Source organism: Nannobrachium achirus, assembly GCF_963921795.1.
Source record: "Nannobrachium achirus genome assembly, chromosome: 14".
In the NCBI taxonomy this organism is placed as follows: domain Eukaryota; kingdom Metazoa; phylum Chordata; class Actinopteri; order Myctophiformes; family Myctophidae; genus Nannobrachium; species Nannobrachium achirus.
This window is the reverse complement of record NC_137821.1, coordinates 64454677-64526765: the sequence shown is the minus strand read 5'-3', so window position 1 is coordinate 64526765 and position 72089 is coordinate 64454677. Positions and strand designations below refer to the sequence as shown.

General features: G+C 42.7%; 1 protein-coding gene across 1 annotated transcript; it reads right to left on the bottom strand.

Moving 5' to 3' along the window:
* Positions 1 to 38762: 38762 nt before the first annotated feature.
* LOC308298633 (protein NLRC3-like) lies at positions 38763 to 64770 on the bottom strand (the record flags this gene model as incomplete). The annotated part of the gene is made up of 4 exons (XM_080742276.1): positions 38763 to 38794; positions 54330 to 54484; positions 62294 to 64000; positions 64664 to 64770. The coding sequence occupies 4 exons, from the start codon at positions 64768 to 64770 to the stop codon at positions 38763 to 38765; spliced, it is 2001 nt and encodes a 666-aa protein (XP_080598402.1).
* Between the last annotated feature and the right edge of the window lie 7319 nt (positions 64771 to 72089).

The following is a 72089-nucleotide window of genomic DNA, read 5'->3' as shown; positions in this document are numbered from 1 at the left end:
GGATTCAAAACAGTCCAATTAATTTTGCATGCCTGCATTCAGATTTGGTGTAGAGGGTAGAGGGTAGCACAGGTCCAAAAAATGGGAGCCGAGCCAAAATGGAGCCGAGGAAATTTGGACAGAGCCGAATGGCCCCGAGAAAAATACAGATTTTCTAGCCCCGGCCCGAAATGGATCCGAGAGTGATTGGATCCGACCCTAAAATGGAACCGTGGGGAACGGACCCGATCTGGCCAGGTCTTTGGCCCGAACTGTGTCCGATGCTATATAATGCTTATTTTTCTTTTGAGACCAATAGCCTAGACACTAGAGCGCAGCGCAGTAGCAGCGCACTGTAGCCGCCGCTCCGAGGACTGAGAGGTGAGAGCGATTGCGGAGGGTTGCGTGCGCCGTGCGTCATGCAGAACAGTTAGATTTTCAGCTCTGTCCCCAGCTGAACAATCATTGTGACATCCACAACAAACACCAACCAGTCCAGTGAGTGTGTTACTGTCCAGTTAGTGTCCACAACACCACAGCTCGCATCGCAAAACTTTCCTCCTCCTGCGCTCTCGGCTGCCCATCAGAATAATCACAGACAGGGACGTGCAGAGAATGTTAGAGAGGCAGGGGCAGACATTTCTAAAAGGGCCTTTTAGAAATGTAACTGAAGGCTGCATTCTCTTGAATGCAGCCTTCAGGCCTGGGGACATTTGCATTTATTTTACCATAGTAAAAAAATGCATTCATGGTCTGAAGAGGGGCACTTTTTACAGACGGATAAAAGGGCAGGGGCTCAAGCCCCCTTTGATGTCTATGTGTGCACGTGGCTGATCACAGACTGAGACGAGACTCAGCCTGCTTGCGTGCGTCGGTGCATTTGTGTTGCAGATAGACAGATTTTATGTCGCCCGTCCCCGCAGATGAAAACATGTTCTACCTGCATCTTCCAGCCAGGTGGCCTTTGTTTGTGTTTCACCTCGCAAAAAAAAGCCCTCCATGATTTTCACAGCAGCACAACGCTTGAGATTGGATGCGCTGAACGGGACTCATTCAATAAGCAAGAACAGACGATAATATGGATTTGGGAGCGTAATTACAATGCATGTCTCATTAAAAACAATATAGCCTATATTTTAAAGTTGAAGGATACACAGTATATTTCTAAATCTCGGGTCCTCTCGGATCCTTGTGGGTAAATGCATTTTGGACAGCCCCGAACGGACCCGAGGCAATTAGACCCTACCCTACCCTAACCCGAGGGACAAGTGAATATTTTAGACCCGAAACGGCTCGGGTCTCGGTTCGGGTCCTGGAAGACCCGTGCTACGCTCTAGTGTGTGTGTGTGTGTGTGTGTGTGTGTGTGTGGGGGGGGGGGGGGGGGGGGGGGGCAAGGATAGAGCCCTGGGGGACCCCGGTCAGACAGACAGACAAAGACAGACAGATACTCACAGCTGGTAATGAGTTGAGGATTAAGCCAACCTTCTCCTCCATGATTCACTCTGTAGGAAGTAGAACAACAATGCATCTATGTCTCACTGTGTAACCACCAGCTTCGACTGCTCTCTTCGCATTCAATCAGACTTTTTCACCATTTCTCAGACGTTTGAATGCAGAGAGTATCCGCAGGGTATCCACGGAGTATCCACGGGGTATCCTGTTTCCGTGCACTTTGATGTACGCATGCGCCGATATCTGTCGCCTGGAATATTATATTCCCCTCACGGGAATCAAACCCAAGCCGTGGGTTTGTTGCATCCGTGCTCTACTGACTGAGCTAATGAACGGATGATGTGACTCCTTTTTTGTGCATTTATCTTTGACGTGGATAGTGGGGGAGACGTGCAGTGGGGTAGACGTTGATAGTGAGGGACTGAATATTTACTATTCTGTCCATAACGGCACATATCTCGGTAACGCGGCTGAGTGGGATTGGCCGCCGTTCCCACCGCTCGTCACGGCAACTCGGCTCGCTAGCGCTCGCCTCGGTGGCGACTCACGGGGGTCATCGGCGCCCAATACCGCGCCGCTCCGTCGGGGTCTGTGGCGTGGAGCATTACACCGGGGAACAGAGAATCCATGGCATCTGGTTCGATGCTGGAATTCAGCTCAGGTTTATTATTGTGTACCTCTGAGGTTGACCACTAGATGTCGACATTTCACTACTAATCAAGCCACTGTTTCATTGTTTTTTTTCTCAACCATCCACTGTGAGATACCGGGATACCCAGTATCCAGTATCTACGGATACCTCTGCATTGAAGCGTTTGAAAACACGTGAGAATTTCGCATTCAATGCACTGAAATCATTCGAAACAGGTGGTCTAACACAACATCTCCACAACACTATTAATACTAGTAAGACGCCTCAGTGCGACAAGCGACCTCGCCCTAAAGGGTGAGGTCGCACCATGGTCAGTGACCATCTGGCCAGTGATGTATATCAGACAAGTAACCCATATATGGAGACCCCTGGTACCCATGTACTGTATATGGAGATATGCTGTGAGAGCCCCAAACATGCTTACTCAGTTATTCATTATGTGAAAGTCCTATGTGGTCCTATGACATCTGACATCATACCCTTTTATGCCCATACATGGAGATCCCTGTAGAACCAGCCACAGATATGAGCTGTCTTGGCCATCTGTCTTGGCCATAATGTGGATTCTGTTAGTGTGGTATGTGGCCTCCATATATGGGAATTCCCATATGAAGTCCTGTTAGATATGGGCTTAATATTGATGACATCAGGGAACTCCATATGTGGGCATAACAAGGATTCTGTTAGTGTGACATCACAGTGAAGCCAGAGCGTGATGTCAGAGCGGCAAACCCCTTCTGTTAGAGTGGTATTATAAAGCAAAGCCCTATGTTTCTACCTTTTATTATTCTTCTTCCGCCGTGCAAATAATCACTGTATTATCTTTAGGGTGCAGTTTTATCTTTTTTTTTTTTTTTCAAGAACTGGGCAATAAGGTAGAGGCTATGTCAAGGGTCAGCGACATAAAGCCCACGATCATTGGCCAAAGGGTGGCGCTTGTAGCGATCAATTGAAAGCAAAACTTTGAAAAGGTATAACTCATTGTTTGACCTACAGCCATGGAACTAGGGTGGACCATATGCCCCCTTTTGCGCGGGACAGTCCCGCATTTCAATGACTTTTCATGCGTCCCGCAAATTGACTCGCTGTCCCGCATTTTGATCAACAGGCACCAGTTTTCAAATGTGTGTCTAAAATCATGGTTTTATCAAATGGCTGTGACAAGAGCAGTGGCCAGTGGAGCCCAGGGGCAGGCCGTGTGTGTGTGTGTGTGTGTGTGTGTGTGTGTGTGTGTGTGTGTGTGTGTGTGTGTGTGTGTGTGTGTGTGTGTGTGTGCGCGCCGCGCGAGCGCGCGTGTGTGGGCAGGCGGGGTGGGCGCACTCGCTACTGGGTGCTTTCTATGGTCAGGCCTGTTGTTGTGATGAGAGAAGAGAACTGAAAGACTTAAAGTTGTGGACAAAACCTAAAATGTTTCATCTAGGTGCTTTCCTTGGTACTGGAAGTGCATATTGCTGGTGAACAAGTTTGTTTTAATGTATTATTAGTATTATTATTAAGCTGTTATACCTCCAGTCCTGATTAGTTTAGATTTTATGGTATTTATTTGTATCTATTGTTTTATGTTGGTCCTGTCTAAATTGAAAATAATTGCTGTTTTTGTCTACATGTAGCCTTGAGACTTGACTATTAAGATGGTCCTAGACCAGGGGTGTCCAAACTTTTTTCAAAGAGGGCACAATAGAAAATATTAAAACACCCAAGGGCCGACAATATCTCCTGATATAATGTACTTTCTGTCGGACCATAAAGACCCATACTGTACATATGCATCACATTTAAACTGTTTTATTTAAAGGGCCATTTCACCTCTGGGACAACCCAAAAATATTCTTGTTTGGTGTTGATGGCGGGGCCGCTTATAATACAATTTAGGAACGAAGCCCAGGGCCTTATATAATACAGTATCTGGCCTATACTCCTGTTCGCAATTTGGTGTGAGGGGAGTTTCTCACCTGAACTGAGTCAGTGGGTCCCTAGACGTGAAAAATCACAGAGCTGCTCGTCCGCCATAGTGGCACGAATGGCGCAATGGCCAAATCAAATATGGCCGCCATCGGCTATAATGAAAATCCAACTTTTGTGTATATGCACAAGCAATACCTCCATTCTGACTAATTTGGGTGCGGGGAATTCATTTCTGATATTGTTTTGACCATGTTAGGTGATTTGGACCTTGAAAGGTCATGGTCAAGGTCATTTTGTAATTCCGAAGACCATGGCCACAACTTGGCCATTGTTAGGGAAGGTAAAAAAAACAGGTGCTGTAGGTCTAAATCAACTAATTCTGACATGTATAATTCATTTCTGCTATTGTTTTGACCATTAAGGATAATCTTGTCTTTGAAATATCAATATCAATGCCATTTTTCAAAAAACGATTTTGTCTTTACTAGCACTTTTTTTTTCATAATAGTTTGTTTTGTTTATAACAAAAGACATACTAGTATAAATAGAAGTACACAACCCCCATTTAACTTTAAAGGGGGACTTTAAATGGGTGTTTAAATGAGCAAATAAGGCTATTTACGAATAAAAGTGACAAATAAGATCACATAACATCACACACAAAATTAGATAACAATTTCCCTCAAAGTGCACCATATTGTGATTGTGTATTATGATGCAAGTTAGTATGATGTGTTTTTACAGGATGGACTTGCTATTGTGCCATGGCAAAATATGATGCACAGAATTCCACCAGCCCAGCAACCATATCGACGAATGTCACGCTTCAGAAATGGGAGTGTACTAAAGTCAAAGTGTTCCTTCCATCCATCGATGTTCCATTGGTTCTAGTCTTTCCCCGGATTCATTGGCTGTTGCATGCAGGTGGCAAGAAATGCACTAGGAAGGTGCCCTGTTGGTCTCAGCAGTTGTACTGTACTTCTCTGCTACCATGTTCTGTCAAGGTCTTTACTTCTCCGAATTTTTTTTAAGATATTGTACTGTACTCGGTCAGAAGCCATAGCTGCATGCTTAGTCCCCACCTGGCTCATGCAGTCATCTCCAGTCTCCAAGGCATATGTGCCTTGATCACTGTCTTGGCTAGTGGTGCTCCAAGATGAGAGACTGATTGATGCAGTGGAAGCATGTGCCATAGAGCACCCCTAGTGCCATTCTGCAGCCAGATCTCCTTCATCCCCAGGTCTTGAATGTTTAGGGTGTAGTATAGCATTAATGCGAAGGAGACTACGACAACTCTATGGGGTCCGCTCATAATCCTGACGTTAGGGTTATGGATAGGTTTAGTTATAATGGGGCCAATTGACTCCACATGTAACACCAGCCTCCTCAATCTAGATCGAGGTCTGGGATCTCTTCACCACCAGCCCCTTTTGCAGGGAGCCCCTCATCATCAGAGACAACAGAGCTGACAGACACACCCAGAATGCTCTGATGAAGGCTCATAGCCGAAACGCTTAAGAGTTCTTGTTGGTTTGTGCCAATAAAAAAGTGGAAACGTGAGTACTTTATTCTCCACTGATTTAAAGTTTTGGATGTGCTACCTTTTTGATGCCCTGTTAGGGTACCCCCTCATGCTCATATATGGGGATCCCCAGACATCAAACCCAGGCCCTAACTCGCCAAGGCCCTGCTTGGCTTTTAACATATGTTTTATGCCCATATATGGAGATCCCTGTCCCAATGTCATCAATATTAAGGACATATCTGGCATGTTTTGACATAACATTGTTGACCCCTGATCATGCAGGGGTCTCCATTATATGTAACTGGTCCGATACACATCACTGGCCAGATGGCCAAGAATTGGCACGCATGTTGCCCTGAGGCGTCTTACTAGTAGACACATCCATCCCTCAGCAACTTTCCAAATTCTGGGTGTCTGAGGAGAACAAACAGTTCTCCAGCTGTGTGTTCGGAATATGGTGTCCAATCAAGCCTGTGTCAATGTTACCATCATTGTCGGACGATAGTGGCTCAGTATAGAGCGCCTGCCTTGAAATCTGAAGGTTCCAGGTTCGATTCCCAGCTCTTCCTGGTTATGTGTCGAAGTGTCCTTGAGCAAGACACTGAATCCCTTACTGCTCCCGATGAGCAGGTTGGAACCTTGCATGGTTTCATGGTGTGTGAATGTGTGTGTTAATGGGTGGTTTGTAAAGTGCTTTGGAGAAAAGCACTATATACTGTAAATGCAGTCCATTTACCATTGTCTCTGATGAAGATGACAAAGGTGGAGTAGAGATCCCAGACATCTTGAATAGGATTGAGGAGGCTGACACATGGTGCGTGTACTGACTCCATTATAACCAACCCTAACCTTCACTAACCTAATGGTCGGAATAATGGGATGTCGGAATTATGGCGGACCCCAGAGAGTTGTTGTCTCCTTCGCGTAACTGCTATACTACACCCCATATTTACAAGCACTGGCTGCAGAATGGCACTGGTGAAAATTGGAAATGCTTCCACTGCATTGATCTTGGAGCACCACTAGCTAAACAGTGATCAAGGCACATATGCCTTGGAGACTGGAGATGACTGCATGGGCCAGGTGGGGATTAAACATGCAGTTATGGCTTCTGACCAAGTACAATATATCTAACAAACTTTGGAGACTGAGAGGCAAAGACTTTGACAGAACAAGACACAGCAGAGAAGTACAACAGCTGAGACCAACAAGGCACCTTTCTAGTGCATTTCTTGCCACCTGCTTGCAACAGCCAAGGAACCTGAGAAAAGACTAGAACCAATGGAACATGGATCAGGTCATGACATTAGGCTTGTCCTTTGTGCTGTATGCAGACTATGGACTGCCCTTATACTATACTATGGAGTGGAGGGAGCAAGGAGGGTCATTAGCAGTCCTTTTGTTATTCATTCTATTTCAATGTCTGACTCAGTTTAACCGGACAAGTGACTTTTGTGCCCAGACAAGTGAATGAGAAATGTACTGTCCAAAGGATAAGTGCCTCAAAAAGTCAATGTCAAGCCCTGATGGATGGAAGGAACACTTTGGCTTTAGTACACTCCTGCCATGTCTGAAGCGTGACACTCAACGTTATGGCTGCCTTGCTGATGGAGTTCTGTGCATCATATTTTGTGATGGAACAATGGCAAATCCATCCTGTAAAAGCACATCACACTAACTTGCATACACAGAATCACAATATGGTGCAATTTGAGGACAGTGAGAAAAGGGAAATTGTTATTTAATTTTGTGTGTGATTTTGTTATGTGATCTTATTTGTCACTTTTATTAGTAAATAGTCTTATTTGCTCATTTAAACACCCAGTTAAAGTCCCCCTTTAAAGTTAAATGGGGGTGTTTACTTATATGTATTACTAGTATGTCTTTGGTTATAAACAAAACAAACTATTATGAAAAAATAAAATAAAAGTGCTAGTAAAGACAAAATCGTTTTTGAAAAATGGCATTGATATTGATATTTCAAAGACAAGATGATCCTTAATGGTCAAAACAATGGCAGAAATGAATTATACATGTCAGAATTAGTTGATTTAGACCTACAGCACCTGTTTTTACTCCTAACAATGGCCAAGTTGTGGCCATGGTCTTCGGAATTACAAAATGACCTTGACCATGACCTTTCAAGGTCCAAATCACCCAACATGGTCAAAACAATATCAGAAATGAATTCCTCGCACCCAAATTAGTCAGAATGGAGGTATTGCTTGTGCATATACACAAAAGTTGAATTTTCATTATAGCCGATGGCGGCCATATTTGATTTGGCCATTGCGCCATTCGTGCCACTATGGCGGACGAGCACCTCTGTGATTTTTCATGTCTAGGGACCCACTGACTCAGTTCAGGTGAGAAACTCCCCTCACATCAAATTGCGAACAGGAGTATAGGCCAGATACTGGAGTAATAAAATCTGTCCCCCGGGCCGCATTTGGTGGGTGGAGGTGGGTGGGTGGCTCAGAACACATCCCTGAGAGGCTCCAGTATTGAGGGTCAGAGGACAGAAGTCATTGGGCCCGATTCACCAACCTACTTACAAAAAAAAAAAAAAAAAACGTTCTTACGAAGAAATTTGTTCTTAGACCCTTTTAAGAAGTTTTTTAAGAAGATTTGGCATACACCAATGTTTTTCTTAGCTGTGATTTGTTCTTATGTTAAGAAAAAAAAACTACGCACACTATAGAGCACTCTTAGGGTGGCCTTTTAGTTCTTAAGTGTGACATGCTGTGCTAAAATAATTTATTATTTAAGTGTCTTCAATTCTACTGTTGTATAATAATATGATTTAAATCACCAAAATATTTGTATCATATCTTTAGAGCAGTGGTTCTCAAAGTGTGGTTTAGGGACCCCCAGGGATCCTTTAGGAAGTTCCAGGGGGTCCACTGTAAAACGAGGAAGAGTTTTACCATTTTGACCCAGTTTTAAACTTTGTTTGAAAATAGCCGATCTACAAGCTCACAACGCATTACCATTACAGCCCATATTGAGCTTGTAGATCGGATATTTTTTAAACACTATGATACATCTTGAAAAATCTTCCCAGGCAGAAAATATTTTCAGGTGGGGGTCTGCAGAATGCATGCCAATGCATCCCAACCCAATATTTATATTTTATATGAAATGAAAATGAAGAAAGACAGTAAGTTATGGCCCACCATACAGTCATTGAAACATTGTAAGGTAATAACTGCACCAACCAGACTACTCACTGGAGAGTCTTGAGTCCAGAGAGAAGTTTCAGGACTGACTCCGGCACGATGTTGAAGTTCAAGTCCAGGAGTCTTAGATGGGAGGGAGTAGAGCTGAGAGCTGAGGCCAGGACTTCACAGCATCTCTCTGACAACCAGCAGTGATTCAGTCTAAATGAAGAATCAAATATGACATGCTTGATTGTCTGCTATAAAATTCATTATTCCTGAATAGAGAGCCTGCTTATAGACAACTATTGAAGGACTTAGTCTGATTGAGTAGTAAAAGTAATCTTTACTTAATCTACTTTGAAGTACTTAAAAGTACTTATTCTACTTAGTGTGGAATCGGATGGGCTGTCAGTGTTGTGGAGTAGTAAAAGTAATCTTTAGTTAATCAGGAAGTTAACAGACAGAAAACAGACAGCAACAACATATGATCCAGCAAACTGACACACACACACACACACACACACACACACACACACACACACACACACACACACACACACACACACACACACACACACACACACGTGTGCCAGACATCACAGTGACATCAGAGCATGATGTCAGAGCGGCAAACCCATAGACTGTAAAAATGTGTACACGTCTACACACAAACAAGCTGTGACATTACTCATGGTAAACTGCAACCTTTGGTCGCAAAAACATGCATGCATGTAAATTAATCTGACCTCAGAGTTTCAAGTGTACAAAGTGGAGTCTTCAGCACAGCACAGATCAGCTCCAGTACTGATGGTTCTTGCAGGTTGTTGTAACTAAGGTCCAGCTCTTTTATGAGGGAAGGATTAGAGCTGAGAGCTGAAGACAGAACTTCAAATCCTGTCTGGGTGATTTCACAGCCAACAAGTCTGGAATTAGATGTTAAAAATAAGATCAGAATTAATAAAAAAAATATTATACAAAGTTCACTGCCAATAAAGATAATTAAAACATCTCCTATCTAGTTTTCCATAAGTGGTGTGCATATTAACAATGACCAGACAAATTGTTAATATGAGCTTGGTCCATGTCTCATTTGGTATGATTCATTTCTATTGTAGAATAGCTCATAATGACACTTGTGAACTGTGTGTGTGTGTGTGTGTGTGTGTGTGTGTGTGTGTGTGTGTGTGTGTGTGTGTGTGTGTGTGTGTGTGTGTGTGTGTGTGTGTGTGTGCGTGCGCGCGCGTGTATACAGGGCTACTATGGGTATTAGGACATAAACAGTCCTTTTATGGTAAACTGTAAGATGGTTTGATGTATCAGGGAGCTGACTGTGAGAGGTGCTTGAACAGTTTGTGTCCTCTTTAGAATGTTCTATATTTATACATAAATATAACCTCAAATATAACCACACCTGAAAGGAGACAGAGAACCAATTTATACAAATGAGAAACATATTATACTTTATTGTTTATTGAGGGAAATACTTACTTTCTGTGTTTAGGGTTAGGGTTGTCATTAAGGACAAGGCTGGTAAGGTAGGGATACTCCCTACCTTACCAGCCTTGTCCTTAATGACAACCCACACACACACACACACACACACACACACACACACACACACACACACACACACACACACACACACACACACACACACACAATGGCAATGCAAGAACCCCCCCGTTCATTGCATTCACCTGTCTGGTGTTTCCGACCAGTACCTTTCAAATTAATGGTTTGTCTTCAAATTAAATCAATAGGTGTCCCCAAATTACCTTTGGTTGCTGTCAATGCTGTGGTTTAGGTTTGAGTTTATGGAGAGGTAGTTTTTTCCCATACCAATTTTCTGTCTAAGAACTAGACATTTGAGTTGCTACAATTACATTTTCCCCCAGGCAGAGAACAAGAACTTTAGTGTACAAATAAGACTTGGCATATACTGTAGTACAATATCCCAAATCACAGACGATAATTAGGCTTATCCAGTCTAATATCATGATATGGATATAATATTGATGCCCATGCACCAAAAGGCCAAGTGATAACAAAAATAATATTATTTAAAAAAGAATTATAGGTCTACTACTGTAATCTATAACATTTTTAAACATTGCTGTTATAGTTGCATTGAAATAGACTGAGCATGCATGATTATAGCAAAATGTTTTTCAAACAAAATCTTATCTTAATATTTTATTTTGACTAAAAGCTAAAATAAATAAATAAGGTTTTCCCATTCAAACACATAGCAGTACGTGCCCTGTCTGCATTTCATTGTTTAATGTGAGAAATGTAGGCTACCCTATGTCATTAGTCTGATGCCTTTCAAGTATATACAAGGCAAAACAATACCCCATGTCACTGCTTGATTCGTTTTAACCTCTCTGCAGGGACTTACAATGATACACATCTCTCTGTTGATCAGTGCACTTTAAAACGTTTGGACGAGGCTTGCATAACGAGTAATAGACTACACCTGGAAATACAAAAAGAAAAGTCTTAATCCAGCGTTGCGCGTGGATTAAACTACACATAATCACAAAGGCTTGTGTTTGGAAGCTGTTTTTACTACAACAAGGACTTATTTATTTGGGGACACAAGGATATCCTGCAGGTAAGAGGGAAGTGGACTGTTGTGCTGTTGTCTGTTTGGCGAAAAAAATAACTTCTGGGAAGATTAGTTGCTTGCTGCTGTGCTGAGCGGGGGACTCTACGTGTGTGTGTGTGCCTGTGTGTGTGCGTGCGTGCTACTACTGTGTGCCTATCAGATGCGCGTCAGAATGCTCCGTTGACCGTTACTTAACAAGGCAGCTCTCTTAATGTTAACGTGACTGCGCTCCTCTGTCTCCTCATATGGATATAACATTTATTCCATTGCATTGTTGTGACTCGACTCGAGTGGACTCGACCGAGACCGAGACGAGTCCAAGACAAATTAAGGGCGAGACCGAGACGAGACCGAGTCAGTGAAAATTTGGACTCGAGTCCTGACTCGAGACGAGTCATTGACTCGAGTACTACAACACTACGTATCGTCAACCATGTATCGTGATATGTATCGAATCGATATTAAAATGTATCGTTACTACCCTAGTAGAAACGTATAGAAGACGTGGGTCTAGCATGCTGGTAGGTTTTATTGATGCTTCCCAGGCTTTCGACAGAGTAAATCACCACAAGCTCTTTGTCAAACTTAAGCAGAGGGGTGTACCTGGATACATCATACTGTACGTATCCTGGCTTACTGGTATGCCAACCAGACTATGAGGGTGAAATGGGGGTACAGTTTCTCCCCCCCCCTTCAGTGTGGGAAATGGGGTCCGGCAGGGGGGGCTTCTGTCCCCAGCCCTCTTCAATCTAATATGGATGACCTGTCCAAGCAGCTAGGAGGGTGTAGGACAGGCTGCATGATAGGTAACACCTTGATAAACCATTTCATGTATGCTGATGATTTGGCCATTGTATCCCCTAGTAGTGCAGGGTTTCAGCAGCTACTGAACATATGCTCTGAATAAGGGGTTAAAGGTGTAGTCAGTGATAATGAAAGTGGCCGGGGGTCATCTTTCCCTTAAGGTGGCCATACACTAGCCGATAATCGGGCCCGACTGAATCGGGTAGAATTAAACACTACAGGATCATTTTTTCAGATTATTTTACCAGATAATCTAAACGGACTCAGACTAGCCGTTTTGAACAGTCGGGCGCTCCGCACGCTACAGGATTCTATCCCGATTGAGTCGGGCTCGCACACAGCAATAATAAATAATATAATGAATACAAGATGCCACGGGGGTGTTCTGAGAGCTGTGCTTTGCAACACGCACGCACACGCACATACAAACACATGACGTTATCCACTGACTCAACACACAACACCGCCTCACGCAACGAAAAAAAAAAAAAGCTTCAATATGGAAGTTGTGTCCTATTTTGACGATATGAGTTCACTTGACACGTTTCATGTACATCCAACTCTGACATCCCCTCTCTCTCCTGCGCTAAAGCACCGCTCCGTCCGTCTCATGGCTGATGGTGCCTGATTTATGATTAGTCGTATGACTGTGTAGCGCACCCAGAACAAGATCTCCAAGACCAAACTGTGTCTGTCCCGTGCCACGTTGTAGGCTTGTAGATCAGGATGGGCGTGTACTTCTTTGACTCCTAGAGATGGGATTTATGGTTCTTTGAAGTGAACCGGATCTCTGGGATCCGTTCCTTTCAAAGAGCCGTTCAAAAGACTGGCTCATTAGTTACTTTGTAGATTTTGATTATAATTACAAATAACTTCAACCCTATATACATTTATTTCTGCCATATATAGGTAGGCCTACATACCTGCCATTTGTTGCATTGTGAGCTTGTAGATCGGCTATTTTCAAAAGATTTTTCTACATTTTATTCATTGGAAAATCTGTGAAACAGGACATTCTGCCTACTTTCTACTATTGGTACTCTGTAGGCTACATTAATTAAATGTTGAATGATACCAATACGTTTGTACTTTTACTCAAGTATATTAGCATTCCAAAAACCTCTACTTGTGGCAGAGTATTTCCACATTGATTGCAGTAGGCTATTTTCCCACCACTGTTCATTAGAAAGGAACGGCTCCCTACTGCGAACCGGATCCCATCGTTCATTTCAAAGAGCCGTTCAAAATACTCGATTTGTTCGCGAACGTCCCACCTACTTGCAAGGGAAGGGATGTGTGCTGGTCGCGGTCTTTCTTCTGTTTGTTTGATATGCGCTGCCGTTGAGTTTTAATTTAAATCCCAATCATTCATGATACAACCTGATGGACGGATGGACGCTATGAAAAGTGTGTCTGTGTGCGGGTGCGCGCGCGCGCGTGTGTGTGTGTGTGTGTGTGTGTGTGTGTGTGTGTGTGTGTGTGTGTGAGAGAGAGGCAGAGGCCGGGAGAGGTGGAGAGAAAAAAAAAGAGATGGATCTGTCACTCAGTCAGATGTATGCTCAGAGACTTGCGTCTATCAGCGGCTGCTGTATTTTCTCTCAGTCCCCTGCTGCCCTTCCAGTCTTCCAGACAAGTACTGATCCAGGAAAATATCAAACATGTTTGAAAAGAGTCGGGCTACCCCCGATCGTCCTCCGAGCCACTCGGCTGGGCACCGAGTGGATCTGTGAGACCTCACGCTAGACGACGTTCATGCCCGATTGTCGGGCCCGTTTCAGTCGGTGGCAGCCCGATTGTCGGGGGGGTAATTAAATAGCCCGATTATCGGCTAGTGTGCGGCCAGCTTTACTGGCCTTACAGCGTGTAAATGTTTAGTTTTTTATAGATTTTTTACACCATCATTATCGTTTTGATCATTAGACCCAATCACTGAATATCGGTAGGCCTACGTCTCCAGCTTCAGGATATGTATGATACTGATTTACTACGAGATTGTGGCATTTTATGAGTTCAGTAGTTTACAATCTAGGCATTTAGCAGACTGTGGTTCTCAAAACATTTATTTTGACCATCATAACTAAACATCATAACATAACTACGGCCATACTCTACCCTGATTGGTCGAGGACTGGCTGGCCACCTCTGAAAACCGAATCTAGCTATGCTCGTAACACGGGCCATGGTGGAAGTCCTTATATGGTCAGCACACATTCTAGTCAGGAGAATGAATGGAAAATGTACCAATTATATTTGTATTTGTATGAAATACAATCACTGAATATACCTTTAAGTTTGATGTAAAATACAATGCCAAAAAGAATGTGGTAATGATATGCAGGACCAAGGAGGACCAGAAACTCAATTTTCCTTTTCCTGTATTTTATTTGTCTGGTCATATCCTCGCTGTGTGTAACAGTTGCAAATATCTGGGGCACATTATAAACGACAACATGGAAGATGATTCTGACATGCACAGACAGAGACGTATGTTGTATATGCAGGCTAATATGTCCGGAAATGTTACTACTGCTCAGATGAGGTCAAGGTGAAATTGTTCAGAGCCTACTGTATTCCTTTGTACACAGCACCATTATGGGTGAACTATAAAAAAGAGAACTTGTGCAAACTTAAAAGGATCCCTGGCTAGTAAGCCATGTAGGCCTTAATATGTTATAATAACCCTCTTTAACCAAAATATACCATTTAAAACACTTAAAATATCTTCCTTAGAGAGAAAAAAAGTTCATATTTTCAATCCATGGGGGAGCCATTGCAGTGTCCGTCGCAAGCAGTGATGACGTCATGCTTTTTGGGTGGTCGGGCCCATTTAAAATGGCGGTGTAAACAAGTTTTAAATGTTGAATTAAACACTTTACAGGCATGGCAAAACATCGTACTTGATATGAACAGAACAGAAACTACAGTTAATCTGAGCATCAAGACAATGTTTTAAATATTGTAAAGAGAACATTGTTTTGACATTCCATATTAACTCTATGGGCCCGACCACCCAAAAAGCATCTACGACGTCATCACTGCTTGCGACGGACACTGCAATGGCTCCACCATGGGTTGAAAATATGAACTTTTTTCTCTCAAAGGAAGACATTTTAAGTGTTTTTTTTTTTTTTTTTATAGTGCCATCATCACCCCAAGGGGTCTCTGTGCACTTCACAGCAGTACAACAAGTGATTAAAAACAGTCATACAACATAAACATCAGTATGTATAAACAATGATTACAACAAAAACATTAGTAGCAAAACAACAAGACAATAGTTTTAAATGGTATAGTTTGGTTAAAGAGGGTTATTATAACATATTAAGGCCTACATGGCTTACTAGCCAGGGAAGAGGCCTAGGGGTGGCAGTGCCAGCCAGCTGTTTTCAGGTCTCACCACCTTCCAGGCTCTCCTGAGAAACCTTATGTTTAGTTTTAAAAGTCGACTTGATGGGTCTCATAATGAGGTGATTAACATGTTGATCAATCCTAAGTTCAGCTCTGTTAAGATATCACTCTCATATGTGGAAACTTTGGTACGAGTGTCCTTTATAGATGTTTTTTTATCTGTGTTTTTTAGATCTTCTTTAATGATTTTATATTGTATTTTAACTGTTTGTATGTCTACCTTTGGCTTCGGCTGTAATAAAGTTTGATTGAAATGATCAGACTGCTGGTGCTGGTGGGCTGAGGAACCAGCAAAACTTCCAGTCTGTGTTTACACCAGTTTGACAGTCAAATATTACATAACTGGATGTGATCATTCCCTAGCAGCCATGATGGATCACATACTGTAGTCACTGTTGTTACAGCCAGCTGTATTTTAGAGTGTATATGTATTATATCGTCTGTGCATTGCATTATCCTATATCAAATTGCGGGAGTTTTCCAGTCCGAGGATATATCAAGCATGTTTTTGCATTTAAAGTAAAAAAAAAAAAAAAAAGCTTGTTGTTCATTATGATCTTCTCTTTCCAAATGACCTAATTATTTACAGAGGAAACAATCACTTATTAATACAAAATGGCTGAATATCCCTAAAATGTCAACTAAATAACCGTCCGAATTTAACAACCACCACCTTCCAATTAGTTAAACAACAATAAAATTAGTTGAATCAAAATTAGTTTTGATCATTTTATTTTTATGAAGTTAAGATAATCCTGTTAGATATGATTCTTTTTGGAATATATCAAATATAATATGGAAAATAACACATTTTGTCTGTGTCCGAGACATCACTGTCAACTAAGTCACCCATTACAAAAAAAAACTCCCAAGGAGGTGTGTTATTTCCAAATCACATGACCTTCTCCACCTGATGTCATTTACTACTGATGAAAAGTTTGACAAGACCACAAGGTATGTTCTTTCTCCACTTTCTTAGTTATTTAATATAAAGTAGTGTGTGAGTCAAGTGTGTATTTATCACATGTCAACAGTGTTACTACAATGTTGTTATACCGTAAATCACCATTTAGTAGCCCGGGCGTTTATTTCGCAAAATGGGGTCGGACCCCGGGCGCTTAAAAGAGGCCAGGCGGCTATTGGTAACAGGCTTTTATTTATTTTGGCACTGGCCAGCTCTGGGCCATTATTTGTTTTTTTTTCTTTCTCAAACTATATACCGGTAATAGTAATAATAATTATAACATTTATTATAACATTTTGATTATTACCCTTATTATTTTAATTGTTATGAACACCCAGAAAATAGCACATTGCGATCTATTAGACCAAACCTCATTTAAAAAATATCAAGAGTGTATGAAAGCCTTTTAAAACAAAATATATACTATATTTATACTAAGGGAATCTTTCTCCAAAATAATCAATTTACCGTATGCCAGCAAAGACGCATCTAGCAGGTCAACGAGTCAACGACCCAATTAGCGCAGAAGTCCTGCAGCTGGTGCTCTGACTGGACTCGCTGGTGACCACTGAACAGCTCCACTATCCTGACATTAAACCATTATGGTATTGCATTATGATTAAGCCTTCTGCATTCCCCTTGAACCTCAAAAGAATGGATTACTTCTTCAAAATGCGGACTGGATAACAAGAGGCAGCAACAGTAGGTAATGAGTTATTCTGATCCAGCTGTTCTTTATTGGCCAGTCTTTCCCCATCACAACGTTTTGCCATTAAAGTACTCGACTCGACCCTCGACGCAAACTTTGCATTGTAGCAACGTTTTAGACAGTAATGAATGATGGTCAGTGCGCAGAGAGCAGCAGACTCCTTTTCTTTTTTTCCTCTCTTTTTTTTGGTGTCCTTTGGCAATCTGTTCCCCGACACACAGACAGTGCGTCCTGCGCGTCATGGTAGCGCAGCACTGGGCTGGTCACCATAGCCTACATTTGGCTTTAGAAGTGTCTGTCCACAGGGCTGTGAGCTTGTAGATGTGCTGTTTTCGGCGCACTACCGTCATGCATATGACCCGTAGCAACGCACAGCGAGTGCGGTGCGTTGCTGTTTTCAGCGCACCACTGCCAACATAACCAGTTAAGTTAAATAAATAGCAAATAATACCAAACAACCAAACAAATAATAGCCCGGGCTCTTACATAAAACCTAACAAGGATAATATTAATTGCAAATAACGGCCCAGGCGCTTATAAGAACCTTGCGCTTATTTGAGACAGGCGTTTATTGCGCTAAATGGGGTCAGACCCCGGGCGGATATATGAGACCCGGCGGCAGTTTGCTACCGGGCGATTAATTGGTGATTTACGGTAAATAACTTTTAAATACATAAAAAATTGATTGTACATCGAATACTTTGAATAAGCTTTCTGTAAAATGCCATCTGGTGCATGCTGATAGGCAGCCATGTTGATTTTAGACCTGAAAACAGTAAAAATTTCAACTATGTTACTGTCAACTATGTTACCCAGTAAAGGTAACTTAGTGGACAACGAGTAACATAGTTGACATTCATGACATGTTCTAATAGTGTTAACTGTACAGTAAATAAAAACACTGTTTTCTATAAATATTTAAAGGTAGATTTGTTTTTCAGGAAAATGCCACTATCCGCTGCAGAAAAGCTGGGCACGGCGAGATGCCGACCCTGAAAAAAGGGAGGCATACTTGCAAAAAGGCCGGCAGCACTGGCGAAAAATGAGATTGGAAGGAAAGGTTCAGACTGTTTCTGACTTGAGTGAAAGAGAGAAACGTGCAAAGAGAAGATTCTGGAGAAAATCCCAGCAACAAAGCAGAAGAAGAAAGAAGCAGGCTTCTGTTGTTGTCACCAACACGCCACCCATGAGTCCTGAGTCTCCTGACTGTGATGAGCAACCTGCAATTCCACAACCACCCTCTCCATGACCAGGACCATCAAGGTTAGAAGGCTATGTGGAATGTATCTGAAACAGAACAATAACTCATTAAACATTAGATTAAAATACAAAATAAAATGGTGAAAATTCATTATTTTATTTTATATTTGAAAGGTTAAACGGTCTGTGTTTATTTCATTTCAGACAAAGGCTTCAAGGAAGAATTAAAAGAAGGCACTACCAAAAACTTTACAAACAGAAAAAGAAACTCGAAGAAATGCTCAAAGCGCAAACAAAAACTGCTGACAAATACCGGAAGCGGTATGAACGGTTACTGAGCAGTGTCGACTCTCCTAACAAAAGAACTAGGAGGATGCTCGGAAACAGTCCAGTCAGTAATAATGTGCGTAAAACGTACAACTCATATACAGAATTGTTTGTGGAAAATTACCAAGCTCCAGAAAACAATTCAGCAAAATCTTAAGTTAAATCGTGAAGACCCAACCTGTTTTGCAAGGAAGAAATATAACTCCACACAGTCCAAACTGCATAACAGTGTTGTTAAGTTGTATACAGGAGATGATGTAAGCCGTTCAACAGCAGGGAAAAATGAGACCAGAACAAAGGGGAAGCGTAAAGAACAGAAGCGTTTCCTGAATGACACAGTTATGAATCTCCACCGAAGGGGCGCCCGCTGGCCTGGTGGTCCAGGCGCATACCACATATTAGGCTGTGGTGCCTGCTGGCGTCGCCGGTTCGATTCCCGATCCGGACGACTTTTGCCACATGTCATTCCCCATCTCTCTCCCCATTTCCTGTCAATCTACTGTGTCCTATCAATTAAAGGCATAAAAAGCTAAAAAAAAAAAAAATCTTTAAAAAAAAAGAATCTCCACCGAAGGTTTCTTCTGGAAAATCCTTCAAGCAACGTGTCTTACACCCTCTTCTGTCGGATGCGCCCATACTGGGTAATCCACCCAAGCATAGCATACAGAGAAACATGTCTCTGCAAAGTGCACGAGAATCTGGCATTTACTGTAGATAAACTTCATGCAATGAAACTTCTGAAGTAAAGAGTTGGAGTCTCTTGCAGAGAAAACATGTTGTGACCCAACGTTCAAGCCTTGCATGTATGGAGAGTGCGAGAACTGCAAACAGAAAGACTACGAGATTCTACCTGACGATGGTGGTGAAACCCAAGTTTCGTTTGTGCAGTGGACAACTGATACCGTCCTCAGAGAGAGGAAAGATGGTGACAGCAAGGAAAAGGTCTGTGTCAAAATCGTAGTGAAGAAGGAAATGGAGCTCTCTTTGGAGGACCTGATTGAGTCATTCCAAAAACAACTCAAAAACTTCAAAAGACATTTGTTCAATATCAAGACACAGTTCAACTACTACCGGGAATTGAAAAAGAACATGACGAGCAACGAATGCCTCATCCACATTGATTTCTCAGAGAACTATTCGTGCAAGTTCCACAACGAGATTCAAGCTGTCCATTTTGTCTCTTCTCATAACCAAGCAACGCTTCATACAGGGGTCCTCTATGTTGGTGGAGTGGAAGAGCACCTATGTTTTACTACAGTTTCACCATGCAAAGAAAAGGGTCCACCTGCCATATGGGCACACCTCTCCCCTGTCATTGACCATTTGAAGGAAAAGTACCCGTCCGTTACCCATCTGCACTTCTTCAATGATGGTCCATGCTCACAATACAGACAGAAGGGTAACTTTTACATGCTGAGTACAGAATTGTACAAGCAAGGATTCACTGCTGGTACCAGTCACGGAAAGGGTGCCCCTGATGGGGTAGGAGGCCTTCTGAAGAGAACAGCCGATAGATTGGTCTGCCAAGGTGAAGACCTATCCACTGCCAAGCAGCTATTTGATGCATTGATAAATGCCAATACAGCTGTCAAGATGTTTTATGTTGAAGAGGCTGCAGTGGAGCTGCAGCGTGCTGTTGCCGAAGTGACGCGTGCCGTCACCGGAGTTGCATATTCCGTCACCGGAGTGGCATATGCCGTCGCCAGAGTGGCATATGCCATTGCCGGAGTGGCATATGCCGCTGATGCCGTTGCGGGAGTGGCATATGCCATTGCCGAAGTGGCATATGTTATTGCCGGAGTGGCATATGCCGTTCCCGGAGTGGCGCGTGCCGTCGCCGGAGTCCCAGGGTGGTGCATGCCATTGCCGGAGTGGCATTTGTGCCGAAGTGGCATATGCCATCGCTGAAGTGGCGTGTACCTTGTCCGTGGCACATTTTTGCTTTGTTTATATATAACTTTATAGTGTTCTTAGTTTGATCATAAATACCAATTGAGTACCTGAGACGAATAACAGTCTAAGTCCATATTTAATTATTTTTAATATAGATATCTTTTGATTTACCAGACTGTTAACCACAATCTAGTCATTTTTTATCTGTTAAATTGTTAATGCACTCCCCCTTCATTTTGTTCAATCGTCTGTTTTAATGTTATCTGCTCCCTTTGTCTGCTGAATATTGCTTGTATGGACTTATACTGTTTTTTTCCCACTTTCCATAAGTATTATGTCTTATAATTCCTAATATGAGTTAGGAATCTAATTCAACAAAATGAGGGGGAGTGCACAACACCTACCTACAAGCCCTGTCCTGGAGGCACTTTCCTAGTTATGCGTCACTGAAGTGAGTGTTGATTCTGCCTATGTTGCATTTTATTGGTCATTTGTGATTGATTCATTTAAAAACTAAACTAAAACTAGTCAAACATTCGCAAGAACATTTATTTGCGTGCATGTGCGCATGCACGTGATGTGCTTGTTGCATGCACTTGATAGCACTAAATTAACGTTCCACCAGAGAGAAGTTACCAAAGCACCACTGGTGTAATAGTAAAAAAGTGTAGTGTTACAAGGGTAATGGTGCAGTTTAGTATGAGAAATGGCACATCATGTCCGTCCATGTGCATATTTTTTTTTACTAAGGGTTTGCCATTCTGAAATCACTGTGATGTCAGGGGAACCACACTAACATAATCCCTTTTATACCCATACTGTATATGGAGATCCCTGATGTCATCAATATGAAGCCCATGTCTAACAGGACTTCATATGGAGGCCACATCGAGCACATACCACACTAACAGAATCCATATATGGCCAAGACAGATGGCCAAGACAGCCCATATATGTGTGGCTTGTTCTACAGACAGGGATCTCCATATATGGGCATAAAAGGGATTGCATGTATGATGTCAGATGTCATAGACGTCATAGGACTTTCACATAACGAATAACTGAGTAAGCATGCATGTTTGGGGTTTATAGTACGATTAGTGTTAATTTTGCGGCTTTATCAACCACTTAAATCCCAGCATCGGTTTCATGAGAAAAGCTTCCACTGTAAATAGCAGATTGACAACCTCACAACGTGACGCAATGCGCCACGTTGTGAGCTTGTCGATCTACTATTTTCAGCTGAAGCTTTCCCCATAAAAAACAGATAATTTGAGGTTACTTTTGTAACCCCGGGTTGTATAGCAATCAATACTAGTATTGAGCCCTGATGGACTCTGGTTACCTATGGGGTTCAAGTGGTTAAGCAACCACCTCTCCCTAAAGGGAGAGGTCGCGACAATTCTTGGCCATCTGGCAGTGATGTATATCGGACCAGTTACCCATATCTGGAGACCCCTGGTCCCCATATATGGAGATGCATGTACTGTATAGGGTGATATGCTGTGAGAGCACAAACATGCTTACTCAGTTATTCGTTATGTGAAAGTCCTATGATGTCTCTGACATCTGACAAATACCCTCTTATGCCCATACATGGAGATCTCTGTCTGTAGAACCAACCCCACAGATATGGGCTGTCTTGGCCATCTGTCTTGGCCATATATGGATTCTGTTAGTGTGGTATGTGGCCGATTTGGCCTCCATGTATGGGAATTCCCATATGAAGTCCTGTTAGATATGAGCTTAATATTGATGACATCAGGGAACTCCATATATGGGCATAACAAGGATTCTTGTTAGTGTGACATCACAGTGATGTCAGAGCATGATGTCAGAGCGACAAACCCATAGAACCACTGTATCAGGCGTTATAGACAGAGATACAATACATACATATGGACAAGCTGTGACCGTTCACATACTAAACTAAACAACAGAAACCAAAAGGACCCGTAAGAGTTTTATTTGTACCCCCTAGCTCGTAGTAACAGACCTTTAATGGTCCATTTGGTTCATTTGTATAACTAATAGGGCATAGGGCTATACCAAACATTTTGCTAAAGTTATTTCCTTATACTATGTATTTAATTAGGAAGTCCTTGAAAAGTTCATATCATAGGCATGCTGCTTTCACATTCATTTTACTACACAGAGTAAGATAATATGGGTTTATATTAATTGTGGGCTCGCCTGAAAGGCGAGACCAGTATGTTATCTTCATTATTTATTTATCTATCAAGTTCTCCCCGACAGTACAAAGGCAGGGCCGTTAGCCAATGAGGTACCCTAGGGTAGATCTTTGTGCCCATACATGGTGTTACATGTGAGCCTTCCTGGTGATGCCACTGGTGATGTCAGCAGAGTTTGGTATATAAGAGCTTGGAGCGAGCCCACACTGTTTCGTAGGAACAGTATTTCTAGCTCTGTATTAACATTCATGCACTTGTTACTGTCTCTTTAAGAGCCCTGCGAGGTGCTCTGAGTGAAGCCAATGAACTCATTGACCAAAGTCGTCTCTCAATTAATAAACTGCTCTTTGAAGGCAACACCAGCCCAGGTGATGTGATTCAGCTAAACATTAATGGCTACAGTTTTGATTTAATGGTGGTATTAGTAGTAAGATGAAGACATTGTTTTATTTGTATATTCTAAAGTGTGTGAGCATAATTTGTAAGAATATGACCCTGTTTTATTAACAGGTCAAGTCAGAAAAGAGACTGCAATTATAAACTCATAGTGATTTGAATTTTGCATATGAGTGATTAAGTGAAAGTGTGAATACTGAAGATAAGGTGATCACTGAAGTTTATTGTGAATATTTGGTACCGGTATGTTATTTCGAAGGTTAAGTGAAATTGATTATGCATTGATTGCTAATGTTTTTTGGGGCAAACTAATACTTAAACCTAAAAGGAATACAATAAAATAGCTTACCTTAGTTAATTACCTTAGACTAGAATTAAAGCCAGAATGTGTGGCTAATGAGTGGCTAACATGCTTTTTGGAAATGGCATATGCCATTTTGGAGACGACACATGCCAAAAGCAACTTTTCGGAACAGCATATGCCATTTTGGAATCGTCACATGCCAAATGCCACATTTTGATGTCCCTTTTCAGAACGGCATATACCGTTTTGGAAACGGCTTATGCCATTTCGGAACTGCACATGCCAGGCACGAGCAAAATTCCACTTTTCGGAATGGCATATGCAATTTTGGAAACGGCACATGTCTGACACATGTTAAATGCCACTTTTCCAGCTCGGCCTCTCTCTCAGTTTGAGAATGTGCTCAGGTTAATTTCTGCCCCCCAGCATGTGACATCAGCAGCACATCATGTTGCAATACAAAAAGAAGTTTGGGAAGATATAGAGAAGGCATATCTTCGTGATTAAGGACACACACACGCAAACACACACACACACACACACACACACACACACACACACACACACACACACACAGTTTTTTTTTGTGAAAGAATATTTGTGTTGTTGCTTGTTTCAATATTTTTTAATAGCTGAAGTATATTTTGTTAAAGTGATTAAACTTTCAGGGGCCCCCTGGAACCCCTTCAAGATCTGACCCTCCAACTGAAAAGATTTTGTGAGAGAATATTTGTGTTGATACTTCAAAACGTGTTTGTAGTGTTTCAAAATGTTTCAATATTGGATAGCAGAAGTATATAATGTTAAAGTGGTTAAACTGTCAGGGGCCCCCTGAAACCCCCTAAAGAGCCCCTGGGGGTCCCCTTACCCCACTTTGAGAACCACACTGGCAGGATACACAACGCTTACACACACACACACACACACACACACACACACACACACACACACACACACACACACACACACACACACACACACAGCATCCAGCAGTGATGATGTTTAAGAGTTGTTAATAAACAGCAGGTGATCCATTTAAACTGGTCTGAATCTGTATCATTTGATTTGTCACAATTATATCAATGGTCTTAATTGAATTCACTAAGAGATGGAATATGCAGTTTGCTAACATAAAATAATAATTATAAATTAATTTAGTTAATGTTTATGTTATTAATTGTGGGCTCGCCTGTAAGGCGAGCACACTTTAGATATTTGTGGGCTCGCCTGTAAGGCGAGCACACTTTAGATATTGTCAATATTTATCTATCAGTCATACTAGGTCAGTGTTTCTCAAATGGGGGTACGTGTACCCCTAGGGGTACGCAGGGGTACTACAGGGGGTACTTGACGTCCTGCTCCGTAAAACTTTAAACCAAATTAAGTACGAATTTTACTGAATAGAAAACAGATTAGTTACTTTTATTTTCAACATATTGACATAAATACTGGACTTTTGATTTCAGTATTTTCTAGTCAAAATGTTGTTGTCGATTAAAGGGGGTACTTCGATTCAGCAATCAGGAAAAGGCGGTACTGAAGCCCAAAAAGTTTGAGAACCACTGTACTAGGTCATGCAGTCAGTTCTCCTCAATACTTTGGCACCTTTCTACTCCTACATACTTAGCGAGAAAATGAAAATAAAAACATCAATGTGTTCAGCTTACTGCGGCGACGTGTGCTATTACTTTTTACAGCAATCGGCCAAATGGTGGTGCTGTAGGAAGCCTTCGAAAGTGCAAACTTTGAACAGGTATAGCTCATGCTGTGTTTGAGGTACAGCCATGAAACCTGTAAACACGTATGCGTCTCCTCATGCCGAACAACTTTTACGCTCTGACCTTTGACCTCTGACCTTTAGGTCTCCCACCATTTTGAATTATATGAAAAACAGTAAAAATCTCCTCCTGGGATTTTTGCGTTACGCACACAAAACTTTTTTCACAGGAACTTTGGACCAATACGGTCAAACTGTCTGGTCGGATTTCTTTTAAAGTGAAATATTATTTTTTAATAATTCAATCAATATTGCGGTTTTATGCAAATTATTATTCGGCCTCTAAATCCTACATGCAAAGTTACGCGTTCATGGCATTTGGCAAAGATGTAGAGGCTTAGTCAAAGTATCACTGAAACCAATGTTATTCCAATCGGCCAAAGGGGGGCGCTATACAAAGCGTTTGAAAATTCAAACTTTAAATGGGCATAAGTCATGCCTCGTTTCGTTTGAAGACATGCAACTTGCTTACACGCGTGCTTTGACTCAAGCGGAAGACATCTGTGTCTTTGTTGAGTAAGCTCCGCCCTTAGATTTTTCGCCATTTTGAGCAGTTTGTAAAAAGCTTAAACCCGCTTTTATTCTGGAATTTTCGCGTCACGTCCACAAAACTTTTTTTACATGAACTTTGGACCAATATCTAAAGATCTGTCAAATCGGATTTTTTTTTTAATTGAAACATGCTTTTTTAATAATTCAATGAATATTGCAGTTTTATGCAAATTATTCTTCTGCCTCTAAATCATACATGCAAAGTAACATGTTCATGGCATTTGGCAAAGATGTAGAGTGTTAGTCCAAATATCACTAAAACCAATCTTACTCCAATTGGCCTAAGGGGGGCGCTATATAATTTTGAGCAGTTTGTGAAACGCTTAAACCTGTTAGGATTTTTTTAGCAATCTGCATGAAACATTCTACACACTATCTAAGGACCTTTATCTAATATGCCTATGAAGTGCACACACACAAAAAAATAATAATAATAATAATAAATATAGCTGCAAGCAGCGATAAAGTGGCCAAAGCCAAAAACACCTCAAATCATAAACACAGCCTGCAATGTGCGTGAAATCTTGCAAGCACATTCCCAATGGGTCAAGGAACAGATACCACCCTTCTCACATTGGCCTGTTATAGCGCCACTAGCGGGTCAACTTTTCAATTTTTGGAACAAAATGGACCAATCTTTGACGTCACTAACATCAAAGAGAGCACTGCCTGCGATCTTGACATTTTGTACTTTTATAGCCATTGTTTTCTGGCTTGAAGCGAGCCCACAATTGTTTCGAAGGAACAATATTTTCTAGTGTTAATATATCATTATACCTTTTCATGTCCAGTCAACTATGTTACCTTTGTCAACTATGATACCTTGCTGTCAACTAAGTCACCATCATGTTTAAAAAAAAAACTATATATATATATATATATATATATATATATATATATATATATATACATTTTCCCAAAACAAAGTAAAAAAACGAAAACAATTAATCACTGTGAAATGTATAATTTAATTGAGAAAATATTCATGAATTTCAGGAGTTTGGGGAGAAAATATCTAGACTGTGAACTGCATTCTGTGAATTTTGGGGTTTTAAAGCAAAAAAAAAGGAAAATGTCTTTATTAATTGGGGATTATAATTGAAAATGTAGGTAAGCGGACAGATATTCTCCCAAGAACAATGATTTGTTTAAATACTTGACATTTATCTAAAGCTAAAGTTTAACAGTTTTTGTCCGTAACATAGTTGGCCAAATAATGAGTCGACAACTCAGTTTTTAAAATAAATATCTGAAATCAGTTATGCCTGAGCTTGTCAATTAATGAAAACATAACCTTTAAGGAATACTTTGTATGGAAAACTAATAATATATTGGAAAAAAATAACTTTTTTTCCCAGAAATTTTCAAACCCAAAAACTCCTGCAATTTGATTGTGTTCTGAGGTGGATTGAGGAGGAGCATGGAGGTTGTGATTTCCAAATGGCAGACACCTGTGTCTGATCACCGGAGGCTGTCGGTTGGAATTGGTCCCTCCACCCATTGGCCCAGCTGTGATTGAGGCTGATGACACCTGAGCAGTGGATTGGCTGAGGGCCACATCCATGAACTATAAACCTCACTCCCAAACTTGATTAACCAGAGGACTGTTAGCTTGACAGCAGCAGGGAATCGGTCCCCCTGTCCTTTCACCCCAGACCAAACCAAACCTTCAATTCATCTGAAAGCCTTGAAAGCCTGACTTTGCATTTAGTTAAGTAGTCTGGTTCTGTTAGTTAGATTTAGGTTTTGCATTTACTGTATATTTGTGTAAATATTTAAATTTATTTCCTTGTAATAAATCTATATTCTATTTGAAATCATTGTCATTTTGCATTTGATGTTACTTCCGCTAACCCTAGACGTAACATATGGGCCGACTGTGATTGCGGCTAATGATACCTGAGTAGTGGATTGGTTGGAGGCCACACCCATCCACTATAAAGCTCACTCCAGAACCAAACTTTTCAGATAGTCGGGCGTTAGGGATATGTCGCGCTAATCAGTCTAAAAGTGCAAAATTTTGCACAGATGTAGCTCAGGGCATGCTCTAATGATTTAGCTAGGGCGCCCGAGTCGGCGACCTTCGGGGTCGCCACAGCAGCCAAATCAAGTTGGGCTCCCATTGACTTTCTATACAGGAGGAAAATACCCAGAAAACCTATTTTTTCTGGGTATTTAAGTAGGATCTGAGGGGTCTAACTAGGGGTTTGTCATGATGCTGAATCCATTGCAAGCATTCGTTTTGCACAAAAAACATTCCATTCGAAGAGGTCCAATGCGGCCCGCGACGGACCCCCGTTTTTTTTTTGTTTGTTTTTTATTATTATTTTTCCAAAAAAAATTTTTGGACCTCCAAAGATGTAGTAGGCGTGATCGCAATCGCAAAATTGCATGTTTAACCCCCATACCAACCACATCTTTCAAACATGGCAGCCATGTTTGTTTACATTTGAAGAAAACATAATGGCTTCTATCTCATGAATGCCTGAATGGATTTCCAAGCGGATGTTTTTGTTTGAAAAGCTGTGAACAGCGTGAACACACATGGTGCATGATCTAGGCATGGGCATGCATGATCCGTGCACTATGAATTACATGGAAGTCTATGGAGACTGAGACATCCTGGTACTTGGCAGCTATTTTGAAAAAGCAGCGAATGCGTTAATAGTAGAAAAGAAAACCCCAACCATTCAAGGTGCAACAAGCATGGAATATGAACACAACATGTATTACTCTCTAACAAAATTAAGAGTGTGGGAGAACTCAGAAGCACTATGGGGAAGAAGGAAAAGAAAATCTTGAATCATTTCCCACATATCTTGTCAGGTGTCTGGAAACAGAATTTTTCTGTCTTGAGCTTGAAACAAGCTAATGTGTATAACTTCAAATTGAGTTGTTCTACTTAAAGCTATACTGTGTAAGATGCTCAACTAGTGGTCAGTAGCCCTATAGCAAACCGCGGTCGCGTTCGCGTCTTTCGCCCGTTTTTCGTACCTTCACACCCCCGCGTCTGCCTCCACAACGCCGAGAGCTATCTTTAGAGGGGTCCCTGGTTCCTGTGCGTTCAGGCATTCCGGAGAAACGGACTACTTCACCCTGCCTGGTAGGCGAGATTACCTTTTGAGTAAAGAGACACACGGGCGACTACAAATATGGCGACCCCACTTCAAGATGCGCTGTGATTGGCCGGTAGTGTACCATGTGTGCATGATCGGCGATGTGATTGGGCAACGTATACACAACGTATACAGATGATGCAGATTACGTCATTTTGGCGCGAAATCCGGTCCACGGCCAGGATCATAGAAAACATATAAAGAGAAGGCTTCAGAAGCTGAAAATAACGGAGTGGGTGTTCTAAAACTTTAGCGATTTAACAGTTAGGACAATTTTAAGATTTGTTTTATAAAAAAAGTTACATGGTACAACTTTATTTTTTTTTAATTGGGCTCCTTAAAAATGCATTGTTTGTTTTCAATGTCTACAATTAAAGTAGCTGCAGCAGTGAGTCAGTTACTGAAATACAATGCTGCGTAAAGGCCCATTCACACTGAGCACTATATACTTATAACTTTACAAATCTTGTGTATATATATGTGACTAGTGCTGGAGGAAAGGTCCATAAGTCGGCGATTTTCAAACAGTAGAAAAGTGAGAAAATGAAGTCAATGTCGTTCTTTTCTATTTTTCGTTTTTTTCCATATCACACAAGTTCGAATTTAGAACAAGGGTTTCATGTCAAAAGATAGTTGTTTTAAGGTACTACAATGGCTACTTTTATCTGTTAAACTAGGCTGCTTTTGTAAGGAATTATCCGTGTTTTTCGGGGGAGGAGATATTGCGCTCTGAGAACTCATTGTCTCGAATTACACACTTTGAGCACCGCCCCATACAGCGTGGTGCACCTGGTTGTAGTGTGTAAACAAACTCATTCAGTGACTAACTTCATCTCGCTAATGTTATCGGTTTGCAGAAGACAGTATTCTGGAAGGATTTGTTTTTTGATTTATACGTCGTGATCTGACTCTCTGAGTTGCTCTCGGGCACACAAAGAAAGACGTGGCGATGGCTTCTCGTAATGGACAGCGTATCTCACAACTCAGCCTCTCGTCTGTGGTAAAAAATAAAGCCCCGCCGCTCACGAACGCTTCTTACCTTTTGTGAACATTTTGTCCAAAAAGTAAAGGTCCTATACCCTTCTCTCGACTGTTTACTCCTTGTTGTTAAGATGGAAGGCTGCGGACACCGTCTTTGCCACGCTGAGCTTCAATCTCCATTTCTGGAGGTATGCCAATAGTGTCTGCATGTCCTGGTTCAGAGTCCCCTCTAATGACTGCCAGTCTCCAGCGGAGAACACCAATGCAAGGTCATCCGCATAGGCGTACTTCCGCAAGACTGTATCAGGCAAGTCATAGGTGTAAATATTATACAGAAGGGGAGCCAGGACTGATCCCTGGGGAACGCTGTTCTTAAGGCGCCGTAACCTGCTTCGTTGTCCACTACCGGTGGTAAGGGTTAAACTGCGATTTTGGATAAGCTCCATGATCATTCTGACCATGTGCCTATCCGGCAGCAAGCGGAGCAACTTGCAGGTGAGGCCGCGATGCCATACGGTATCGTAGGCAGCCGTCAGGTCGACAAGGACGGCTCCAGCCTTCTTCTTTGACGAAAAGCTATCCTCTATGTGTTGGGTCATCAGAGCGACTTGGTCTACGGTCGATCTCCCGCGTCGGAAACCGGCCTGCTCACAAGGGAGCAATGGGTCGACAATCGGTTCGATACGAACGTAGATAAGGCGCTCGAGGATTTTGAAGGGGATACAGAGCAGGGAGATGGGACGATAGCTCTTAGGATCCTCTTCAGGCTTGTTCGGCTCAGGGATTGCCACAACTAAGGCTCTTCTCCAGATTTTGGGGATCTTGAGCTGACGCAAGCAGGAAGAAAGGAAAGCTCTTAACCAGGACTTCAGGGCAGGGGCGGCATGGAGTATAAGCTCAGGGCAGATGGAGTCAGGACCCGGAGCTTTTCCTGGCTTTAGGTGCTTGAGGGCAGCAGCAAACTCCTCCAGTGTGAATTCACTGGAGATGTTAGCGCTACTAGGTGTTGGGACCCTCCAGAGGTCAGACACTTCATTTGCCACGAGTCGTGCTGACTCACGGTCTTTATCCTCGTATACCCCATTTTTCACAAATTGTGATGCGATTTTATTTGCAGAAATGGGGCAGTGGCGAGAGGAGAGTCTAGACCTGCCAGTGAGGTTGTTGAGGATACTCCAAGCTTTACGGCTGGAATGTGTAAAGTCGATGGTGTTGACAGCCTCCTCCCAGCGCTCTTGTCTCCTCCGCTCGAGTCTTAGCAACAGGGCTGAAGCAGCCCTGTTCGACTCGTCTCCCGCAGGGGCTCGGAGGAAGGCGCTGTAGAGTCGCTCACACTCCGCATCCCAACACGGTTTATAGTAATTTCGATGTCCGCGCGGGATGGATTTTTTTGCCGCATTCACCAGCACATTGCAGAAGTCCTGGTACGCCTCATCCACCTTGGTGGTATTAGGCGATGGTAAATGCCTTGTGGATTTGTTGGTAAGAAGGCGAAAGTGTTTCCAGTTGGCCTTTCGGAAATTCCATCGCTTTACTGGCTCACTCGGGACAGGAACCACAAGTTTAGGCACGGTTATAAGAGAGGGTCGATGTTGGGACCGTGGGAACTTTCCAAGCACACGTCTGTCAGGGAGCCGATTGTCTACGCCAGTACTCGCAAATGCAAGGTCAGGGTTTGTCCCAGTGTTCCACCGGCCGGAGAGAAAGCTGGCTGCACCCTTGGGGTCGTATAACAGGGCCAGGCTGTTGTTAGCAGCCCAAGTGGCCAGGTTCTCTCCGTCAGGTGTGATGGTGTTATAACCCCAGTCCTCATGCTGACAATTAAAATCACAAGCATAGAGGCAGGGGTGAGGAAAAACTGGGACTGACGCTGGTATAAATCGCGAGGGGGGAGGTTTGTAGACGTTAACGATTTTGAAGCCGGCAATATCCACGCACAACCACTCAATCTCTGACTGAGCGTGAGCTCCGGATACATACCGGTGGAACACCCCTGCCATTTTGCCAACCTACCTCGGTGTAACATTAGACAGGTCTCTCACGTTTCGCCGACACCTTGAGTCACTGCGCAAGAAGCTAACAACACGTGTGGCATTGATGAGGCGCCTAGTTGGGTCAGGCTGGGGTGCTGGCGCAAGAACTTTGCGCACGGCAGCCCTTGCCCTTGTTTACTCAACTAGCGAGTACTGCGCCCCAGTATGGAATCGCAGTGCTCATGCTCACCTCATTGATAAGCCCATCAACGAAGCCTTGCGTATTGTGACAGGATGCCTGCGTCCCACTCCTGTGGACAATCTCCCCATTCTTGCAGGCATCCAGCCTGCTGGGCTTCGCCGCAAAGGAGCCACAGCTCGTCTGGCGTGCCGGGCCATGGAGCCAAATCACCTGCTCCATGAAAGGCTCACAGTCACAGCAGAGCCTCCCCGACGCCTCAAGTCGAGACACCCATTTGTGCCTGCCGCACGGGAACTCCTGCAGCAATGCAGTGATTACAACATCAGTGCGGCAAGATGGGCAGATCACGTTTGGAGAATGGAGTGGGAGGTAAACACCTCTAGACTCCATGTCTTCGTCCCCGACGTTGGTTTTCCCCCTACTGGGGTGGACCTGCCTAGACTGGCATGGGTGAGGCTTAATCGCCTCCGGACCGGCGTCGGGCGTTTCCGCTCATCCATGCATCGATGGGGCCTGGCCCCTAGTGCGACCTGTGAGTGTGGCGCAGAGGAACAGACAGCAGACCATGTCATTCTGGAATGCCCAATGTATCGGGCTCCTAATGGGATGCATGGCCTGCTGTCTGTGGATGATGATACAGTGACGTGGTTGCTGGAGGTGTGCCCAGACATATAGCCCGGGTGAACCCCCCCCCCAGGACGGAGGTGGTAAAAGGATAGCCCCTCAGCCCCGTACCTGGGGGAGCGGAGAGATATTACCTTACCCAAATGACAGAGAGAGAGAGAACTGTTTACTTTTCAAGCGTGGAAGAAAATCCAATCAGCGTGTTGAAATAAAGAGTTTATATCGCTCATTTTGTCAGCCAGTGCATTATTTTCCCCATTATTATTCGTTGTGTCTATACCACGTGACCAGGGGAGGTAGCGTCTCTAAAAACATAGGACCGGCTGACAAAATGAGCGATATAAACTTTATTTCAACAAGCTGCTTTGATTTTCTTCCACGCTTATGAAGTAAACAGATGAGAGACCGGCATAGGACCTTTACTTTTTGGATATAATGTTCACAAAAGGTAAGAAGCGTTCGAGAACAGCAGGGCTTCATGTTTTACAACTGACGAGTGGCCGAGCTGCGAGATACGCCATAGCGTTAGCTTCGTGCTAGCGCTGGCTGTTTCATTATGAGAAGCAGTCTCCGTTAACACAGAGAGCGTTACATTTGCGCTAGTTTTGATAATGAGGTGTCAGCTTTATAGTTTAGTTGTTATTCAAGCTCACTGCAGCCCATGAACGGACACGTTTCTCCGTTCTGTGTCCGAGCTAGAGTGCCCTAAAAAGTGTGTTTTGCAAGCCCGCCTGCCGCTTCCCACGTTCTTACTACAAAACGGGCTGAAAATGTGCTCTGTGTTGCTAATGCTCCCAAGAAAGAAAGCGTGTAAATCCATTGATCCAAACTGTAGAAGACAGTGCTTCTGCTTTAGCTGTCTGCTTTAGCTGTGTACAGCAGATGCTCCGCAAGCTTCATAGCCGACGTTAAAGAGTTAGACACACGGACTTTCCCCTCTATCTACTTTAGTTAAGGTTTTGGTTGATCCCCTTCATAAAACAGGCTAATTTTTTTAGTATTGTGTAGATAAATTCTTTGTGAACACAGTATCACATGTAGGGTTGTTCGATTAATCGATTTTTAATCGTAACCCGTTTTTTTTTCTTTTGGACGATTTAAAAAAATGGAAATCGTAAAATCAATTTTCACTTTAATTAGGGAAATTCTTACTCATTGGAGCCTTGCACGCGCAAAAAGTACACAGCCCCGTCCTCCTAAAGCAGGACGACAAGGTCCGACACCAAATTAATACTACTTTCTCTCTGATGTGTCATTTCTTTGATGCGCGTTTAGCGCACGTCAGACTGAGCAGAGTTCACCACCGCACTGCGCTCACTCGCGATGGTTCAAGCAGAAAACAGAACAAAACGCTGCTGAGCTGGTAAACTTACTTCTTGTTGTAGTTTGAAAGAAGCTTATTAATTCTGTGTTACCCACCTACTGACTGTAGTCTACTCCTACTGTCCCTGTCACTGTGTTAATTTTGCGTCGGGAAGCGAAGCGATTCGCCTCCGTTTACAATCAGTCAACATCTCCGTGCATGAGTGGTGCAGGGCAGGGGCGTAGCCAGGAATTACATTTTGGTAGGCGAAATGCCAGCCAAAATTCAGGGGTGGCCTTAGCTATTTTTTCACCCGTTTCACCAGCCTCCAAGAGCTGGCTTGTTTTGGCTGTTTTGTCACTCACTATTGATAATGAAACACTAAGGACGCTAAGTTAACTTCTGTATGTGATTGTTGCGCAACTAAAGTTATTATTATTAATACCCTTATTGTTTTATTGCATTTTGCTATTTGGCTATATAAAAAAAATCAAAAAATGAAACAATAATGAAAAAAAAAAACATTTCCTTGCATTTTTTTAATGAAAACAAAATAGTTGAAACAATGTATTATTCTTTTAACAAAAAATCGAAATCAAAAATCGGGATTTCAGAGAAAATAATCGAGATTTTATTTTTTGGCCATATCGAACAACCCTAATCACATGTTTCCAATCTGAATGCGAACTTCACAATAAGAAAACTTAATAAATAATTTCACTACTTATTATTAAAAATGTGGCAACACGATACCTGGCAACCGAAGTATAAACCAATCAAAGCGTGTGTTCCTTATACGGCTCAGCTGTTTCGGCCAATCACGTTCCTTGATGGAAGAAGCAGGAAATACCCGTCGTGGACGCTCTGATCACAGCTAACCATAGCAGCTAACACACAACACAACGACATCTCCTGTGAAGGTAATATTTGTTTCGTGATGATGCTCAATTGTTTGATATACTCATGAACATTTACAATGAACGCAGACTATAGAATGAGCCGTGTTGACGACGCATTAACATGGATCATTATAACGTTCGTGGCGATCATAGACAAGAGACAAGATTGATGGCAGCAGGCTGTTTTAAAGATGCACATTTAGTGTGAATATTTACAGCTGCAAATGGTTAAGATATATTAAGCAGTGGCCAATCAATATGCCCCGATCTTTAATATAGCTATAATGGCTCACGATCATTGCAATGCTACACATTGTCTCATCGCGTATCATTAATTTCTGTTCATATCTCTGCAGTCACGTTGCCAAAGTTAGTGTTAGCAACGGTTTGTGATTTGTTCATTTTCTCTTGAAAAGATCTAACCTTAAGACAGCTGTTAATGTGTTTAGATTACTTTCGTCTTGTCATAGTGCTCCATCTACATACTATATAATACTACGACCCTGTTCAGTGCTATATGATTTACTGCACAGTCAAACATTAAAGGTTTATTATATGGTTAATTGTTTTATCTCGATCTTCAAGTTGATGTGCTGGTACAGTTAGATTCAGGCTCGGATGCCATTCTGTCTACTTGTCCTGGCGTGGTAGTACAGTATTTAGCATGTAGTGAATATTAAAGGTTATGATCACAGTTTTGGCTCTAAATAATCTACAGAGCCTAAATAATAATACAGAACAGAACACCCAAGATTAAATTATACAAACTTAATTGGATATACATGAATGAATGATCCATCGAAGAGCGCTTTGAGTACTTATACAAATGCTTCATTGTTATGTGATGATATGTGTTACAGACTACTTGACGTGGGTTGCAGAGCTGCAGGAGCCTGGCTGGGACACAAACCACAAGATCTGGGAAATTATTGTGACGTGGATTGTGTCATAATGCAGACAGCAGTCTTATGAGATGGGTCTACATTCATGATTGAACATATAATGCAGCCCATTTTAAAACGATTCTGGAAAATAAAGATTTATCACACTTTTTGGTGTCTTTTTCTGTGCATGCAATGTATCATTGTGCTGCTCTTTGACACATGCTGTGTTAAGTTCATGCTGGTGTGAAATCCACTCAAAATGCAGAAAATGTGTGTTAAGTCGTTGCTGGGTCAGCCAGAGTTTGCTGCTGTTATGTAATATCTTTAACTTTGAAGAAATGACTGAGGTAACTTGGTATTTCACCTAGGGATGTGCCGAATACAAAATTCTTGGCCGAATACCGAATACTGGAAACATTCCGCCGAATACCGAATACCGAATAGCCGAATAATACATGTATATAATTTATTTTGTATAATAAATGTTTGTACCATTGCTGTACCTTTGTTGTAAAGCTACCTGATTATGGCAAAACCTAACTTAAATAATAATCACCATATGGTTCCATAAAACATTTATTTCTCACTTTTGAATGCACACATAACAAAATAAAATATTTTCTCTTTGCAATGTTAGCATAAAACAAAGTCAAAATAGTGCAATTATTATTATTATTATTTGGAACTTTGGAAATCTCAGTTGGAACTGTTACCCCTGCTACCCGATGCTGGATAAGCGGTTGAAGATGGATGGATGGATGAATGATTAATTATTTAAGCATGTAGAGTAGGCTACATTATTTACATTTATTGTGTAGCAATAAAACACTGGCTTATAGTTTAATTATTGGAAACTAAAGAGCATAAATGCAATATTAGGCTTGTCGTTCAGAATGGAAAATAAAGTGGAACTTAGCGTGAGGGGGAGAGGATTACTTGACATTCAGTTAGTTGACACACGTACTGCACAAGCCAGACTGTGCTGATTGACTATGTCAAATGACCAGTCAAATCAGGGTCAACGAGTCATAGTTATTAACCTAACAGCCTAGGATAGCTGGCAATAATATGTGACGACACATCACATTGTTAAAGACGCATCATCACGCATCGCGAGTTTCGCGACCATTTCTCGTCTGCAAGCAGTTGGAGCCTTACATTGTGGATATTAATGTGTTGCTGTTGTCCTCTCCAATTGAACAGCCAAAGGTAGAAGATCTCTAAGTTATTAATCCAGTGGGAGCAATGGTTTCCAAGAGGTTTTAGCAACTTTTTTAAGGCAGCGAGCGGCATGAGTGTGTGAAGAGGGGAGGGGAGGAGGGAGCAGCATGGAGAGCAGACTGCGTCGGAGCTCGGAGGGAAGGAAAACCTTTGATCTACAAGCCCACAGCACGTTGCACCCGCGACGCTTTGTGGGCTTGCAAATTGGCGTAGGGGTGTGTCTTGTGAGCCTGTGTATGTGTTTGAGCGAATGAGCACATACACACCCACGCACACACACACACACACAAACACACATTACACACAGTCAGTCCGATCGTCAGATACAACTGTGCGGAGATTTCTCAGAAATGTGCCGCGGTCCGGACGGAGGTGCGCCGCGGTCCGGACATGGACTGCGGTCCGCCTATTGAGGACCCCAACTAGACCCCTGTCCTTCACACTATTCGGTGCTCAACTATTCGGTTTTAAAAGCTATCCAGCCGAAAACCGAAAATGCATTTTTAGCCATTTTCGGCCGAAAATTTTCGGTGCCGAATATTCGGCCTCATCCCTAATTTCACCATATCTTTCTGAATCTATGCTTTCTTGTCATTTAGTACAATGAATGTGTTACCGTGGTTCAGCACATAGTTTTTTGCTCTGTTAGTTTCATTTGATATTAAAATGCAATTCGAATTAATCCCCTGTGTGGACACTGATCAGATGACAGGAAGAAGCAGCTCATCAATGAAGGTGATTTGTTTAGGGTACGATATTTTAATGACTTCACACCTAAGTCCCTATCATGGAGTTAAATCATTGATAACTTGATGCATGCATACTCGTTGTATGTTAATGCAGACAGCCTACAACAATGCCCAGGGCAACACTGCATATTATCTATAAACGGCTCACAGTTTAAATAACGTACAGTTTATTTGGACAATCATTTGTAACAGATATAATTAAATACGACGTGATTAACGTTTGTTTGACATCCACATCACAGTTACATTGGACGGGAGATGCAGTTTTGCTAGTTTTCATCACCTAATCACCTTCCTTTCATAACCTAATCACTACTTTTAGAATTGAAAGAAGAAAAATAATGTTACCACTTTTATGTTAATGGCAGTATGAAACGCCCGCATTCCAGAGACTACAGTGTCGGTGAACGACAGGCAATAGCGAAAATATAAACTGGTATATAAAAGTAGTCCAACACGGTTATGAATTAACTATTAGTAGTCTATGGTATACCTGTTGCAAGTTCGTTAGGAAAAAGCAATTTATTGCGCTAATGTTAAGTCTTTTTGGGCGAGAAATGTCAGCTTTGTGTAATGTTTTCTTCCTGGTTGCCATGGAGATGTCTTAGGTGCCCTGTATATTTGCCTGTTTTAAATAGCATTTGATAAAATCGGTCTTTCTCATTAGTGCGTACGAATTCAAGATGAAAACATTAATCACAGTACTCATAAGAATTTTATATATCTACTGTGAAAAAAGAATGTAGTTTTTGAGTGGGGATCAATGAAACACACAATAGACGGGTCCATCCCATGGCCTAAGTACACTGTAAACACTTTCTTTTGTAATACACTTTTTTTTACACTGTAAAACCTTTTTCTTTTGTAATACACTTTTTTAGTGAAAAATAAAAACTACAAAAAGAAGAAAATGACAGGATGAGCATATAAGGAGGGGAGGAGGTAGAAAAGACCATTGGCCACTATTTCTGACATGGCTGCAAGCACTATAGCACAATAGATTACCACAGGTACTGTGTATGCTGTGCATCATCTATTCAGAGAATATCATATAAAAGAGAATTTATGTTAAATGAAGCAATGCTAAACCACCAAGGTGGTTTAGCATTGGGGGAGTGATTAGGGGTGTAGTTAGGTACCTATTGATCCTCCCATTGTTCCTCCCATCTCTAGTCAGCAGAGGTGTCAAACTGTGTCTAGTTTTCAGAGGGCTTTTTAGGACCTTTGTGTTCAAATATGTTCCAATGTTCCTGTACAAAAATGAAAAATGACCAATGCAGACTGTGTGTGTGTGTGTGTGTGTGTGTGTGTGTGTATGTGTGTGTGTGTGTGTGTGTGTGTGTGTGTGTGTGTGTGTGTGTAAACACCTTTGACACAATCTAATTGTCTCAATAGAAGAGCAGGAAAACTAAACACAATCATCTCAATGTTATATTGTAACATACACTACCATTCAGATTAGTAATAACATTTGATTTTATTGGCCAAGCAAAGTAGGCCAATACAAGTGTAACTATACAAGCTGAAACTCTGGAGTCTCAGGTGATCATAGCTGAAACCTCAGAACAATAGCCACACATTAGCAACCATAACTACAGATAGCCACCCATTAGCTAACAGAAACTGCTTATGTAAATGCTGGAATGTTGGAATGTTAAAAAGGTAATCTCTTTCCCTTCAAATTGTATAAATTAACTATTGTTCATAAGTACTGTAGGTATAGAACTGACTGAAAAACAATGCTGACACACAGACATCTAAATGACATCATGATAGTGCAAACCTGTCAGAAATTTGTCCCTGATATGGACAAGTTGGTTAAAGCAAAGAGATGTCAGGTGTCTGGAAAAAAGTGTAATAGTTTGGAAAATTGTTTGAAAATGTTCACCAACTACACACACACACACACACACACACACAGACACACACACACACACACACACACACACACACACACACACATATATATATATATATATATATATATATATATATATATATCAGTGGCGAATTTTCAGGACCTTCAAGGTATTCAGAGAAGCCCCAGGGATCCTCAGAAGAAAGAAAATAATATTTTTAATAATAACTTTTTTAATTACTTTTATTATTATTATTTTTTTTTATTAATTAAAATTGTTTGTGTTGGTAATCTGTTAAACTGCACTGTTTCGCTCGCCATACTCATTGTAGTTGTTTCTGCCTCGAGTTCTGTGTATTGGGAGTGTTTTTGTGCTGGGGAAAATAACAGCCAATCAGAGATTCTTTCTACTGAGTCACTGGGCAGAATAGCCTCTGACGCAAGTATTCCAGAAGTCCCTCGGCTATTTCAGGGGAGCGTGTCGCTATTTCGACGCGCCGATAGTTCGACTTAGGGATCGCGAGATTTCGGCGCCGCTGTTTCGACGGCACCCTTTTTCGAAAAAAAGGACGGCAATGTTTCGACACGACAACTGTCCGACACAACAACAGTTCGACAAGACGGCACGGTATTTCGACAATGAAAAAACAAGTCTCTCAGCGACACGCTCCCCCCGACAGACTCATGGTGCCAACGCTCCAGCCTCCAGTAGGAGCGAGCAACCCGGTTGTAGGTCGCTAAATGATATCGCCCTCTCTCCGCTCCTAACCCAGCCTTCCCCTCCCCCGACCCTTCTATCGTTTGAATCGTTTCTAGGCTATTTGTTGTTCTGCCTATCTACATAGGCCTACTGTGTTTTATCCGTCTGTCTGTCTGTCTGTCTGTCTGTCTGTCTGTCTGTCTGTCTGTCTCTGTCTCTCTCCCTCTCTTTCTTTCTCTCTCGTCTCTCTCTCTCTCTCCCTCCCTCACTCACTCACTCACACATACGCACAGACAAACCACAATTTTCTGTGGAGACCGGGTTGCAATGCGCGCACACACACACACACACACACACACACACACACACACACACACACACACACACACACACACACACACAGTCACACACACACCAAACCAAACGCTCTGAAAGTAGCCTATATAATCAATGCCAAATTGGGAATTATTTTGTAAAAAGGCTATGAACATCCTGTATATCCGACGGTGTTGATAGCTTGTAAATCTGTTATTTTTGCGCATGTAACCTTGTACTTGTTTAAAAAAAACTCCATGCTCTGCAGCTTTCTATTGGACACAGACCGGCAGGTTCATATGTGCATATAGGCCTATGGCATATGCCCACAGCTAGGGAGGAGAGTATATTTTACGTTTATATGGGGCTAGTACATTTTGCACCCATATTACTGTCATAATAATATGTTGCTTTTAACAAGTAAGCTAAGTGATTGGTGGAGCCTGCTGCGCACTGACTGTGGCCATTCATTAGGCTACTCTTAAACAGGGCCGTGCAGTCCATACAGGCAAAATAGGCAGCCCCACACAGGCTGGGGGCCTCATGAGATTATTATAATTTTTTTAACCAACATGGGCATGGGCCCCCGTTGAGCTGTTGAACAGAGAACAGTTGAAGTGAGGGTTAACATGAAACAATTGCTTTGGACATATTAGCTCATTAGAATCTGAAAAGAGCTTGGCTCTCAAAGGTGCAGACCAGATAACAATGGCCCTAATCACCCAAGCAGTTCCTTCATGTGTGTTCTGTGATGTCACATACATCTTTAAAGTGATCCCTGACTAGTAAGCCATGTAGGCCTTAATATGTTATAATAACCCTCTTTAACCAAAATATACCATTTAAAACACTTACAATATATTCCTTTGAGAGAAAAAAAGTTATATTTTCAACCCATGGGGGGAGCCATTGCACTGTTCGTCGCATGTAGTGATGACGGTCGTAGAAGATACATTTTGGCTGGACGGGCCAATTTAAAATGGCGGTGTAAACAAGTTTTAGATGTTGAATTAAACACTTTACTAACCCGGCAAAACATCCTACTTGATTGAACAGAACAGAAAAGCACCACACTGCTAACTACAGTTAATCTGAGCTTCAAGACAATGTTTTAAATATTGTAAAGAGAACGTTCTTTTGACGTTCCATATTAACCTTATGGGCCCGACCAGCCAAAATGTATCTTCTACGTCATCACTGCATGCGACGAACAGTGCAATGGCTCCCCCCATGGGTTGAAAATATAACTTTTTTTCTCTCAAAGGAATATATTGTAAAGCCCTTTGCACACAGGCGCGTTTAACCGCACGGATAAAACGGACAATATAATTTTTTGAAAAGAAAACAATGATTCTCTATGACCTCATGCACACCGGCTCCGAATTAGCCGTGCGACGAGTGGCTGCCGCCGTGCTTTTTTTTCTTGATCGAACCCAGTTCGATTCGTGCGTCTTGTCGCATGCGGTAAAAAACTCATCACTCCTTTTATGACTGCTTTTTGGATCCGCAGCGGCGATTCCGCACAGCCTTGCACACCAAATCCAATGCGTTTTATTCATGCCGCAAACGAAAAAAACGCAACTGTCCTGTGTGCAAAGGGCTTTAGTGTTTTAAATGGTATATTTTGGTTAAAGAGGGTTATTATAACATATTAAGGCCTACATGGCTTAAGCCCTTTGCACACAGGACAGTTGCGTTTTTTTCGTTTGCGGCATGAATAAAACGCATTGGATTTGGTGTGCAAGGCTGTGCGGAATCGGCGCTGCGGATCCAAAAAGGAGTCATAAAAGGAGTGATGAGTTTTTTACCGCATGCGACAAGACGCACAAATCGAACTGGTTTCGATCGAGAAAAAAGCGCACGGTGGCAGCCACTCGTCGCACGGCTAATTCGGAGCCGGTGTGCATGAGGTCATAGAGAATCATTGTTTTCTTTTCAAAAAAATATATTGTCCGTTTTATCCGTGCGGTTAAACGCGCCTGTGTGCAAAGGGCTTTACTTGTCAGGGATCACTTTAAGAGGCAGGGGCGTGCAGAGACATTTTGAAGGGGGGGTGCTCAAGTGAAAAAAAAGGGGCACCTTGTGGAACCATCGACTACCTAGTAGTTGCATTGGTAATTCAGTGTTTGGGGGGGGGGGGGGGGATTTGAATGATGTCAAGTGGCCGGCACTTACACATACATTACATGAGTTAACAGGTTCAGACAATGGTCTATTGATATGCATACATGCCCTGCTGTGACATATCTAATAGGTATTGATATGCATGTATAAATTCATTGAATAACCGATTAACCATTTAATCTACTATAGTCCCTGAAAATCGCAGGCCCCCCCTGCAAGTGAAAATCGCAGGGCCCCCCTTTTGCAAATGATGGAGTTCTATCCGTCCGTCATTCAAGGTTATATGAGATACATAAAGGTTTCCTGTGTAAATAAGCCGAAAAGGTTACTAGGATCTCCTTTTAGTTGACCTTGGCTTGTACCAGTGAACTGTACTGTCATGAAACTGTACTTTTAATAGTCTTCAATCAATCAATCAATCAATCAATCTATCTGGAAGAAGGAGAGACAGCCGCTGATACGAACGACCTACGGCCTGGTCGCGACCTAGGCCACGACCTGGAGGTCGTAGGTCCCGGTTCTGGAGGTCGTAGTTCGCGGTACATACTTGTTAGGTCGCGGCCGGTCTAGTTTCGCGACCCCCGGCCGTGGTTGCGCCACCTCGGTCGTCCCCGGGCCGTTGTTGCGCGATCGGGCCGTTGTTCAGCGACCTGGGAAGTCCGCGGTCGTATTTAAAAGGTCTTTTTGCAGAATATTCTAGAGCAGCAGCGCTATTCAACCTTTTGAAGCTTGTGATTGGCTGAACCGGAGGTAGGAAGCGCTCCATTGTAGGCACTTGGACCGCGCGAGGTGCACCAAAACCTATCCTTAACCCTAACCCCAACTCTAACTCTAACCCTAACCTTAACCCTAACCCCAACTCTAACCCTAACCCTAACCCTAACCCTAACCCTAACCTGCCGACACTGAGTAGCTAACCTGCCGACGCTGTTGAAAACGAGCGCTCCTTCCCTTAGCAAGCGTAGAGTTTCTAAACTCGCGTCCCTTCCCTTAGCAAGCGTAGAGTTTCGATCGCGGCGCTCCTTCCCTTAGCAAGCGTAGAGTTTCTAAACTCGCGTCCCTTAGCAAGCGTAGAGTTTCTAAACTCGCGTCCCTTCCCTTAGCAAGCGTAGAGTCGCGTCCCTTCCCTTAGCAAGCGTAGAGTTTCGATCGCGGACTTCCCAGGTCGCTGAATTACGACCGAGATCGCGCAAAACCTCCAGAACCGGGACCTACGACCTCCAAGTCGTGGCCTAAGTCGCGACCAGGCCGTAGGTCGTTTGTATCAGCGGCTCTTGCTGGGAAGAAGTTGCACATGAACTCTGCAGCCGCACAGAGGCACTCCAACAAGACCACTCTGACAAGCTAAATGCTGGGTGCAGTAAATGTATTTGTCTGCATAAAGGCAATAATTGAAGTAGCTATGAATTGAAATATAATTAACAGGCTGCCTGTGGACACACATCCATTTACATGTATTTATTGTGAGACAAAGGTTGAGAACCACTGCAAAACAGGCACTTAAAAGTTATTCTTGTTCTTATTATCATTAAGGTAGTTAGTTATTTGTAGGTAATAACTCTGATATTCCCATTATGTTATCTTGTAGCTATAAAAATTCATGTGAGAGTGAAGCACAATTGCTTTTTCTTATTTTGTTTATATGGAATTATTTTTGAAAAAATGCTAGTTTGCATTAAACTCATGATTTATTTTCTCATATCTTAATTATTTGAAAATATTTTCAAATAATTAAAAACAAAAGTTTAGGAAACCAAATGTAAACAGGCATTTACTTGCGACTCCTAGAAATTGGTCCGCAACCCACACATGGGTCCCGACCCAGGGGCCTCAAACTGGGGTTTGCCTGGGTCCTCCTAGGCCCTAAGCACGGCCCTGCTTATCCCGTAAATATTACTTTATCCCACGTCCTCAGGTAATGTTGAGAGAGAGAGAGAGAGAGAGAGAGAGAGAGAGAGAGAGAGAGAGAGAGAGAGAGAGAGAGAGAGAGAGAGAGAGAGAGAGAGACGGACGGACGGGAAAGAACAAAACACTATAGGGTCGGGGGAGGTAAGGCTGGGTTAGGAGCGGACGGTGAGCGTGTGTGTGAGAGAGACTTTTTTTTTTCGAAATACGTGCAGCCTTGTCGAAAGACCGTGCCGGCCAGTCGAAAGACCGTACGTGCCGCCCTGTCGAAAGACCGGCGTCAGTTTTTTCGAAAAAACGTGCCGTCGAAACGGCGGCGCCGAAATCTCGCGAACCCTAAGTCGAACTATCGACGCGTCGAAGTTGCGGGCCGTCGAACATTTGACACGTCGAAAAAGCGAGATTTCCCCCTATTTCAGTCACATACAAGCGTATACAAGCCTTGGTGTGGAGTGTCAGTTTGACCAACCAATCATATTTCGAGCTGTTGTCAATGGGCGTCGTCTTCATTTACGAGGGGTCTACCGAAGACCCACGGCTCAACCACCAATCACAGTGTCTCCACTGTGGCCCATGCTGTGGCCACTACTACAGTATGCATGCGCAAAGCAACAACAAGGAAGCAACAAGTAGTAAACAGTGCAACATGGCAGCAGCAGGAGAGAACGTAGCCCCAATTGAAAATGATATTGTTTCGGATTTATTGTCAGTGCCTTTTTCAAGAAGACCGTTTAATGAAAAGATGGACATTGTTAAAAAAGGACGCCCAACACCCGAACAACTGGAGATCACTCAAGCTTCAAAGGCGGGATATGAGCGTCATTTTCAGGCTAGTAACTGGGAACGATACCCGTGGTTAACAGGCTCACTTATGCACAAGAAGCTATACTGCTGGGCTTGCTTGTTGTTTGGGACCGACAAGGGTACCTGGAACTGTAAAGGCTACGATAACCTTACCTCTTTAACCAAGTCTGCAGTAAAACATGAAGGCTCAGCAAGTCACCTTAAGGCAACTATTACTTTAAAAACATTTGGAGACGCAAGAATTGATTTACAGCTGGATGAACAGAGACGGAGAGAAACATCAATGCACAATGAGAAGGTGAAAAAAAATCGGGATATTTTGAAACGTCTCATACACACTGTAGTTTTCCTTGGAAAACAAGAGTTGCCTTTTAGAGGACATGATGAGAGCAGCACATCATTGAATCGCGGTCATTATAGGGAGCTTTTATCATATGCAGCAGAATATGACCCAGATTTGCACTACCATCTGACCACTTCCAAAGTGTTTATTGGAACCTCAAGTCAAATACAGAACGACTTGATAAGTGCTGTAGCTAGTGTGATGGATGATGCAATTAAAGAAGAAATAAATAAAGCATTATTTGTAGCTCTGATGCTAGATGAAACATCAGATGTGAGCAATGCTGCACAGCTATCTATTGTTCTTCGTTATGTAACAGACAGTGGCATAAAAGAGAGGTTCATTAAGTTTGTGGATGTGTCAGAGAAAAAAAATGCGGATGCTTTGGCAACCCTCGCCCTTGAATTCCTGGAGGAATACAGATGCACAGACAAACTTGTGGCGCAGTGCTACGATGGTGCTCCCGTTATGGCATCGGGACTGAACGGCGTTCAGGCCAAAGTAAAGGAAAGGATTCCAGAGGCACTTTTCATACATTGTTATGCGCATGTCCTAAATTTGGTTTTATCTCAAGGTGTAGCCAAAATTCAAGAGTGCAAAATATTCTTCGCACACATTTCTTCCATGGCAGCTTTCTTTACTAAATCACCAAAGCGAACACAAGTGCTTGATGCGATGTGCAAGACGCGACTGCCACGAGTTGCACCAACCAGGTGGAATTTTGCATCAAGATTGGTGTGCACGGTATTTGAAGAGAAAGATAATCTTAAAGATTTGTTTAATTATATAGTTGAACACCATGGCGAATATGATGATGCTACCATACACAGTGCCGATGGTTACATATCAAACCTGAGCAGCTTTGAATTTTGCTTTTTGCTTTCAACATTTAACGAAATGTTTTCACATTCAGACGTGCTCTTCGACATTTTGCAGTCAAAGTCATTTGACATGCAGTTTTGTATGGGCAGGGTGGACGAGTTTTGTATTATGATTGAGGAGCAGAGGCCACGTTTTGATCAACTTTATGATGAGGCAGTACAGAACACCAGCATGCCAACTGGGCGCAAAACGCAAGGAGATCCGCGTGCATACTACAAGAAGCTGCATGAGGGAATTATTGACAACATTCTGAATCAAATGCAAAATCGTTTTAAAGATCACGAAAAGCTTTCATTCCTGTCACTCCTGGACCCCAAGCAGTTCCCCGACTTTAAGAAGAAGTTCCCTGATAGTGCTTTTGCAAGCCTGACTGACAGCTACGGGCCGCGCTTTGACTTGCCACGGCTGAAAACGGAGCTCAATATTGTGTATTCTATGGCAGATTTCCAGGGAAAGGACCCATCTGACCTTCTTCTATTTCTCCAAAGTAAAGATCTCTGTAAAAGCATGCATCAGCTATATAAACTAACGTGTTTAGTTGTAACAATCCCTGTCACGACATCATCAGTGGAAAGGACATTTTCAGCCCTTAAACGGATAAAAACATATTCGAGGAACACAACCGGACAATCCCGACTCACTGCATTGGCTTCCATGGCTATTGAAAAGGAAATTCTCGTGGAACTTAAAAAGAAAGAGCAGCTTTATGATCCCGTCATTGACAAATTCACCCAAAAGGACAGGAGGATGGATTTCGTCTTCAAGTGAACCGTCATTGGTGAGTGAAAAATGAATTAATTTATATCGCTGGATTTGCATTTAATTTCCATTCATTTTTGGCTGCTGTTCAATTATTGTGGGTCATTCTTGACTTGGTCTTTCGTTGCATCGATAACTGCTGTACATGACGGTTGTGTCAAGGGGTGTCGCACCAAATTCTGGGCCCTGGGTACAAGGATTCACTACGGGCCCCCCATAAATGTTCTTCATAGGGGATTTAAAAAATAGCAGATCTACAAGCTCGCTGTGCGGCAATCGGTGCCGCGCTGTGAGCTTGTTTATCTGCTATTTTTCAGCTAAAGTATAAAAGAATTAAGGCCCTTCCACCTTGGGCCCTAGTAACCCAGTCCCACTCCCCCCTCCCCTTTTGTGACGCCCCTGGTTGTGTCGTGTGTGGCTCTGGCAGTGCAGTGAGCGCAGTCAGCGCACATCTATTTAATCCTTAATAGCGCAAATATGGCATTGGCTTGGAAGTCTTGGTTTGGGAGTCTGTACAATGTTTGTAGTACTATGTGTGTGCGTGTGTGTGTGTGTGGTAAAAACTGCTGTTACATGGTTCTGTCTTGTGTGGCTCTGGCAGCGCACATCTATTTAATCCTTATTAGCGCAAATATGGCATTGGTTTGCATGTCTTGGTTTGGGAGTCTGTACTACATGTTTGTAGTATGTGTGTATGTGCTAATTAAGTTTATCCATCGTGCTTGCCTTGTAGGCTACACAGTCGGCTGTTCAGTGATAAGTTTTGTCAAAAAAAGGGGAAAAAGGAGGAAAAAAAGGCCTAACATTCACGCGCGGGTGTGCGCACCATAGGTGCGCACGAGGGGGGGGTCGCGAGGGGTCCCCGAAGGCCCGGTCCCTTGGGGCACCCATCGCCACTGATATATATATATATATATATATATATATATATATATATATGGGTGGGTGACGTGACGTAACGTTTTCGCTGTCCTCGGTGTCAAACATGTATAAATAAAAAATATATTTGTCAAAAACCTTCTGAATATTGTGCAGGACATTAAGCTTTATGTGAACTTACTCAAGATTAAAACATTTCATTCCTCATTTCTTCAGAATTTTCAACCAAACATGGCAAAACTCATATGGTGTGACTGTCCTGACCTTGTTTCTCAAAGTGGGAACTTGAATAAAACTAAGAAAAAGAATTGCTAAAAATCATTTGAAAATGAATTTAGGCTAAAAAATGTCTATTTGTGAGCCTATATCTTTTCAAAGTCAAAGCATAATGTTTTCAGTCATTTCTGATCAAAAACATTTTGTCCCCCAAACCAAAATCATTTGGTGTGACACTAGTTTGGACAAATTAAACAGGCAATTATTTGGACACCTATTGGCTAGAGAGGTCCTTCTTCTGTAAGGCTATTCAGCACTCCCAGCACAACTGCAAGACAGGTGTCTGAGGTGAGTTATGATTTTAACATTTTCATGAAATGCCATCTTGTTGAAACTTTGACAAACTCACCACTTTGGATGTCTGTTGGTGTGACACCTTTTCATTAAAAAAAGCTTAAGTTATTTGAAGTTTTGGTCATATTTCCATGTAGATCTAGGTTGCTTTGTTATAGCTAGCATGCTGTTAGCATGCTAATGTGTACATAGTAGCCTCAAGGTAAACCTAAATGCAGAAAACGTAATATGGTGTGACACTTAATCATAATGGTGTGACATGTCTGCTTGTCACGCCATATGACTTGATTGTCACACCATATGATTTATACTGTATTTAACTACAGATATAACAATAAATAACAAAGTTCCATGTTTCTTTTGTACATTTAAACATTTGTTTTAAACATTTTTACATAAAATGTAATTTAGCTTCATTCAGTGATACTTCAAATTCATCAGACAGAGCAGAAACCCCTTCACAGAAACCTTAACATATTGTTTCAATCTAAACAATATTTTCTCTTTGTCTTAAACCAGGGGTCTTCAACGTTTTCAGGCCGGGGACCCCCAAACTGATGGGGAGATGGAGCAGGGACCCCCTACCACCTCGTAGGGTGGGGGGGTCGGGGCTACGACATATTTTTTATTTTAAACATGTACAAGTTACAGCGAGCAGGGTGGGCCGTACCACAACCATTTCTAAACATAGGCCTACGTATTAACTGAGAACAAATGTCAATAATATCAACAATATGTCATTACATAGTAATCATGTATTCAAGCTATTCAAAATGGATAGAATCATGATTTATTTTTTAACATAAATGTGGAAAAAGGCAAAAAAAAAAAACATTTTTTTTTTAATATTTTTTTTTTTTTAAGCAATAATTTCACGGACCCCCTGCAGTACCTCCGCGGACCCCCTAGGGGTCGCGGACCCCCTGTTGAAGACCCCTGTCTTAAACTATACATTCCATTTTCTTTTGTCAGCTGGAAAATGACAAGTGCTGAGAGAACGAGAAAGTACAGGGAGAAACTAAACAATGACCCAGCAAGGAGAGAGGAGCCAAAGGGGCGAGACTGCATTTTCTACGAAGAGCAGGAGGTTGTCTGTGGCATAGCAGAACCTCAACAAGGCAGCCGGTTTGCTACCCTCACCAAATACGACTGGCTGATGTACATTACAGTCTAAATGTATAATCTAATCTGATCTAATACTTTTGTACTTTCACTCACTGGACTGGACAGTGGACAGTGTTAAGGTAGGACCCCAGACAAAACTAGCGAAAATAGCTGATCTACAAGCTCTCAACACGTTGTGCTGCGAGAGCTTGTAGATCAGCTATCTTCGGAGTTGCGCAACCCAGCACTCTTTAGCTAGTGGAGATGTGGTGTAATGTCATGATTCCTAATTACATTTGTTCAACACAAAATGCTGTGTTCAAGTTCAGGAGACTTCGGAAAAAAGCAATTTACCTGAATGCTGAGTTCTGTTTCCACTAATTGGTGTTAATAAAATGTTGCCTTGGCTCCAAGTGTGGCTATGCGCCTTATTGTCTCTTTAGGATCTTTCTGCCGTGGGCCGGCAGAAGACTTAGGTGTGCGTAGCATTCCTGTGCACATCCTCATCATCCATCTACTACTACAATTCTTTCTTATCCCATGTTAAAGCCCTACAATAATATCCTGTTCAGAAATATTAAGGCCATGTTATCCTGGGTAATTGTTTAATCAATCAGTAAAGTTCAGTACTCACTAATAGGTAGGTTAAAACACAGTTTGCTTTGACACATGAAGATATGATCATACGGTGTGACACTAAATCATTTGGTGTGACATTCCAAATAGTGAAAAATCATACCTTTATTAATGATTAAACCAAAAAAATGTTTATGGATTACATAGAGAATATTATCAGGAAGAGTCACAAATATTTGTGTAATTTTAGAGAAAGTTTTGACAGAATACATTTAAAATATGTTGTAAGATCATGAACATGGGCCTCACACAGAGTGTCGATTATGAAAAAAATATACAGATATAATTAATTTTCAAAAAACTATAGTGGATCACTGGTTAGTTATGATAAAGGACTTTGATAAAGTGAGTAACTTAAGAAAGATGTACTCCATTTTCATTTTATGAACAATTATTTTCATGTCACACCATATGACGATTTTAGGCACAAGTACAACAAACTGCTGAATAAAGTCTGATTCCAATAAAATATCTAAAAACAAAATGTATTTCCATAAGGTTGAGAGTGAGTAGAACAAAAGTAAATAACTTTTATGCCTGCAATTTAAAGTTTTTTTAAAAACAAATTTTTTGGGGCGTCATGTCACTGACCCACATATATATATATATATATATATATATATATATATATATATATATATATATATATATATATGCACACTTAATGGCACTTACCTGGATGTGTGTGCGCTGGCTGCGGCCCAGCTCAAGTCACCTTTTGACCAATGTGGCCCTCAACCCAAAATGAGTTTGACACCCCTGCTCTAATGATTTAGCTTGGGCGGCCGAGTCGGCGACCTTCGGGGTCGCCACAGCTCCAGAAAACGCCCACAAAACTCTGAAAAGTGATGACTCATCACTTTTCATCACTAAACCATCGTTTTCTGGGGCCATTTATAGCCAAAGGAATGTTTTTTGTGCAAAACAAATGCTTGCAATGGATTCAGCATCATGACAAACCACTAGTTAGACCCCTCACATCCCACTTAAATACCCAGAAAAAAAAAGTTTTTCTGGGTATTTTCCTCCTGTATTGAAAGTCGATGGGAGCCCAACTTGATTTGGCCGCTGTGGCAACCCCGATTGTCGCAGACTCGGGCGCCCTAGCTAAATTTGGCGCTTTTAGACTAATTAGCACGAAATTACTATGTCATCTCCCTAACGCCCCCGACTAAGAGGACTGTTAGCCTAATGGCAGCAGGGAATCGGTCCCCCTGTCCTTTCAACCAAACCAAACCATAATCTGCTGCTGAAAGTTTTGAGAAAGACTTTGACCACCTCATCTCTGCCATTTGATCTGAGTTAAGTTTTGGTAGTTTGATTCTATTTATAGATTTTTGTAATTATTTCTACTTTCCTTATGTGTAATAAATAATATTCTATTTGAAATCATTGTCATTTTCCATTCTATGTTACTTCTGCTAACCCTGGACGTAAAAACTGTACGTATTCTAGTCAGTAGCCATGTTTCCATAAACGTATTCGAATTAGGGAAGCGAATTATCAGAAATACGCATTAAGACAAAGCGAATTTAGCATGTTTCCATTTGCGGGTGTCATTCGAATTAGCGACGGTCGCAAGAGTTGATCGGGCTGATTTTTTTCAGACCGAACCTGAGCACTGCACCGTCTGCACGTCTGACTGCTGTGACTCGGTCGCTGTCTAGTAGTGGGAAGAAGGGGTTATCAGTCATCATCATGGCCCCAAATAACTTTTAAATATATTACAATTGGCGACGAGTCTCTTACAAATTGGCAAGAGTTCCTCTCAATACATAAAGCTACCGGTTCACCGGGAAAACCGCGGTCGTGTCGCTGCACAGTGCTCATCCTGCAAGTTTCAGCGTCCTCTGGAAGGTCAGGTGGCCGATCTGCAAGCTCACAACGCGGCGCGGAGACGTGGATGCGAGCTGCTGTGAGCTTGTAGATTGGGCACTTCAGGCACGCAACACCGTGTGATGAGGAAGGGTTCGCCACCGATGGCTTGACTCTGGGAACGGAAGGAAAACGGGAGGAATTTACACACAGTCCGTGTCACTCCGTGAGTCCGTGTGTAACAAACAACCGGTTTGTTTTGTGGGCTAACGCTATACCATGGACGTAAAGCGGCAGGGGAAATGGACCTAGAACGTCATAATCTATTTGCATTTATTGTCTGACCCTTTTCCATTTCCTTATGCGCATTTAGTTTATTCGATAAAGGCTCAAAATCCTCCTCCTCCAAGCGGATAACTTTTTTTGCGGATAATGAAAGTTTATTCGCATTTTGAAGTGCTTCCATAAAAACATTTTGCGAATAAACCGTTAATGCACAAAAAGTGGCTTTATGGAAACACCACTATAGTGGGTTACCATGATGTCAACCTTATTCACACTCAAATAAAGTCTCACCACAGTATTCATGTTATAATCACATAATAAATAGTCAAACTAAACTAATACAAATAAAGGTGGTAAATTAGTCTGACCTTAGGATCTGCAGTCTACAATGTGGACTCTTTAGTCCAGCAGAGATCAGCTCCATGGATGAATGGTTCTGTTTGGTCCAACTGAGGTCCAGTTCTGTTAGATGTGAAGGATTAGAGCTGAGAGCTGAAGCCACAACTTCACAGTCTGTCTTTTTGAGGTCACAGCCAGCAAGTCTGTAAAGATTAAATGTAAAATCAAACAGATTAGACCACATTCACTGTCAATGAAGTTCACTAAGAGATCTTCTATCTAGTTAGAAATGGTGTAAGGTAGAGTACCACCATTGACCCTATTCTGGGCTGAACATTCAGCCAAAATAGCAGATCTACAAGCTCACAATATGTCGCACATTGAGAGCTTACATGAACAACATATTGAAAAGAATAATACGAGTAAGACACCTAATGGCGACAAGCAACCTTGCACCAAAGGGCGAGGTCGCGCAATGTCTTGGCCATCTGGCCAGTGATGTATATCGGACCAGTTACCCATATATGGAGACCCCTGGTACCAATATATGGAGATCCATGTACTGTATATGGAGATATGCTGTGAGAGCCCAAACATGCTTACTCAGTTATTCGTTATGTGAAAGTCCTATGAAGTCTATGACATCTGACATCATACATACAATCCCTTTTATGCCCATATATGGAGATGTCCGTCTGTAGAACCAGCCACACAGATATGGGCTGTCTTCTTCCATATATGGGCATTCCCATATGAAGTCCTGTTAGATATGGGCTTAATATTGATAACATCAGGGATCTCCATATGAGGGCCTAAAAGGGATTCTGTTAGTGTGGTTCCCCTGACATGACAGTGATGTCAGAGCGTCAAAGTCCATAGGCCGTAAAAAAGCGTAGATGGACAGACGTCTGTCCGGACGGACAGAGACATGATGTGCCGTTTCTCATGCTAAACTATACAACCAGTAAGACACCTAAGGGCGAAAGGCGTTGAGGTTGTGCCATCTGTCTTGGCCATATATGGATTTTGTTATTGTGGTCCTCCTAACGGGGCATCATCTGGGATACAATCCCTTTTATGCCCATGAATGGAAATCCCTAACAGAATCCCGTTTATACTAATATACTGAGATCCCTGCTCTGAGTATCTGACATCACTGTGATGTCACCTGTGGACGCAAATAAATAGTAAAACTAAACTAATACAAATAATGGTGGTAAATTAGTCTGACCTTAGGACCTGCAGTCTACAATCTGGACTCTTTAGTCCAGCAAAGATCAGCTCCATGGATGAATGGTCCAGTTTGGTCTCACTGAGGTCCAGTTCTGTTAGATGTGAAGGATTAGAGCTGAGAGCTGAAGCCACACCTTCACTGTGTGTCTGTCTGAGGTCACAGCCAGCAAGTCTGTAAAGATTAAATGTAAAATCAAACAGATTAGACCACATTCACGGTCAATGAAGTCAAGTAAGAGATCTTCTATCTAGTTAGAAATGGAATACGGTAGAGCGCCACCATATGGCCTATGACCCTATTCTGGGCCGAACATTAAGCCAAAATAGCAGAGAGCTTACATAAACATCATAAACAACAACATATATTGAAAAGAATAATATAAATAAAGACTGTGAACCTTCATGCTCCCCAGAGGATGACCCCAACTGATTTTAGTGTTTAAATAGTCTTTCTTCTAGCGCCACCATAAGGTCAACATGTTCACTGTCACAACATGTCTAAATGCACTGGTCAGATTGTCATGAAACTTCTTGATTACATTTATTCTCCCCACAGGATTAAACCTACTGCTCTTACTGACCTCCACTCTAGCGCCACCTTTAGTCCAAAATGTCCACTTGCACACAGGATGTGTGAAAATCTAATGTGAGGATTGTCATGAAACTTATGGAGCACATTGATGCTCCGAATGAACCCTACTGATGAAGTGACCCCACAACCTTTCATTTAGCGCCACCCTTTGGTCCCCAAATAATTGGTCACAGACATCCATGAAAATATATTTTGCCATTGTCCCACATAAGAGAAGATAATATGTTGTTAAAAATGTTATTCAAGAAAAATTGCAACATATTATGAGTTTGTAGATCAGCTGGTTTAACAGCTGTCAACAGAAATCACACATAAACATCTCATTATATTTTAGTCATAATCAGGTTCTTATCGTCAACGAAAACAACAGACAGACAGACAGACAGACAGAGAGACAGAGAGAAAGAGAGATAGCTAAATGTACAAATAATGATAATACTATGATTTATATGAAGACAAAAATATTCATATTTTATCAAATTAAAAATACATTTCACTACATGACGTATGTAGCAGTTTTAATTTTTTCCATTACTTTCACTAAATACTTAGGGCCGGGACTTGATTTTTTAATCTAATTAATTCGAGGTTTATAATGAATTAATTAAAATAAATCACATTTTAATCACATATAGATATTTGAAATGAGAAGCTCTTTTTTCATATTTCTTTTCAATTAAAACACATGTTGGTATACAAGTGAATCAATGAGTGAGTTTTTTTAAAGGAGTAGTTCACCCAAAAAATGCCTTTTTTTCTATTGATTACTCACTCCATGGAGGCTTAAGTTCAATAATATTTTTTTGCGACCGTCAGCTCGCAGTTACTATCAAAACCTCCACCGGCTGTCTGTCCGTCAGTCTGTCCGTCAGTAAGTCAGTCTGTCCGTCGTGTCACACTCATATCTCCGCAACCGTTGCCCCGATCCATGCCAAACTTTGCCCCAAGATTTTGCCCTAAAATCACGCAATTTGCGGTACACAATATCTCTACGGTCATGTCATCAACATGCATCTGTCCCATCTAGCGCCACCATCAGGCCGATTTTTGCAAAACACATTTTTGGACACTGCTCCTACAGATTTGGGTCCTAAAATCACGCAAAGCGGTACACAGTATCTCTAAAGTCATGTCATCAACATGGATCTGTCCCATTTCCCATATTCCCTCCTGATTGGCTACGACTGCCTTCTAAAGTTAATATATGCGACCTGACGGTCGCTTATCTCCCGATTAGGGAGTCTTACTGGTACTTATTTGTCACATTCCTAAGATTTTTGTTTTTGGGGAATATAGTAAAGTTACCCCAATCGATTCCGGATGGCGACCCAAATTCATGTGGGTCCCCATCCAGAATCAATGGGGATACATTTATTGTAATCAAATTATTGTCTTAGGAATTCGACAAATACGAAAAATGTATTGAACATTTTGAGGTGAACTACTCCTTAAATGTAAATGTCCCATCCACTGGACCAAGCAAAGCGGTCTGATCGGCTTCTTCTCCCATTGCTGCACTGGGTTTGCTGGAGGCTATGATCCATTGCTGCACTGGGTTTGTTGGAGGCTATGATCCATTGCTGCACTGGGGTTTGTTGGAGGCTATGATCCATTGCTGCACTGGGGTTTGTTGGAGGCTATGATCCATTGCTGCACTGGGGTTTGTTGGAGGCTATGATCGCTACGCCTGAAACTAGTCCAGTGAGAAAGGTTCGGTGGTCCAAAAACTAAGTGTGTTTAAAACGTGTTCGTTTTTTTAATCACATACATTTTCCGTAATTAATTAATCAAAATGAATTGCGACCGCCAGGGCGCCGTTACTATCAAAACTTCCACCGGCTGCCCGTCCGTCCTTCCGTCCGTCCGTCCGTCCGTCACGTCACACTTTTGCCATACTCATATCTCCGTCACCGTTGCCCCTATCCATGCCAAAATCATTTCTCACATTCCCCTCTTCTAGCGCCATCATGAAGCCGATTCTTCCAAAACACAATTATGGACACTGCTCCTACAAATCTTGTCCTAAAATAACGCAGTACACAGTATGTCTAGACCAGGGGTCCTCAATAGGCGGACCGCGGTCCATGTCCGGACCGCAAGGCACTGCCGACAGGACCCAGGACAAATTATAGTAAAAAAAAAACTGTGGAAAAATATCTCCACATTTCGTTTCCACTTCTCGTTGTAGGGCTATTCATTCACTTCATTGCATGCGCTCTAAGTCTGTGTATGTGCGTGTGTGTGTGAGAGAAACAACAACGCGCTGATTGGCTGATGCCGGGCAACAGAGTATTATGGGTTGTTATCTCTATGACAACGACGCGCTGATAGACTGTTACCGAAAGCTGCTGAGCCTGCAACAGTGCAACTAGTTATAAAGCAGTGTTTTTCATTCACGCACAACAACATTGACGTGAATACGTTTGTAGGATTGTAATCTTCTCTCCAGAGAGTTTACGCAACGTGCCACGGCCCGTGACGGCCGCCTCTCTCTTTCTTCATGGAGATCCAATGCAGCAAAGCTTGCTGCGAGCCGCACGCAGTACAGCCGAGCCGCTTCAGGCGTCTCCGACGCGCGACCATAGAGTTGCGCGCGACACCTTGTTTTCAGATCGATATTCACGTTGCGACACAAGCATAAAGTATTCGAAGATTATCCCAGTTTGTTAAAAGAAACCAGAGCAACAAACACTAGCGCGAAATATCGCTGCTCCACTCCCTTCAATGGGGAGCTCTTCAGTCAAGTATTAAAGGTCTCCAAAAGATTTTGGAGGAGATGACAGTGAAGTCATAATTTAAGGACCCTAGACCCTTTTAATAAAGAAAGAAATATATATATATATATATATATATATATATATATATATATATATATATATATACACATTTTTTTTTTTTTTTCTTTTTCGGGCCCGGACCCGGATCAAAAAAATATTTGTAGACCTTCAAGATTTGTATTTGAGGACCCCTGGTCTAGACTCATGTCATCAACATGGACCTGTCACATTTAGCGTCATCATCAGGTCGATTTTTGGGCACTGCTTCTACATATTTTGCCCTAAAATCACGCAAAGCGCTTTGAAATTGGTACACCGTATGTCTACAGTCATGTCATCAACATGGATCTGTCCCATTTAGCACCACCATCAGGCCGATTGGAATGAGCTACACAGCCAAACGTGTGGGTAGCGCCCATCCAAAAATGGTCAAAATGGCCTGGCAGGCCTGCAATACCCCAGGGAGACCCCACCCCTCATTTCTCATATGGCCCTCTTCTAGCGCCACCATGAGGCCGATTATTGCAAAACACATTTTTGGACACTGCTCCTACAGATTTTGCCCTAAAATCACACAAATCGGTACACACTATGTCTACACTCATGTCATCAACATGGATCTGTCCCATATAGCGCCACCATCAGGCCGATTTTTTGAACCACATTTTTCTTTTTGTGCTGAGTTTATGGATGCAAAGTAATGGACTGTTTTAATCTGAAACTCTTGCAGACAGTGATTGCGACCGTCAGCTCGCAGTTACTATGAAAAGCTCCACCAGCTGTTTGTCTGTCTGTCTGTCAGTCAGTCAGTCAGTCAGTCAGTCAGTCTGTCGGTCACGTCACGTCACGTCACGTCACGTCACGTCACGTCACGTCACACTATTGCCCTACTCATATCTCTGCCACTGTTGGCCCTACCAGTAAGACTCCCTAAATAGGGAGATAAGCGACCGTCAAGGCAATGGAAGCCAATCAGGAGGGAATATGTGAAATGGGACAGATCCATGTTGATGACATGAGATACTGTGTACCGCTTTGTGTGATTTTAGGGCAAAATATGTAGAAGCAGTGTGCAAAAATGTGTTTGAGAAAATGGGCCTGATGGTGGCGCTAGGGTTAGGGGACCCCCCCTGAGAAGCGGGGGTCCGGGGACCCCCGGCAGGGCCCGCGGAGTGGAGCTGGAGCTTGTAGATCGGCTACTTTGGGGTATTTTGGGCGGCGCGGGGGTCTTCCATCACAGGGAATTCCCCGTGATGCAGCCCTGTTGGGGTGGACATTTTTGCATTTTTTGGCGGCGGCACCAGGGGGTCCCTGGAGCTCCGGGGGTCCCTGGAGGTGGTCCCCGAGCGTGTGCCACTCTCCAGTCCCAGGCCGAGGCCCCAAAGTCGTATAGGAGTGAAGCGGTGGCCCGCCCAGTTCTCCAAAGCCTTATCCCCAGGTCCACAATCATATCGCCAGGGGTCCCTGGAGGTGGTCCCCGAGCATGTGCCACTCTGCGGTCCGAGGCCGAGGCCCCAGAGTCGAATGCGAATGGAAATCTGACACTGAAATCTCCTCATAGCTATTGTGGCATGTGTGGCTTTGATCACTCTGGGTTTGATTGCTAAAGCCTGAAAGGCCATTAGCATACGGTTCAAGAAATACAGGAATAAATAAAGAAATAAAAGAATACAAAAATAAAATAATAAATACAAAAATGAGGAAATATGCAAACAAATAATATATACACAAATAAATAAATAAATAAAAATAAAAATAAATATATAAATACATAAATAAATATATAAATACATAGCATAGTACATAGATATATACATTCAATTATATATTTTTACATTTCTTTGCACATTTATTTATTTATTTTAGCATTTCTGTATTTATTTATTCATTTATTTATTTATTTTGAATAATGTCATTTTTCGTCCTCCATAGCAAACCTTCCAGTCTGTGTTTACACCAGTTTGACAGTCAAATGATTACATAACTGGATGTGATCATTCCCTAGCAGCCACGATGGATCACATACTGTAGTCACTGTACCTTATCATTATTCTAGTCAGTGTGGGTTACCAAGATGTAAACCTTATTCACACTCTTCAAATAAAGTCTCACCACAGTATTCATGTTATAATCACATAATAAATAGTACAACTAAACTAATACAAATAATGGTGGTAAATTAGTCTGACCTTAGGACCTGCAGTCTACAATGTGGACTCTTTAGTCCAGCAGAGATCAGCTCCATGGATGAATGGTCCAGTTTGGTCCCACTGAGGTCCAGTTCTGTTAGATGTGAAGGCTTAGAGCTGAGAGCTGAAGCCACAACTTCCCAGTCTGTCTTGTTGAGGTCACAGCCAGCAAGTCTGTAAAGATTAAATGTAAAATCAAACCGATTAGACCACATTCACTGTCAATGAAGTTAACTAAGAGATCTTCTATCTAGTTAGAAATGGTGTAAGGTAGAGCGCCACCATATGGTCCAAGACCCTATTCTGGCTGAACATTCAGCCAAAATAGCAGATCTACAAGCTCACAACATGTTGCACATTGAGAGCTTACATAAACATCATAAACAACAACATATATTGAAAAGAATAATATAAATAAAGACTGTGAACCTTCATGGTCCCCAGAGGATGACCCCAAATGATTTTAGTGTTCAAATAGTCTTTCTTCTAGCGCCACCATAAGGTCAAAATGTTCACTGTTACAACATTTCTAAATGTAAGGGTCAGATTGTCATGAAACTTGTTGATCACATTTATTCTCCCTACAGGATTAAACCTACTGATTTTACTGATCTCATGACCTCTATTCTAGCGCCACCTTTAGGCCAAAATGTCCACCTACACACATGGTGTGTGAAAATCTAATGTGAGGATTGTCATGAAACTTATGGAGCACATTGATGCTCCCTGGAGAATGAACCCTAGTGATGAAGTGACCCCACAATTTTTCATATAGCGCCACTGTTTGGACATAAAGCACTACATAGTCATTTGTTATTTAAAGCTGTTGCTATTAGTTACAGTGAATATTTCAATGAATATGCATATAAAACCTAGCACTAAAACACAGTGTTGGGTATAACGACATTTAAATAAACGACGTTACATAACGCCGTAATTTTTTTCAGTAACGGGTAATCTAATTAATTACAATTTCCATCGTTACAACGCCGTTACCGTTACTGACAATGAAATGTGCTCCGTTACTAATACTATGTCAAGCGTCCCCAAGCTGTCACGATGGTGTGTGTGTGTGTGTGTGTGTGTGTGTGTGTGTGTGTGTGTGTGTGTGTGTGTGTGTGTGTGTGTGTGTGTGTGTGTGTGTGTGTGTGTGTGTGTGTGTGTGTGTGTGTGAGAGAGTGAGAGTGAGAGTGAGAGTGAGAGAGAGAGAGAGAGCGCGCCCCTGTGTGTCGGTCTTGCAAAAATAAATAAATAAATGACTCACAGAGTTGTCCGTGAGTGAATCCATCTGATGTTACTCGCCAAAAACAATAGATCCACAAGCATGGTGACACATAGGGAGCCTGTAGATTGTCTATATTCGGCAGGCGACACCATTTCATTAATAAATTAGCAGATTTACCAGATTGATTTGGCTCTAACGTTGATGTGCAGCACGTCTCCAGTCCAGTCACTAGGAGCTCATTAAGTTATGTCAGTACTCCGTGATGTTGTTGATAACAACTCTGCTGCTTGCAATCATTATAAGCATAGCATCCTTAAATCCTTATGCAGAGATTAAATGTCGATGTATAATTGCCTAAACCTTTGTTTAGTTTAGTTTTCTTTGCGACAGATCTCCCCTCCTCTATGTCTCCACACGTAAAGCAAAATGACATGAGGTATTTTTTTTCCCCCTTGAGCATGATAATGAAGGCATCAAAAAAGCGATATAAGGTATTTTTTCCCTTGAAAAGAATGAAAGGCAGAAAATACTGTAATGTGTCTGAATCGATTTTTTTACTCTAATTTACTTTAAAAATACTTATATTTACTTACTTATATAATACAAATATTTTAAGTTAAATAAACTGAAATCTTTGGATTTTTTCTTTTTTTTTTTTTTTTTTACTGTACCGCAACCGGCTTGTGAAACCGTCTCCCAAAAACAATCCAAATGCTTTGACATATTACAACTTATTTTACGCAACTAGTTACTTTTCCTAGTAATTAGTTACTTTTACAATAGAGTAATTCAGTTACTAACTCAGTTACTTTTTCGGAGAAGTAACTAGTAACTATAATTAATTACTTTTTTAAAGTAATTTGCCCAACACTGCTAAAACATAAGATGTATTTGTAATTATCTTTCCATAGAGAGCTGGGTTATAAAGCCTGATTTACAATTGTTTGCATAGCATCAATGAGCACCTTACAACTGTGAGCTTGTAGATCAATTACCTGACATAATGTTACTTATTCTACTTTGTTTTTATTTTTAGCCACTGGCTGGGGACCACCTGGAACCGGACCCCTGGGGGACCCCAGACCACACTTTGAGAACCAATGTTTTATGTTAACCATCATTTCTAGTTATAGTGTAGTGGTGTGAAGGTAGATTGACTGTATTCTAAAGTACGTTTTCTATTCACATGAATACTAACCGAGCCTTTCTGCAGTTCCTCACAGCTGGAATCAGTCTCCGTCGCCCCTCCTCTGATGTGTTGTATTTGTCCAGGTACAACTCATCCTGAACTTCCTCTGACATCTGCAGCATGAAGGCCAGAGCTGAACACTGGGATGGAGACAGTCTGGTCTTTGATCTGTCCCCTGACTCCAGGTACTGTTGGATCTCCTGAAGTACTGAGTGGTCGTTCATCTCAATCAAACAGTGGAAGATGTTGATCATTCTCTCAGGAGAGTGATCGTCAGTGGTCATCATCTTCAGGTTGTTGATGATTCTCTGGATGGTCAATGGAATGTTCTCTGTCTGACCCAGCAGGCCTCCTAACAGACTCTGGTTGGGCTCCAGTAAGAGGCCATGAAGGAAGCGGACAAAGAGGTCCAGGTGGCCATTTTTACTCTCCTGGGATTTTTGCATGACTCTCTTCAGGAAGTCTTCCAGGGTCATTATTTCTCCTCCCAGGAATGTCCTCAGTACCTTAATGTTCTCATGTGTGAAACAGTGGAACAGGTAGACTGCAGCCAGAAACTCCTGGACGCTCAAATGAACAAAGCTGTAGACTGTTCTCTGGAAGAACAGACACTCTCTCTTGAAGATCTCAGTGCAGAGTCCTGAGTACAGTGAGGCGTCTTTCACATCCAGACCACACTCTTCCAGGTCTTCTTGGTAGAACATGATGCTGCCTTGCTCCAGATGTTCAAACGCCAGCCTGCCCAGCTTCAGAAGAACCTCCCTGTCCTTCTCCATGAGCTGCTGTTGATTCACATCATGACTTTCCTCATACTTCTCCCACTTCCTCTTTGTCTGGACCGACAGGAAGTGGCTGTACATCTGAGTCTGGGTCGTGGGCAGCTGTTTTTTCTCGTCTGTCTTCAACATGTCCTCCAGAACGGTAGCGGTGATCGAACAGAAGACTGGGATGTGACACATTATGTGGAGGCTCCTTGATGTCTTCATGTGTGAGATAATTTTTCTGGCCAGTTTCTCATCACTGAATCTCTTCCTGAAGAAATCCTCCTTCTGGGGGTCTGTGAACCCTCGTACTTCTGTCACCAGGTCAACACGATCAGGAGGGATCTGATTGGCTGCTGCAGGTCTGGTAGTTATCCAGAGGAGGGCTGAGGGGAGCAGATTCCCCTCGATGAGGTTTGTCAACAGCAAGTCCACTGATGATGTCACTGTGACATCAGAAACAATGGCATTCTTCTGGAAGACACGAGAACCAATGCGAATGTTCTCAAATTTCAGTGGAAACCTGCTTTCATCCAGACCATCGAAGATGAGGCCAACCTTCCAGACAGCGAGCTGCTCTGCTGTGACCTTCTTTAATTCTGGGTGGAATCGATGGATCAGTGAGAGAAGACTGTGCTGCTCATCTCTGACCAAGTTCAGCTCCCGGAATGAGAAGGGAACCAGGAGAGTGACATCTTGATTTTCCAAACCCCTTGCCCAGTCCAGAGTCAACTTATGCACAGAGAATGTTTTTCCAATGCCAGCGATGCCCTTGGTCAGAACTCTTCTGATAGGTTTGTCTCTGCCAAGGAGGAGGGGCTTAAAGATGTCAGAGCATTTGATTGGTTGGTCATGGAGGGTCTTCTTCTTGGAAGCTGCCTCTAGCTGCCAGACCTCATGTTGGGTATTAACCCCTTCACTCTCTCCCGCTGAGATGTGGAGCTCTGTGTAGATGCTGGTGAGGGAGGGCACTTCAGTGACGTATGTCACACGATCAAGACGGTTCAAACCGACCTTATAAACCTTTAAATCCTCCTGTGGACTGACACCTGCTATGAGAAGACAATGAAGACATTTTAAACATTCAGCTTCATTCATAACCTTACATTCTTACAGCTGTGTATGAACATTATTAATGAAATGCCCTCCAGACTATGTCTTCTGTCCTTTATGCATGTCAATAAAAACTAGAAATACTGTTCCTACGAAACAGTGTGGGTTCGCTGATCCCTAATCGGATACCCTGCCTTTGTACTTTCGGCTGTTTTTTTAGGAGAATAACCTGAGTATATTAAGATTTGGGTGAACAAACTGACCTGGGAGAACATACACTTTCAGCAAGCCCACAAATCTTTACTATATAAAGATTTGGGAGAACAAACTACAAAAGATTTCATGTGGGTGTTGTTGTTATTTATATCAGGTCGCACTTGTTGGTGGTGATGTCACCAAGAACGTTGCTCCTCATTGGCTAAGGGCCCTGCCTTTGTACTGTCGGTAATTTTTTTGAGGAGAATAAACTTGACCTATAAAGATTTGGTGTAACATACTGATCTTGTCTTTCAGAGAGCCCACAATAATAATAATAATAATTATTACAAACTGTGTCCAGTCTTACTTTGTCCACTTGTGGTTTGACGGGACGTCTCCAGTCCAGGTGTGATCAGAACACAAGTCCTCTTTCTGTGGACGAGAAGGAGATATGACTATATGATCATACTTCATCATACTTATATGATGTATGTGAAGTGTTGGGTTAGAATATCATACACTTATATGATGTATGTGCAGTGTTGGGCAGTAACGAGTTACTTAATAATATATTACTGTAATATTATTAATTTACCCAGTAACGAGTAGTGTAACTTATTACTATGCCAAAGCGTATTAATATTATTACACATTACTCATCCAAATAACGCTGCTTTACTTTACTTTACAATGAGCGTGATTTTGTTTTTGTTGAGATAAAAGTGCTCTCTTCACTGTATGGGTCTATGAGTCTGCACTGTGGTGTGTCTTCACTGTATGGGTCTATGAGTCTGTACTGTGGTGTGTCTCTTCACTGTATGGGTCTATGGGTCTGTACTGTGGTGTGTATGTGTCTTCACTGTATGGGTCTATGAGTCTGTACTGTGGTGTGTCTTCACTGTATGGGTCTATGAGTCTGTACTGTGGTGTGTCTCTTCACTGTATGGTCTATGAGTCTGTACTGTGGTGTGTCTCTTCACTGTATGGTCTATGAGTCTGTACTGTGGTGTGTCTCTTCACTGTATGGTCTATGAGTCTGTACTGTGGTGTGTTTCTTCACTGTATGGTCTATGAGTCTGTACTGTGGTGTGTCTTCACTGTATGGGTCTATGAGTCTGTACTGTGGTGTGTCTCTTCACTGTATGGGTCTATGAGTCTGTACTGTGGTGTGTCTCTTCACTGTATGGGTATATGAGTCTGTACTGTGGTGTGTCTACACTGTATGGGTCTATGAGTCTGTACTGTGGTGTCTCTTCACTGTATGGGTCTATGAGTCTGTACTGTGGTGTGTCTACACTGTATGGGTCTATGAGTCTGTACTGTGGTGTCTCTTCACTGTATGGGTCTATGAGTCTGTACTGTGGTGTCTCTTCACTGTATGGGTCTATGAGTCTGTACTGTGGTGTGTCTTCACTGTATGGGTCTATGAGTCTGTACTGTGGTGTGTCTTCACTGTATGGGTCTATGGGCCCTATTATGATCCAGGTCTTATGCCTTATGCCTTAACTTCTTTACCTTTTTCTCACTATTTTTAAAAACATTTTTAAATACTTCAAATGCTGATCTACATCTGCACGTTGTGAACTTGCAGATCAGCTATTTGAAATATTTAAAAAACAAAAACAAAATAGTAAAAAAAGGCAAAGAAGTTAAGGCATAAGGCATAAGACCTGGATCATAATAGGGCCCTATGAGTCTGTACTGTGGTGTCTCTTCACTGTATGGGTCTATGAGTCTGTTCTGTGGTGTGTCTGTGTCCAGCAGATGTGCTGCAGATCTGTGGAGCATTTTAACCGGTAGAGGAGGTTGTCACATGCACAAACAAAACAGATATAGAAGCTATCAACACTGTGTGATGGTACAGGATGTTAGCTTGTAGATCTGTTCTTTTTAAGCATGCACCGTCACATAAAGTTATGATGTCCGTGCAGGTCTGGGGTTTGACGCAGATCTGTGTTCCTCCGTGCGGGGGCGGGGCTCATGCACATAGTTTCAACTATGTGGTCACATGATCATAATCTATCTGTCAGCTCTTTCACACTCCCTTCTGATTGGCAACGTTTGGCTTTCAGAGTTTGTGGGAGGGGCCTATTTTACCCAAAATGCCACAAATCATGAATGCAGTGTCTGATTGGCTACAGCAGCCTCATGGTGGTGCTACAACAGCCAGGTTCACGTTTATAACTCTTAATCCGTAGGTCATAAAATATTATCATTTTATCCTGATCCTTGAGTCATGACAACTCCACATTCTATTACGTTTTCCCTAACTTAGAAGAGTTGACATACTGTGTGTGTGAAGGTCCAGGTTCATCAGTTATAGTGTTATAGTGTGTATATTGTATAGTGTTATAGCTGTGCACGTCCAGAAGCATCACCATTGTCAAGGGGAAGCTGTCAGACCACCGCTTCCATATTGGCGAAGAACCCATTCCAATGGTCTCAGAGAAGCCTGTGAAAAGCCTAGGACGCTGGTATGACGCCTCCCTCAAAGACAAAGAGCAAGTAGAGCAGCTCACGAAGGAGGTAGCCAGCGGCCTGGAAAACATCTTCCTGGCAAACTGAAACTCTGGTGCATGCAGTATGGACTACTTCCACGTCTCTTGTGGCCACTAACACTCTATGAAGTTCTGCTCTCAGAAGGTGGAAAAGCTTGAGAGGCTGGTCAACTCATATGTAAGGAAGTGGCTTGGCCTTCCCAGATGCCTCAGCAGCATTGGGCTCTATGGAAAAGGTATGTTACACCTACCCATTTCCAGTCTGGCAGAGGAGTACAAGTGCACCAAAGTGCGACTGGAGATGATGCTTCTGGATTGGAGCGATCCATTTGTAGCTCAAACTGCCCCTATCCTGGCCACTAGGATGAAGTGGACCCCATTGGCTGCAGCTGAACAGGCAAAAGCACTCAGACACAGGGATGTCCCCCGTGGGCCGTGTGCAGGAGGGGAGGAGTGGTCTTGGCCTCGGGGCCAGTACACCAGCCTGGAGCAAGGCCAATCCATCTGAGAGACGGAAGCTGGTGGTCCAGGAGGTACGTCATGAAGAGGAAGCAGGAAGGTGCGCAAAAGCAGTGGCACAGGCAAAGCAAAGGCAGTGGATGTCATGGGAAGGAGTGGAGAAGAGGAAGATCTCCTGGAAAGATCTGTGGGAGATGGAGGCATTCAGAGCGAGCTTTACCATCAGGGCTGCCTACGATGTCCTACCTTCTCCTGCAAACCTAAGCCTAAGTATGGCGAAGACCCCACGTGCCCTCTATGTCCAAGTCCAGCAACACTGAAGCACATCTTAGTGGGATGCAAGACCAGCCTCACCCAAGGCCGCTACACCTGGCGGCACAACCAGGTGCTAAAGTGTCTTGCAGCAGTGCTAGAAAGTCACCGGATAAGCGTGAACTCCCTTCCTCCCCTGTCATCCCGTTGGAAGCCATTTATTCGGGAGGGCAAGGGTCAAGCTAGCCTCTCCACCGCAAGACCAGACACTGGCAGCTGGGCGGAGCACGGGACTGGAACATGCTGGCAGACCTGGACACGAAACTCTGCTTCCCATCTGAGATAGCATCTACCAACCTGCGACCAGACCTTGTTTTGTGGTCAGCCTCACTCAAGCTTGTCTACATCATGGAGCTCACTGTACCCTGGGAGGGTGCAGTGGAGAAGTCCTACGAGTGGAAGAAGCTGAGGTACGCTGTACTCGCAGCAGATGCTCAACAACAAGGATGGAAAGCGAAGGTCTGCACAGTGGAAGTAGGTTGCAGAGGGTTTGTAGCCATCTCAACAACTAGGCTAATCAGAGAGATGGGAGTGCGAGGGAAGGCCCACCGGCAGGCAGTCAAGGACCTCTCCAGGGCTGCTGAAAAGGGGAGCCAGTGGGTGTGGATGAAGATAAAGGACTCCACATGGGCCTTCATGTGAGTTGATGACATCTAGGGAGTGAACCCAGGACGCTGGGATTGGCTGCTGAACCCTCTGGAGGTGTCGTGGGCCTATCAGCGAAACGCTTCCAAGTCTTCCAAGTCTTCCTTGCCTTGTTGCTGGTTTTTATGTTGTATGTCACTGTTTTTGCACGTAATGCGTCCTGTACGATGACCTACGATCGCCAGACGTTACTGGACTTGAGATTTGTTGCCTCGGACGTTTTCAGACCGGATTTGCCGGGAGAACTGTATAACAACAACAGCAGCACGGTTCCACCATGGCGTGGCCATAGGAGGAAGAGAGGGAAGCGAGGGGGTTCACTAGTGAAGCTACGTGGACGCCCTTCGCGACCACCCATCCCCAGCATACTGTTGGCAAACGTCCAAGCGATCGACAACAAGATGGACGACCTCCGAACCCGGCTACGCGTTGAAAGGGATATAAAGAACTGCTGTGTGCTCTGTTTCACGGAGACGTGGCTGAAGGCTGACGTTCCTGACAGGGCGGTACAGCTAGATGGCTTCTCTGTGTTCCGCACGGACCGTTCGATGGCAAACACGGGGAAGACGAAAGCGGGCGGTGTTCTGTTTTACATCAACGACTCTTGGTGCACTAATGTGGATATAGTCTCACACCACTGCTCGTCGGTGCTGGAGCACTTAACACTACGGTGCAGACCGTTTTACCTACCCAGAGAATTTCCTTGTGTGTTGCTGACGGCTGTATACATCCCACCAGAAGTGAATGCATCCGAAGCTATGGACGAGCTAAGCGATGTCATTTGTAAGCAGGAAAATAAGCACCCGGAAGCCATTTCAATCGTGGCGGGGGACTTTAACCACTGCAACTTGAAATCGGTGTTGCCGCACTTCTACCAGCACGTTAAGTGCCCAACAAGGAAGGTAAGGACGCTGGATCACTGTTATTCCACCATCAAGGATGCCTACAAAGCGGTCCAACGGCCCCACTTTGGGAGATCTGACCACCATGCGGTGCTACTACTACCTGCCTACAAGCAGAGAATGAAGAGGGAGCAACCCAGGGTGAGGTCTGTACAGTGCTGGTCCACAGATAATGTATCTAAACTCCAGGGCTGCTTTGAATCGACAGAATGGTCCATCTTCAAAGACTCAGCCACAAGTTTGGATAACTATGCTGACACTGTCACCAGCTATGTTAAATTCTGTGTGGATAATTGCATCCCAGCGCGAACCGTTCGCTCCTATCCCAACGAGAAGCCGTGGATGAACCAGGATACTCGTCTGAAGTTGAGGGAGCGCCGAGCCGCCTTTCAATCTGGGGATGAGGAACGGTACAAAAAATCCAGATACGACCTGAGGAGGGCGATCAGAGACGCTAAGAGACAATATAGGGACAAACTGGAGAACAACTATAGTGGCTGTGACGCACGGCGTATGTGGAGAGGGCTGCAGGCGATTACGGATTACAAACCGAAGCCGGCTGTTATTAACACCTCGGACTCTCTACCGGACGAATTGAATAACTTTTTCGCCCGCTTTGAATCTCACAACACGGACCCAGTTACACCGGTGCGGGGTACACCCGGTGCGGTGGAGCTGCAGGTGACACAACGAGATGTGAGTAAAACTTTTAAAAGCGTTGGGACTCATAAGGCGGCCGGTCCTGATGGGATTGCCTCACGTGTCCTTAAGTTGTGTTTTGACCAGCTTTCGGGAGTCTTTACTGACATTTTCAATATGTCCCTGTCATTGTGTGTGGTACCGTTGTGTTTCAAGGAAACCATAATTGTACCCATAGCAAAGAAAAAACCTGTCACCTGTCTTAATGATTATCGCCCTGTGGCTTTGACCTCTGTTCTTATGAAGTGTCTGGAAAAAATGGTTATATCACATATAACGCACATTATCCCTGCCAATACTGATCCATTACAGTTTGCATACTGTGCTAATAGATCAGTCGATGATGCTATTTCTCTCGCACTACACATTGCCTTGAAACATCTGGAGAATAAGAACTCTTATGTCAGACTACTCTTCATAGATTATAGCTCTGCCTTTAACACGATTGTACCATCTAAGCTTGTGTTGAAACTCAGGGGTCTTGGTCTGGGCAGTAGTATCTGCAACTGGCTGTTTGACTTTTTGACAGGCAGGCCACAATCTGTACGAATAGGGAACAAGCATTCATCTAAGATATTGACCAGGACTGGAGCGCCCCAGGGCTGTTGCCTCAGTCCCTTGTTGTATAGTCTGTTCACCTATGACTGTGTTGCCAGGTGTGGCAATAATTCTATTCTCAAATTTGCAGATGACACCACGGTTATAGGACTAATATCCAACGATGATGAGAGGGCCTATAGGAGGGAAATTGAAGAGCTAACCCTATGGTGCCAGAATAACAATCTCTCTCTAAATGTTAGTAAAACAAAAGAGATCATCGTTGACTTTAGGAAATCTGAAGTCAATCACAGTCCCGTAACCATAAATGGTTCACCTGTAGACATAGTGGACAGTTTCAAATTCCTGGGTGTTCACATAACAAACTCACTCACATGGTCTCAAAACAGCGAAGGTATCCTTAAGAAAGCGCAGCAGCGATTGTACTTTCTGCGGCGCCTCAGGAGATTTGGCCTAAGCACCAAGGCTCTTGTTAATTTCTATCGCTGTACCATAGAAAGTGTATTGACAGGATGCATAACAGTGTGGTTTGGTAACGTGACTGCTCAAGACAGTAAACAGTTACAGAGAATTGTGAAGAGAGCTGCCAAAATCATTGGCACAGAATTACCACAGCTACACACAATCTATAACACACGCTGTAAGAAAAAGACAGAGAACATCTTAAAGGACAGCTGTCATCCCGCCCATTCCCTGTTCTATCTCCTCCCATCAAAAAAACGTTACCAGAGCATCAAATCTCACACCACCCGTTTCAGTAATAGTTTTTATGCTCAAGCAATCAGGTTGCTTAACGAAGAGATGGAAGCGAGACGTAGGTAGTCATGTGCAATATACGCAGTTTTTAAACTGTACACTGTCACACTGTATGGTTGTTTTGTTGTTTTTTGGGTTGTCCTGGGTGACCTGTTGTTGTCGTATTGTTTTGTGTGCAATAAGGCTGAGAGTGCTCTTGGCACAAGCATTTCATTGTTTGTCTGTACTTGTATGGATACGCATTTGACTAATAAACCGAACCTGAACCTAATAAACCGAACCTGAACACCCAAGAAGGAGGGCGCCCACCTGATGACCCAAAGGATGCCATCACTCATCTGAACACCCCACAGTGGTGCTTCCAGTATCATCATCAATCACACTCAAAGGTATGTGGTCAGGCCCAAGCTTGGCTCAGGGAGAAGGACGTCCCTGCCATGCAGAGTCCACTGCACTTTGGATAACAACATCATATCCTGTGTTTTATGAATCTATATTTTATAGATGGATTGACATACTGTGTGTGAAGGTCCAGGTCCATTAGTTATAGTGTCATAGTTTGTATATTGTATAGTGCAGTGGTTCTCAAACTGTGGTACGCGTACCTCCAGTGGTACATGAGGCCCCCTCTGGTGGTACGCAAGGAGTCTCCCCAAAAAAGAAAAAGCCTGAGACTGGGTCTGTTGCGATGTCAAATTTCCCCAGCATGTACCGCTCAGCCAATGAAAACATGTGTTTTTACACTTGCCCTAAATGTACAGCTAAGGCCATCCAACCACAAACCTTTCCTTAGATTGACAGCCGAAGCCAACCAATCACAAACATAACATGCTGCTGCACACAGCGCAGTGAGCGACTGAGTTCACAGCTGCACACACTGACACACAGTCTGTCTAACACTGATCTCAGCAAGGACCAAGCACGGAGAAATGAAAAGCATAGAGAGAGATGGATGACGAAGTCA